Here is a 72,089-nt window from a genome sequence, read left to right on the forward strand (position 1 = left end):
AGTTTACCCAGAAGCCATCCTAAATTGATAACCATTTGCCAATGAAAATTTAGTTTTCTCCAAGAGAGTCTCATTGGGAAAATGAAGTACTCTTAAGAGTAGGCTGGATGCTCAGTGGTAGATGGCCAGCAGAAAGTGAACTCAATGGCATACTTACGGGTTTCTTGTCTCATATTGCCTTGTTGGGGTCTTTTGTTTTGTTTAAATTTTATCTTATTTTATTTTCATTTTCCTTAACTTAATTTTTCTCCCTTCTTTTTGTTTTACATGCCTTTGTCACTGTATTATGACTTCTATTTCAGTGTTTTCTGGGGTTCCTGAGTGTGTAAACAAGTTGAGTCTCTGTGTCTGTCTCAGTTTCTTGTTCCTCATTTTAACCTTTTGTCTTTTATTTATTTTACCCCATGTGGGGTTCTTTGTTTTATTTTATTTAATTATTAAGTCTTAAAAGCCAGTTTTCTAGAGAAAGAAAGAAAGGTGGAGAGGAACTGTAACCAGGGCATATTAGTATGTAAGAAAAATCTCTTTTCAATAAATGGAAAATAAAAGAAAACAAACAAAAAAAAACTTGAGATGATAAAACAAAGAGTGAAGGAGGGTATAAGCCCTGCTGGGTATTAAGTCCCAGCAGGAATTAATACATTGTAAGAGACCTTTGTTTCCTTGAAATAAACATTTCCAAGGGGATCTCACTGGGGGATGGTGTTAAAAAAAAAAAAGACTAAAACTGTGGGAGCACGCTCTAGAGGTAAGACTGGAGCTGAGAATGTTAGATGCTGGTCTGATTGAGTCAGGATATTTAGTTTTGCAAATTGCTGTCTCTGTTCCAGTTTCTGTCTCATCTTTTATTTAAACCTTAGCCTCATGTTAGAACCCTGAAGATGAACTTGGGCAGGGGCAGAGGTCTTTGTACTGCTTCCCAATATGACCACATCAAATAAATCACTCACATTCTGCTTTTTTGCAATTAAAACTATATTATCCTTGCCCACAGTGATTCCCCAGGACTATCTGAGAATATTGGTTGAGAAGTATTAATATTATTTTCATTTTCCAAACCTTTGGGAAATGTCCGCTTTAATTTTGAATATTCAATTAAATTTCTGTAATTTATTTAATTTACTATTTTTTGTATTTCATTTAAAAAACTTTAATAGAGGCAAGATTTGCAAAAGGAGAGATTGATACTTAAACTGGACTTGCACTTATGGCATTTGCTTTTATTTTTAAGCTTTCTATTATGAATTTTTACTCAGTATTATGATCTTATATTTTTACAGTAAACATTTGAAGTGATTCATAAAAGAAAAGATAAAAATAAAACCCAAAATCACCACACTATAATGTTGCTTTGGTTCTCACTTCCCATGTCTACACAGCTCTGCATACTTCAGTGGGAGAGGAACTGAATCACGTGTGCTGTTTCTATGGTGAAGAACATCTTACTGTATTATTCTCTCCAGACCTAGTCTTGTTTTGTCACTTGCATTTCCTTCTCATCTACGAGAATACCACTGGGTATTCTCCCAGAATGCATTCTCCGCTTATAAATCTAAATATACAAAACTGCTATAGATGAATTCTGTTACTTCAGGAAAACAGGGAAATATAGCAGTAGGTCTTGTTGTACATCATCATGGTATCTAGCCAAATTAACTAAATTACACAGTCAATTGAGCAATAAATTTTGTTGACAAGTTGACCTTTATTTAACCATTTCCACATTGTTAGGCTTCTTTCCCAATTATTATTATTTATCCATTAAATTAATGATGAAATGAGTACGGAGGGGATAACTGAGTAAACAAGTAGTTCTATTGATAAGGTAAATGTTATCTTACCGAATAGATACATGAAATGTTGGCATATAAAATCAACATCATCGATAATAGACATGCATGGAGAAAATACAAATTCTGTTTTAGTCCATAAGTGTTGGTGGGCCCATAAAATTATAGTGATGCTGAATATTCCTCTCAACCAGTAAAATTGCTGCTATCAAGATGAGCGGAGAAACACATATCCATGTGCTTATTATAATGGTAACACGAGCACACTACTACACTGTTTTATTTCTATAACAGTACAGCACATATAATTAGGTAAAGTATATGGTACTTGTAATAATAAACAACTACGTTGTAAGTTTATATATTCACTCTGCTATGGTTTCTGGCATTATTTCATAGTATATTCTTCCTCTTACAAACACTGTTTGGAGCTAATATACCAGTAGCTTCTCACTATTCATGTTTGTATAAATATAATGCATGATATCTGCACAAGGATGAAATCACCTAATGGTCCTTTCATCCTCATCATCAAGTGGTTCATAGCTATAATTGGTCCATGGTAAATTGTCAGTAAAATAGATCTCTTAGGAATAATTTTAATTATAAAAACAGTCATCTTAACATGAGAAACCTATTAAATTTTAAAAGGCATAAATAGGAACAAGTATAACATCCTATATTTTAGACTATGACTTGGTAACATAAACCCATAATTTTTCCATAATTTCTGTTTAATACATTAATATACTTAATTCAATTTCAATTAAAAGTCTAACTTAATGTGTTCTTTTCTCTTTCTTTGATGCATGATAAAAATGGTCTTTTAGAAAATATAAATCAATTTGGTAGCACTCCAGAAAGAAAAAGACTAATGAGGGAATCAGATAAGTAGAGGTTCAAATGCATTACAAAGTCACTATGAAGAAATCAAGACGGTATGGTCAACTTTTCCCTAGTCTATCTGTTAAGCACAATGTCTATTTTTAAAGAAAAAAGGCATGAGAAGACTCTGAAAGTTGAAAGCAGAAGGGAGAAAGTTTGGGAACCCCAGAACTGGAAGATTAGCAGAGCGAAGAGTTCCGTGGCTTTTCCACTTCACCTACCTCCACTTGATATTAATAAGGATGAAATCCAGGAACACAGTGTATTAGCTTTTTCTCTGTTGGGATGATAAAATACCGTGATCAACAGCTACTTAGGTAAGAAAATATTTTGACTTATGCTTTTAAAGAAAGGAGGTCCATAATAATGAGGGAGGCGTGGCAGTAGAGAGTGCAGATGAGCTGACATCATGTCTTCAGCTGTGTACAGAGAGCAGAGTACCACCTGGAGGTGGGATGAAGCTGTGAACTCAAAATGTCCTCTCGCTGTGATGTACTGCCTCCTAAGAATTCCATAACATCCTCAGAGAGGTCAGCCAACCAAGTTCAAGAACGTGAACACCTAGAGGGCCTTTCTCATTCAATCTACCATACATAGGCTTTTATATTTATAGTTTTAATTATCCAATAAAATCCTAATTTCCATCAAAGGGATGAGGAAGTGGGAAACTATTAAAGTAGTAAAATCACTCACTGATCTACTCTAACCAAACACTATATAAAGTCCTGTTGCTTCACCACACTTCTTACCAAAGAGTGAAGTACCTAGACATTCACACTGTCAGGCTTAATGGACCAGCTTTCCCACTACCCCTGGTTGTTATCATAATCATTGTTGACACTGTGGTGAGCTTGTAGGAGCCTCAGATTTCTATTCTCATGTGATGGTAGAGAAGCATCCTTACTACTTCCTACAGGCAGCTCAGTGGGTGGGTCAAGACCTTTACCATCTTAAGTGGTGTTGAGGCCACTCTCTGTGGAACGTGTGGCACCATGCAGACAGCACTGCAGAAGTGTTTCTCTATCTTCCAGCCAAGATGGTATATTCCAAGGCCCGAAGAGAGTCCCTAGGCTCAAGAGGCGGCAGCATGGAACACCTCAGTACAGAGACCGAGTACAGAATGTATACTTTTTATCTCAACCTAGCAACAACTACAGTATATGACATCTTATCATGTAGAATAGGGTCAACAAGGGACGACTCAAAAAATGGTTGAAACAGGATACAGAATCATAAAATGATCTATATGTCCAGTTTTCAATATTAAAAAATACCAGTTGTTATACCAAAGGCTGTGTAATGCAGACTTTTATAAAACAAAAGGCAGTACATGGATGACAATACCAAGCTGGATGAAATATTAGAATTACTTGACAGAAACTATAAGGCATCTGAAGTGGCAATGCTTCAGCAAGACATTGTTTACACAATTGTAAAAGGAAGTAGAGGGGATAACTACGCACAGACAGAAGACATAATCATCAAATGGAAATGTTAGGGATGATAAAGATATTAATGCATCTTAGAACTTAAAATTTAAAAATGTCTCCATAAATGGAGTTAGAAGAATGAAAAGACAGATGAAATTATCTGCCAACTGTAGAACAGAAGTTACAGATCTAGGGCTTGCGTGGAAGCTTAATGGTAGAATGTGTACCTGTCGTAAGGCCCTGATTTTAATAACTAGCAATGTGAAAGTTGAAAAATATGTGTTTCTCCATCACCCTAAAAGGAGAAAGAAAAATAGCAGACCTAAAGAATAATTTGAAAATTAATAATCAAGGTCTGAGGACAAAGTTCAGTGGGCTCTGGGATGGAAGGCTACTATGCAGAAGAGAACCTCTGGATGCAGAGAGAAGTTTCTGAGTCAAGAAAGTCAGCCCCAAAGGGTGTGTAATAGTGCTGTTTCACATTTTCCCAATACCCCTTAGCAGAAATGTAGCACAGATTGTTGGGACAGGAATGAGTGGGAGGAAGTCAGGTAAGGACACGAGGCAGGAGGTATCCAGAACTGAAAGAAATTCTGGACCTTGTCTTTACCAATGCTGCCAAACAGAGAAAGATACAGGGTTGCGTTCAACATTACCATCACCTCAAACTTAAGCTTTTAATTAATTTAAACAATGTAGTCCTCTTTTTAAATATCTTTTTTCTATGGTTAATGAGGATCTGTGAAAATATTCTTGTCCTGGGTCTTGATTGAAAAGTAGTTTCTGAAACCTAATAAGGTGCTGAGAAATCAAGTACATTTTTCTTCCTGTTTCTTTTGCCACATTCCTTCATTCACCAGTATAGACAAAATACACTGGTTCTCTTTTTAACTCAGTTTTGTGAGAGGGAACTCATGTTAGCCTCTTGTATGAGCTCAAGTTTTCCTTGTCTTGGCTAAAGTTCCCTTATATTTCTGCAAGTATACACTAGTCACTTATATTTCTTTTCCTTGATTATCTATTGTGTACCATTTACACTTATTTATGTCCTGCTTGGAGCAATTATAAGGATCTATTGAGGACATATTGAGATATTAACACTATGCTTAGTATTTCATTACATTGAAAATGATTGAATATTTGTGCATTTCTTTACAAACATTTAACTATATGTCTAATACTTTGACACTACAGGTGGTTCAAATTATATATTGCAAGGCGGCAGGTGCTTTTCTTTCCTTCTAACTTTTAAGTTTTCTATTTAGAATAAAAATACCTTGCCTGTCACTGGACTGTTAAAGTGTCTCAGTAGCTTTTTATTATTCCTTATAGATTTTCCTTAGCGTTTTTCATTAAATATAATTAAATAATTGGTGAGGTTGAGATCTAACTTTGTTTTGGCTTCCCAACGTTTTCTAAGGTCAATATTTTAGAATAATCAATCATATAACAAATGATTTTTAAATGTTCATATTTCCAAAGCAATATTTCATATATCTCAGTGTCCCTGGACTCTCTTCTATCACATCGATTTTTCTTTCTGCTTCTAGGCCAGAGCAGACTGCCCATTTCCCGCAATTTTAGAATCATTAGGATTTCTAGTGGGTGGTAGCCCCATTGTCAGGATATCTGATTCCTATTTTCCCCATTGTCAGGAAGCTAAACACATATTCTGTAGCATACAGCTTAAATGCAGTCTTGTTGTAGAAACAGCCCAGAGCCCAGTGCTAGGATCAGTTACATGAGGATTTGGACTCTGGCTTGGATATTTCTTTCCTTTTCGTTTTTCGTGTTATCATTCAGTGTTTCATTTACCCTAATGGAATGGGAAACATAAATGCAGTTGAATCATACACAGTTGTTGAAAAGTTAACGAAAGAATGTGTTTACAGTGCTTAGGACTGTGAAATACAAATGGGAACTTCCAAATACTGTCTATGCATGCCATGTCCCCAGATTGTGATTGGATCATGAGTGGGCTATTAGTAGATGGGGCCTCATCTTAGAGAGTAGGCCACAAGAGGTATGTCTTTGAAGGGTGTGTCTTGACTTTCTCCCACCATCCCTTCTTTCTAAACACCATGAATTAAGCATCCTTCCTTCCTTCTTCTAAATAATGTTCTGCTTTGCCTAAACACCATGTAGCCAAGCAACCATGTTCTTAAACTGTGAGCCAAAATCATCCTTTCCTCCCTGAAGCAGTCTTTTGTGGGCATTTTTTCATAGCAATGGAAAGCTGAAAAATGTGCTACTATTATTGTGATTTTTTTCCCTTAATTATGGTCAATCTTTCTCAGTCTCTGTCCCTATCATACTTAATGCTTCTTTTAGTGTACAAAAGTAATAATTTTAAACCTTTCTTCTTCTTCAACTTGACTTTAAGTCTTTTCCTAAATCAAAAACATTATGTATAATATGTTGCCAATCTTAACCAAAACAGTTTAATAAACCATAACTTAAATTAATCAATGATAAAACAAACTAATCAATTTAAACTAATTTTCTTACATGCTCAAGATACATAAAACTCATGGTCCTCAATTCAAAATATTTTACCTGTGGCCACCAGACTGTGTGTGGGTTTTTCCAGATAGCTAAAAACCACTCCAGTTAGACAGCAGATGGGTGTCTTATGGTGTAATTCAAGCTCAACACTGCATGGAAATAAAGTCACTTACCACTTTTCAAGGTCTTAATCCCACAAGACTGGCCCCAATGTAGATGTTAATCACCTCTTTAGGCCCCTAGGGACTCCAATGCGTTGTGACACATACTTGTATACTGGGGATTTCCAGGATCCCTTCCTTAGGTGTGACTGCTCTGGAAGGTCTCCAAACTCTATTCCCTCCAGTTCTGTGGAATTTCCACCATGTAGACCTGTTTGATTAACATTGATAGCTATTGATCATTAACTCTTTTTTTTTTACTCAAGGCCATGGAGCATGGCTTACAGTTTCAATAAGCTAATCATACTGTTGGTTCCCCTGGCAATGATCCTTGCCCTAAAACGTTCCAAAAGTGTGTGGGGATCAGTAACACTAGAAGAGATGATTCTATCATCCAAGAAATTCCAAGGTAGGTAAAGTCCTGTGTCAGAAGATCACATCATTTGTAAAAATCACAGACTTCAGGGCCAGTGAAATGGCCTGGTGAGTGAGGACAGAACTTTCTAGAAAAGCACAACACGAATTCAATCCCTAGATCCCACAGGAGAAGGAGAGAACCAATTCCTGAAAATGGTCCTCTCACTTTTATACCTGTGCATGTGCATACCTCCCACAATGTGCTGATATAGCCTCACATTTATTTTTTTTATTAACTTGAGTATTTCTTATTTACATTTCGAGTGTTATTCCCTTTCCCAGTTTCCGGGCAAACATCGCCCTAATCCCTCCCCCTCCCCTTCTTTATGGGTGTTCCCCTACCCATCCTCCCCCCATTGCCGCCCTCTCCCCAATAATCAGGTTCACTGGGGGTTCAGTCTTCAGAGGACCAAGGGCTTCCCCTTCCACTGGTGCTCTTACTAGGATATTCATTGCTACCTATGAGGTCAGAGTCCAGGGTCAGTCCATGTATAGTCTTTAGTTAGTGGCTTAGTCCCTGGAAGCTCTGGTTGCTTGGCATTGTTGTTCATATGGGGTCTCGAGCCCCTTCAAGCTCTTCCAGTTCTTTCTCTGATTCCTTCAACGGGGGTCTTATTCTCACTTTAGTGGTTTGCTGCTGGCATACGCCTCTGTATTTGCTGTATTCTGGCTGTGTCTCTCAGGAGCGATCTACATCCAGCTCCTGTCGGCCTGCACTCCTTTACTTCATCCATCTTGTCTAATTGGGTGGCTGTATATGTATGAGCCACATGTGGGGCAGGTTCTGAATGGGTGTTCCTTCTGTGTCTGTTTTAATCTTTGCCTCTCTATTCCCTGCCAAGGGTATTCTTGTTGCCCACTTAAAGAAAGAGTGAAGCATTCACATTTTGGTCATCCTTCTTGAGTTTCATGTGTTCTGTGCATCTAGGGTAATTCAAGCATTTGGGCTAATAGCCACTTATCAATGAGTGCATACCATGTGTGTTTTTCTGTGATTGGGTTACCTCACTCAGGATGATATTTTCCAGTTCCAACCATTTGTCTATGAATTTCATAAAGGCATTGTTTTTGATAGCTGAGTAATATTCCATTGTGTAGATGTACCACATTTTCTGTATCCATTCCTCTGTTGAAGGGCATCTGGGTTCTTTCCAGCTTCTGGCTATTATAAATAAGGCTGCGATGAACATAGTGGAGCACGTGTCTGTTTTATATGTTGGGGCATCTTTTGGGTATATGCCCAAGAGAGGTATAGCTGGATCCTCAGGCAGTTCAATGTCCAATTTTCTGAGGAACCTCCAGACTGATTTCCAGAACCGTTGTACCAGTCTGCAATCCCACCAACAATGGAGGAGTGTTCCTCTTTCTCCGCATCCTCGCCAGCATTTGTTGTCACCTAAGTTTTTGATCTTGGCCATTCTCACTGGTGTGAGGTGGAATCTCAGAGTTGTTTTGATTTGCATTTCCCTTATGACTAAAGATGTTGAACATTTCTTTAGGTGTTTCTCAGCCATTTGGCATTCCTCAGCTATGAATTCTTTGTTTAGTTCTGAACCCCATTTTTTAATAGGGTTATTTGTCTCCCTGCGGTCTAACTTCTTGAGTTCTTTGTATATTTTGGATATAAGGCCTCTATCTGTTGTAGGATTGGCAAAGGTCTTTTCCAAATCTGTTGGTTGTCGTTTTGTCCTAACCACAGTGTCCTTTGCCTTACAGAAGCTTTGCAGTTTTATGAGATCCCATTTGTTGATTCTTGATCTTAGAGCATAAGCCATTGGTGTTTTGTTCAGGAAATTTTTTCCAGTGCCCATGTGTTCCAGATGCTTCCCTAGTTTTTCTTCTATTAGTTTGAGTGTATCTGGTTTGATGTGGAGGTCCTTGATCCACTTGGACTTAAGCTTTCTACAGGGTGATAAGCATGGATCGATTTGCATTCTTCTACATGTTGACCTCCAGTTGAACCAGCACCATTTCCTGAAAATGCTATCTGTTTTCCATTTGATGGTTTTGGCTCCTTTGTCAAAAATCAAGTGCCCATAGGTGTGTGGGTTCATTTCTGGGTCTTCAATTCTGTTCCATTGGTCTATCTGTCTGTCTCTGTACCAATACCATGCAGTTTTTATCACTATTTCTCTGTAATATTGCTTGAGTTCAGAGATAGTGATTCCCCCTGAAGTCCTTTTATTGTTGAGGATAGTTTTACCTATCCTGGGATTTTTGTTATTCCAGATGAATTTGCAAATTGTTCTGTCTAACTCTTTGAAGAATTGGATTGGTATTTAGATGGGGATTGCATTGAATCTGTAGATTGCTTTTGGTAGAATGGTATATTAATCTTGCCAATCCATGAGCAGGAGAGATCTTTCCAACTTCTGAGGTCTTCTTCAATTTCTTTCTTCAGAGTCTTGAAGTTCTTATTGTACAGATCTTTTACTTGCTTGGTTAAAGTCACACTGAGGTACTTTATACTGTTTGGTTCTATTATGAAGGGTGTCATTTCCCTAATTTCTTTCTTGGCTTGTTTCTCTTTTGTGTAGAGGAAGGCTACTGATTTATTTGAGTTCATTTTATATCCAGCCACTTTGCTGAAGTTGTCTATCAGCTTTAGTAGTTCTCTGGTGGAACTTTTGGGATCACTTAAATATACTATCATATCATCTGCAAATAGTGATATTTTGACTTCTTTGTTTCCAATCCATATCCCCTTGATTTCCTTTTGTTGTCTGATTGCTCTGGTTAGAACTTCAAGAACTATATTGAATAAGTAGGGAGAGAGAGTGGGCAGCCTTGTCTAGTCCCTGATTTTAGTGGGATTGCTTCAAGTTTCTCTCCATTTAGTTTAATGTTAGCAACTGGTTTGCTGTATATGGCTTTTACCATGTTCAGGTATGGGCCTTGAATTCCTATTCTTTCCAGGACTTTTATCATGAAGGGGTGTTGAATTTTGTCAAATGCTTTCTCAGCATCTAATGAAATGATCATGTGGTTTTGTTCTTTCAGTTTGTTTATATAATGGATCACGTTGATGGTTTTCCGTATATTAAACCATCCCTGCATGCCTGGGATGAAGCCTACTTGATCATGGTGGATGATTGTTTTGATGTGCTCTTGGATTCGGTTTGCCAGAATTTTATTGAGTATTTTTGCGTTGATATTCATAAGGGAAATTGGTCTGTAGTTCTCTTTCTTTGTTGGGTCTTTGTGTGGTTTAGGTATAAGAGTAATTGTGGCTTCATAGAAGGAGTTCGGCAGTGCTCCATCTGTTTCAATTTTGTGGAATAGTTTGGATAGTATTGGTACGAGGTCTTCTATGAAGGTCTGATGGAATTCTGCAGTAAACCCGTCTGGACCTGGGCTCTTTTTGGCTGGGAGACCTTTAATGACTGCTTCTATTTCCTTAGGAGTTATGGGGTTGTTTAACTGGTTTATCTGTTCCTGATTTAACTTCGGTACCTGGTATCTGTCTAGGAAATTGTCCATTTCCTGCAGATTTTCAAGGTTTGTTGAATATAGGCTTTTATACTAAGATCTGATGATTTCTTGAATTTCCTCTGAGTCTGTAGTTATGTCTCCCTTTTCATTTCTGATTTTGTTAATTTGGACACACTCTCTGTGTCCTCTCATTAGTCTGGCTAAGAGTTTATCTATCTTGTTGATTTTCACAAAGAACCAACTTTTGGTTCTGTTGATTCTTTCTATGGTCCTTTTTGTTTCTACTTGGTTGATTTCAGCTCTGAGTTTGATTATTTCCTGTCTTCTACTCCTCCTGGGTGTATTTGCTTCTTTTTGTTCTAGAGCTTTTAGGTGTGCTGTCAAGCTGCTGACATATGCTCTTTCCTGTTTCTTTCTGCAGGCACTCAGTGCTATGAGTTTTCCTCTTAGCACAGCTTTCATTGTGTCCCATAAGTTTGGGTATGTTGTACCTTCATTTTCATTAAATTCTAAAAAGCCTTTAATTTCTTTCGTTATTTCTTCCTTGACCAGGTTATCGTTGAGTAGAGCATTGTTCAACTTCCACGTATATGTGGGCATTCTTCCCTTATTGTTATTGAAGACCAGTTTTAGGCCGTGGTGGTCTGATAGCACGCATGGGATTATTTCTATCTTTCTCTACCTGTTGAGGCCCGTTTTTTGACCAATTATATGGTCAATTTTGGAGAACGTACCATTAGGAGCTGAGAAGAATGTATATCCTTTTGCTTTAGGATAGAATGTTCTATAAATATCTGTTAAGTCCATTTGGTTCATGACTTCTCTTAGTCTGTCTATGTCTATGTTTAATTTCTGTTTCCATGATCTGTCCATTGATGAGAGTGGGGTGTTGAAATCTCCTACTATTATTGTGTGAGGTGTAATGTGTGTTTTGAGCTTTAGTAAGGTTTCTTTTACATATGTAGGTGCCCTTAAATTTGGGGCATAGATATTTAGGATTGAGAGTTCATCTTGGTGGATTTTTCCTTTGATGAATATGAAGTGTCCTTCCTTATCTTTTTTGATGACTTTTAGTTGAAAAATGATTTTATTTGATATTAGAATGGCTATTCCAGCTTGCTTCTTCCGACCATTTGCTTGGAAAGTTGTTTTCCAGCCTTTCACTCTGAGGTAGTGTCTGTCTTTGCCTCTGAGGTATGTTTCATGTAGGCAGCAGAATGCAGGTTCCTCATTGCGTAACCAGTTTGTTAATCTATGTCTTTTTATTGGGGAGTTGAGACCATTGATGTTGAGAGATATTAAGGAATAGTGATTATTGCTTCCTGTTATATTCATATTTGGATGTGAGGTTATGTTTATGTGCTTTTCTTCTCTTTGTTTTGTTGCCAAGACGATTAGTTTCTTGCTTTTTGTAGGGTGTAGCTTGCCTCCTTATGTTGGGCTTTACCATTTATTATCCTTTGCAGTGCTGGATTTGTAGAAAGATATTGTGTAAATTTGGTTTTGTCATGGAATATCTTGGTTTCTCCATCTATGTTAATTGAGAGTTTCGCAGGATACAGTAACCTGGGCTGGCATTTGTGTTCTCTTAGGGTCTGTATGACATCTGTCCAGGATCTTCTGGCTTTCATAGTCTGTGGCGAAAAGTTGGTGTAATTCTGATAGGTCTGCCTTTATATGTTACTTGACCTTTTTCCCATACTGCTTTTAATATTCTTTCTTTATTTTGTGCATTTGGTGTTTTGACTATTATGTGACGGGAGGTGTTTCTTTTCTGGTCCAATCTATTTGGAGTTCTGTAGGCTTCTTGTATGCCTATGGGTATCTCTTTTTTAGGTTAGGCAAGTTTTCTTCCATGATTTTGTTGAAGATATTTACTGGTCCTTTGAGCTGGGAGTCTTCACTCTCTTCTATACCTATTATCCTTAGGTTTGATCTTCTCATTGAGTCCTGGATTTCCTGTATGTTTTGCATCAGTAGCTTTTTCCCCTTTTCATTATCTTTGACAGTTGAGTCGATGATTTCTATGGAATCTTCTGCTCCTGAGTTTCTCTCTTCTATCTCTTGTATTCTGTTGGTGATGCTTGTATCTACGGCTCCTTGTCCCTTCCTTTGGTTTTCTATATCCAGGGTTGTTTCCATGTGTTCTTTCTTGATTGCTTCTATTTCCATTTTTAATTCTTTCAATTGTTTGATTGTGTTTTCCTGGAATTCTTTCAGGGATTTTTGTGATTCCTCTCTATAGGCTTCTACTTGTTTATTTATGTTTTCCTGGAATTCTTTCAGGGATTTTTGTGATTCCTCTCTGTAGGCTTCTACTTGTTTATTTATGTTTTCCTGCGTTTCTCTAAGGGAGTTCTTTATGTCTTTCTTGAAGTCCTCCAGCATCATGATCAAATATGATTTTGAAACTAGATCTTGCTTTTCTTGTGTGTTTGGATATTCTGTGTTTGCTTTGGTGGGAGCATTGGGCTCCGATGATGCCATGTAGTCTTGGTTTCTGTTGCTTGGGTTCCTGTGCTTGCCTCTCGCCATCAGATTATCTCTAGTGTTACTTTGTTCTGCTATTTCTGACAGTGGCTAGACTGTCCTATAAGCCTGTGTGTCAGGAGTGCTGTAGACCTGTTTTCCTGTTTTCTTTCAGCCAGTTATGGGGACAGAGTGTTCTGCTTTTGGGCGTGTAGTTTTTCCTCTCTACAGATCTTCAGCTGTTCCTGTGGGCCTGTGTCTTGAGTTCACCAGGCAGGTCACTTGGAACAGGACAGTTTGTCTTACCTATGGTCCTGAGGCTCAAGTTTGCTGGTGGGGTGTTGCTTATGAGCTCTCCGTGGGGGCAGCAACCAGGAAGATCTGCGCAGCCCTTTCAGGGTGCTTCCGTGCACCAGAGTTCCAGCTGGCATTTGATGTTTTCCTCTGGAGTCAGAGATGTGGGCAGAGTGTAGTGTCTTCTGGTTTCCCAGGCGTGTCTGCCTCTCTGAAGGTTTAGCTCTCCCTCCCACGGGATTTGGGTGCAGAGAACTGTTTATCCGGTCGGTCCCTTCAGGTTCCGGTGGTGTCTCAGATGCAGTGGACTTGCTGCTCCTGTGCCGTTATCCAAGGGAACCCAGAGGCCGCATACAGTTTCCTCTTGGGCCAGGGATGTAGGCGGGGGTGGGCAGTGTTGGTGGTCTCTTCCGCTCTGCAGTCTCAGGAGTGCCCACTTGTCCTGGCGATGAGCTCTCTCTCCCACGGGGTTTGGGAGCAGTGAGCTGGAGGCAGGGAGCGGGAAATTGGGACTCCTGCTAAAAACCGGAAGTGTCTGGTCCTAGAGGAATTTTGCCTCTGTGTGTCCCGAGGCCACCAGTCAGGTCGCTTGCAGCAGAAAAGTTGGTCTTACCTGTGGTCCAGAGGCTCAAATTTGCTCGTGGGGTGTTGCTTGTGAGCTCTCTGCAGGTGCAGCAACCAGGAAGATCTACACTGCCCTTTCAGGGAGCTTCCATGCACCAGGGTTCCAGATGGCGTTTCGTGTTTTCCTCTGGAGTCAGAGATGTGGGCAGAGTGTAGTGTCTTCTGGTTTCCCAGGTGTGTCTGCCTCTCTGAAGGTTTAGCTCTCCCTCCCACGGGATTTGGGTGCAGAGAACTGTTTATCTGGTTGGTCCCTTCAGGTTCAGGCGGTATCTCAGACGCAGCAGACTTGCTGCTCCTGTGCCCTTATCCAAGGGAACTCAGAGGCCGTATACAGTTTCCTCTTGAGCCAGGGATGTGGGCAGGGGTGGGCAGTGTTGGTGGTCTCTTCCGCTCTGCAGTCTCAGGAGTGCCCTCCTGTCCCGGCAGTGAGCTTTCTCTCCCACGGGGTTTGGGAGCCATAGCCTCACATTTATAATAGTAATAATAATTTATCATCATCATTATCATCATCATCATCAATTATGTAAAAAGGAAATTAGAAAAAAAGCTTTAAAGCTTCATGTAAGAAACTGGAATGAAAAACCAAAATATCGTAACAGAAGATTTTCCTACAGTCCCAACTTGTATGGTTTTAGAAACTCTGGGTTAGAAACTAAGGGCAGAGATCAAAGTGTATGTTTCTCAATTATTTCATTCCAGGTAATGACTACCTTTATGTACCTTAGAGAAATGTATTTAATGATTACAATGAAGTACTAATGAATTACATTTCACCTTGAGATCAATGTCCTGTCAATACTGTGCCTTTCAGATGCCTGAGATCATGGTCACCCAATAATTGTATATGTGAATCTATGTTTCCATGGAAGAATTCTTGTAAGAGTATGGAGAGGTAGAATTAGAATTATGTTCTCAGGGAGAAGCTCTGATTCTTCACAAAGGGACAACTACCTTGGAGAAAGGAGACATGGTGGTTGTTTAGCCATTAGTTCTTTGTTTCCAGTCTTTCCAACATAAATGTGCAGTGTTCCCTGAAGAAAGAGCCAGCAACTCCAGAGGACAATACATGTGTTGAGTTCTACACTGGACAGTTCCAAGATAACTCCTAACTCTATTGTACATGAGACCAAAACTCAGGGAAGAACATGGAAAAAAAATGGAGGAGGAGGAAGAGAAGAAGGAGAATAAAAGAAGAGGAAGTAGAGGAAGAGGAAAGTTGGGATGAAGGAGAGGAAGGGGTGAAAGAAGATGAGGAGAAAGACAAAGGAAAAGAAGGAAGGGGAGGAGGGGAGGAGGGAAGGAAGGAAGGAAGGACCAGAGAGAAAGGGAGAAGATTAAAGAATTACATGAAATGAGACAATTTAAGAAGGAAGCAACAACAATAACAACAACAACAACAACAACAACAACAACGTGTAGAAAGTTAAAAGAAAGGGAAAATGAGGAAAGGAATCACAAACCAGGATCTCCTCAGCCAACGTTTTTCTCATTATCCTAAAGCACTTCACCTACTATTTGGTTAGCATAGGCTACAGTAGCAGAATGATACACAATGCTACCTAATATCAATAGTACCCATTCTTTGGAATTCTCCCTTGGATTCCAGCACCATAGCTTAGAGCACTGGTAACCAATGACAGGTTTCCCATCACTGTTTTGATCCTTGAGTGAGTCACACTTCAATCTCTTTCACCATTTTTTTAATATTATCTCTTCTTTGACTTATGGTGAAACTAGACTAATGATTTCAATTTGATTGAAAAAAAGAAAAACCAAAAATCCCTTAGCAGTTTCTAGACTGACCAATGGCAGAGCAAGCAGGAGAAATTAGGGATACCTTTGAAATGTTTGAATTAAAATATATCAGATTAAATTTTCAAATTTTAATGGATTTAATTTTCATATAATTTAAATATAATTAATAAGGTTAATAAAGGACAGAGTTTGGGGAAATATTTATAACAGATATATTGTAAAGGGTTGATGTCTATAATATATTACTATCTTTACAAATTTATAATGGGAAAACTACCACCCAACAGAAAACAAATGATTAAGAAGTTAATAGGAGGGACAATGAGAATAACCAATAACTATGTTAAGATATTTGACCTAACTAGGAAGAAAGGAAATTTCACTTAAAGTAACTTACTTAAAGTAACTGCCTATCCATGTTCAACAGGATTTAGTAATCACAGGCCAGGCATAGACAACTTGAGCTTCTTTGTTAGGGAAGTATTTTCTCTAATGCTCTATGGGATTCTAGTCTGTTTTCTCTCAGCCAGTCTGCAAAGAAACAGCCTCAGCCAGAGCCCCTGATAAGTGCTGTCTATCAGTCCAAAATGGACCAAGAAAATTGGCCTGCCTGAGTTAGGTGTTGCTTGGCAGCTCATCCCTTTCTGCTACAGCACCCAAGTCCTCCTTCACACTCCATCCCAGCAAAATACGAAACACAAATCTGCAAAAGTCAGCGTGTCAGAAAGCTCCAGTTTGCCTTAAAGTGCATCTACAGGACATGTCAGGTTGTAATGCAGAGAATGTAGAATCGGGAACCATTGGGAAACATTCTAGCTGGCCTTATATCTCACCGTGACATGGAAGACGCTATCTGAATTACCTTGGATCCACACCCTAACTTCCCTATCACTCAGAGATTGGTTCTTTCAGGCCTGCAAGGCTCCTAGTTCTTTCAGTACAGTTGATCTGTGTTATGTGCTTCTTGCCCAGTGTCTCTATTACATCTTCCTGCCGGAATCATCTATTTTTTTCTTGAACCATACCCAGAAGGTCTTTTTTTCTTATAGGGCCTTGTTATGCTGTAGTCCAAATGGTTCTCTGGGTAAACCCGACACACCTCGCAGTATTCTGGACAGTGTGTCATGCTTTCCACTAGGCACTAGGCAGTCCATCTGACTCTTAACTTATAGGATGCCTTGAAAGCGGTCTTTTGTGACTTTAGAAGTTGAGTTATAAACAGGTTCTGAGCTGATGTCTGAGCTTCCGAGAATTCAAATCCAGCTGCCATATTTTTGAAACACATATATGAAGCCACCCATATTAACAGCCTATCCCAGCTCTCATAAATCAACCAAAATGAGTACACAAATCAGCAAGAGACCTCTCCCACCCAGCTGAGTGTTCTATAATTCAACCACCCCAGACTACAACACGACAGTTCCTGCTGAAAATCCCCAGTGAAGCCAGGCAAATCCCAGAAAGAGGAAAGGTCGCAATGAATATATGTGTTTGGAGCCTCTGAGTTTTACAGTTACAAGTCATTAGCATTGGCCTTAAAGGGGGTTTCAAGAAATGGGCCGATACACATCATTTTCCATTTCCAAGATTTGTAAAGCTTCAAAGATGAGTGGTCTGAATATTAAAAAAAACCTAAAAAACAAAACAGCATGAAACAGTTCAGCTAGCTGATGTGTCAGAGTATAGCAGTGCTCATCGCTCAGCCTTAAATGTGCTGTCTCATCTCATTACCCTGCCCTGGACATCAGTTCAGGCAATGACCACATCTGTGCCTGATATCCCCAGCCTCTGTTTCCTTATACAAACTGGGCATTTGTTCCAATTGGAGGGGGTAGACATCCAGTCTGAAATGACTCTGGTAATAGAGCGATAGTTGCAGGCATATAGTTCTGACTCCGGAAAGAACTTAATTCTGGATTCAAAGCATAGCACCTCTACTTTCTCTAGATCTGTTTCCTCTTCAGCTCCTCCTGGTGGCCTTCTATACAGCTTTGAATTCCCTCACAGATTCAAACAGTGACAAATTGCACAGAGTATGCTGGTCAGATGTGAATTCTGGCCCCGCTGCTTAACAACAATATTAAGCTCCATGAGTACTCTGTTGCTTTGATTTTAATAGCCTCTTCTGCAAAATGGAAACAATAGCAGCATTGACCCCACATAGTTGATGTATTAATTAGAACATATATATGAAGCAATTCAAGTTGTGCCCATGATATACGACAGGAAAAGTATAGTAGTTGTTTATGGTAATAGTAACAACAAGCACAGGGAAGAGAATCTATACCTATGATTTCTTAAAGGTACTATGCTCCTTAGCAGACTTCCTGAACACATTGTGGGCGTCTCAAAGGAAGACTCCATTATTTGGTGAAAAATGTTGTTCAGAACTTGAATCTAGAGTGAGTGGAGGGAGACAAAGCTGAGAAATGTGCAACTCTGCCAAGAAGGATGGGGAAGGGGGCACTACTCTAGGAAAAACAGTTCAGCTCACCCAGTAAGAGAAACTCAGTGCCAGGTGTTACTACCAGACCTCAAATGCCCAGTTTGAGGGCATTGTCTATCTTCTCCCTAAGATCACTGAAGACAGCTTCTGTTGTAGAACAAAAGATGTCTTCACAGTCTTCTAAGAAACTCGGTGCATTCATGTGCCCTTACAAACTTAGAGCATCCAGAGAGCAGCAGATGATCCCTTTTGGTTGGTCTTTGTCCCCTTGTCTCTTCTTTATACACCAGAGATTTCCCACAACCTTGGCTGGCCAAAGGAGGGCACTAGGTCTGAGGTCCCTGTTACACAATTCAACTGCATAGGACCTCCTGCTACTGGGACTAGGGTGGTTCTATGGTCTTAAATTCTTCAAGTAAATGACCCCAGCCCCCTGACTTCAGACTGTCATTTATAACTGTGGACCCAACTAGATTTGTGTTTTCAGGAACAAAGCTGGTTCATGCAATTTGTAACCCATAAATCCTTTCCCCATCAAGTGAGAGGAAAGCACCACACTACAAATGATACATGTTGTTTCTTAGTCTCCATGAAACATTTCTCTCTCTTGTACATAATTAATTGTTAATTGAAAACATAATGAATTATAGCTGCCTATAATTAATTTAGCAAAACACTTCAGTGAAATATGTCTACAAGTCTTTCTCCAGACTTATCTTGTTTTAGAAAGCAGAAGGAGAGTTGTATGTGCACAAATTCTTTCCCAGCCCAGTGTGTGGTAATCGTCACAGATTGCTAGGGTGTGGTGAAAGCAAGTAAGGCAGCCTAATGAAAGAATGGCTTCTTTGGGGACAGCATTTGTCGTTGGCGCTATCCATCACTCTGGCACAAGTTACAAGTGGCTCAGGTCTGAGGAATGAAGCCATTGTTGCCGTAGTCACTACACATTCCAGAAGGAGTGAATAACCAGCTTCATGATCCAGATAGGTATCCTCAACTGGTTTATTTTCAAGTTAGAAGAAGGAGTGTCTTGCCAGAACAAATAGCTCTCATTTCTCCTGGATGCCAGATTGGGACAGGAAGGGAAATGATCTAAAGCTCATGAAATATAGGAAGGTCTCACCATTGGTCCAGGTGATCTCAGATCCTAGCATAAATTTTCCTAATGACAAACACCACAGAGAATAGAACTGATCCTGAAGGTCCTATGAGTTTACTTATAACATACAGAATGTGTCACAAAGGCCCGAGAGCAATAGTCAATGGTCCTCTTAAGACAGTTGGGACTGACTCTTTTCCACCACAGTCTCTAGTAACCAAGGACCCATCTCTCCTCCAGCAGCTTCATTCAGCCTCAGAATGTCCAAATGGGGAGCACTTATTTTTCACCATATTTTATCAATAGTATGTACTTAAAATGTCTTCGCTATTTTTAAGCTATCATCACTTTTTCTTCCTTTGTTGCTTGGACACTGATTATGTTCTTCACTTATGAAGTTCTTTATGTTCTTCACTTATGAAGTTCTTTGGTGGTCAGTTCCAAGCGCAATCATTTTCCACTTGTTCAATCTTCCTTCTCACATACTCTTCTTGGCCTTTCGCAGGCTCTTCCTGGCCCTCACACCCTTCTTCTTTAAATAGAACCTGTTCTCTTCCATAGGCAGCATTCTCCATCCCTACAACACTTTCTCTCTGACATATACATATATTTTTGTCCTATCTTCACACACTTTTTTAAAAATTAAAAATGGGTTCTTTTCTCATACAATACTCCCTAACCACAGTTTCCCCTCTCTCAACTCCTCCCATCTACTCCCCATTTTTTTCTCCCCCAGATCCACCTCCTCTACATCTCCCCTCAGGAAAGAGCAAGTCTCTAAGAGACAACAACTAAATATAGTGAAACAAGATACAGTAAGACAAGGCAACCCAATGAGCAGCAAAGAATCCTAAGAGCATGCAAGAGTGGGAGTCCTTTAATTGCTCTAGCTAGAATATTGAGTGCCATATTGAATAAGTAGGGAGAAAGTGGGCAGTCTTACCTTGTCTCTGATTTTAGTGGGATTGCTTTAATTTTCTCTCCATTTAATTTGATGTTGACTGTTGTTTTGCCATGTGTTGTTTTCATTATGTTTAGGCATGTGCCTTGAATTCCTGATCTCTCCAAGGCTTTTAACATAAGGGGTACTATATTTTGTCAAAGGCATTTTCATCATCTAGTGAAATAATCATGTGATTTTTTTCCTCTGAGTTTGTTTATATAGTGGATTAGGTTGATGGATTTCTGTATATTGAAACATCCCTGCATCCCTGGAAGAAGTCAGGCTATCACTATTTGTGGATGATATGACAATATCCATAAGCAACCCTAAAAATTCTGCCAGAGAACTCCTACACCTGAGAAACAACTTCAGTGAAGTGACTAGATATAAAATTAACTAAAACAAATCGGTATCCTTCTTTATACAAAGGATAAATGAGCTGAGAAAGAAATGAGAAAACCAACACCCTTTACAGTAGTCACTAATAATATAAAATAATATCTTGCTGTAACTCTAACTGAACAAGTTAAAGATCTCTATGACAAGAGCTTCAAGTCCATGAAGAAAGAAATTGAAGTAGTCCTCAGAATATGGTAAATTCCCCCAATGTCATGGATTGGTAGGATTAGCATAGTAAGAGTGGCCATGTTACCAAAAGCAATATACAGATTTGATGCAATCCCCATAAAAATTCTAACACAATTATTTGCAGACATAGAAATTGCAATTCTCAACTTCATAATGGAAAAACAAAAAACCCAGGACAGCCAAAACAATTCTTAACAATAAAAGAACTTGGGGAACACCATTCCTGATCTCAAGCTATACTACAAAACAACAGTGATAAAAAAAACAAAAACAAACAAACAAACAAACATGGTATTGGTACAGAGACAGACAGGTTGATCAAGGAATAGAATTGAAGAGGAAAATCCCACACATCTATGAAGACAAAACCTTACCATGGAAAAAAAAGAAAGCATCTTCAACAAATGGTGCTTATCTAACTGGTAGTCTACATGGAAAATCATGCAAATTGATCCACATTTTTAACCTTACATAAAGTTTAAGTTCATGTGGACCAAGGATCTCCACACAAGTCCCGATACACTGAAACTAACAGAAGAGAAAATGAGAAATAGCCCTGAATACATTGGCACAGGAGAAAATGTCCTGAACAGATCACCAATGGCTCAGGCTCTAAGATCAAAATATGACTAATGGAACCACATAAAACTGAAAAGCTTCTGCAAGGTAAAGGACATTGTCAATAAGGCAAAACAGCAGCCTACATATTGGGAAAAGATCTTCACTAACCGTATGTCTGATAGATGGCTAATATCCAAAATATACAAAGAACACAAGAAATTAGACTCCAGAAACACAAACAACCCAAGAAATACCCAATTTAATAAAGATGGGGAAAAATGGGTTACAGAGCTAAACAAAAAATTCTCAACTGAGGAATCTCAATTGGCAAAGAAAACTTAAAGAAATGTTGAATATCCTTAGTCATCAGGGAATTGTAAATCAAAATGACCTTGAGATACCACCTTATACAAATCAAAAAGGCTAAAGTCAAAAACTCAGGCAACAGCAGATGCTGGTGAGGATGTGGCGAAAGAGGAACACTCCTCCATTGCTGTTGGGATTGCAAACTGGTATAACCACTTTGGAAATCAATCTGGCAATTCCTCAGAAAACTGGACCAAGTCAAGGGATCCCTATGGAAGAGCTAGGGGAAGGATTGAAGGAGCTGATGGTAACCCCCACAGGAAGAACAACAATATTAACTAACTGGACCCCTCCAAGCTCCCTGGGACTAAGCTGCCAACCAAATAGCATACATAGGGTAGCCCATGGCCACCACATATGTATCACAGGACTGCCTTGTTGGCCTTTGAGGGAAGGAATGCACTTGGTCTTGTGGAGGCTTGATGCCTCAGAGAAGGGAATACTAGAGGGATGAGGTAGAGGTGTGTAGGTGGGTGGGAAAGCACCCTATTAGTGGCAAAGAAGAGTGGGAATGGGGTGGGGGGTGGGGAGCTTCAGGAGTGGGGACTGGGAAAGGATACAACATTTAAAATGTAAATAAGTAAAATAATTTTTTAAATTTTTTTATTAGATATATTTCTTTACTTACATTTCAAACGTTATTCCCCTTCCCGGCTTCCTGTCCATAAGCCCCCATTCCCTCCCCTCTCCTCCCCCATATGGGTATTCCCCCTATACACCCCCCTTATTGCTCCATCCCATATTCCCCTGCACTGGGGTCAGATGCATACTGTTCTCACACAGAGTCCCAGAAAAACACCTAGTTAACAGCCATAACAAATACACAGAGGACCTGAAGCAGACACTGGCAAGCCCCTTATTTGCTGCTTCAGTCTCTTTGAGGTCATATGAGCCCTCCTTAGTTGATTCTGTGGCTTATGTTCTAGTGGCGTTTTCCATTCCTTCTGACTCCTACAACCTTTCCTACCCAAGGTTTCCCAAGCTCTGATGGGAAGGACCCAATAGGAACCTCCAGTTTACTATCTCTCTTTCTCTCTCCATAATGTCTGACTGGGTATTCCCATCTTCTGTCTGATGATGACTGGACAAGGCACCAATTTAAGAGTATGGCAGAGTATCATTAAGAAGTATTTTATTGATTTTACAATTTAGTTTTAGTTTTTTCTATACTCGGTCATGTTTGCTTTTACTCTAGGCAGTCTAGTCTCTGGTTCCTTGCCATCTAGGCATTGTAGGACATTAGCTCGTTCTCAAGGCATGGGCCTCAAGTTAAAGCAGACATTGGTTGGCCACCACTCTCACAAGTTCTGTGCCAGCATTGTCCAAGCACATCTTATAGACAGAACAGATTGTAGGTCAAAGGTTTTATGGCTGAGTTAGTATGGAAGTTTCTCTTTAAGAAGCCTACAGAGTACCTTCCCTTGTCAAAAAATGTAGAATGTGTGTGTAAAGGCACCAGTTTAACCTCTATATGCTAAATGACCTGTGTGAATGTTGTCCTTGGCAATAGGCTTCTACTGCCTGTCAGTTTTCAGAAGGCACCCTCTGTGCTAGCATCAGCCTAGGTCGTATAGGGATCATTGACTCCCTTGGTACTCTTATACTGTTTTGCTAACTCCATCCCACCTTCCAGCCTCAATATCCAAAACCTCTTTGTAACCTCAACGTCTTTCTACTTTCAAGGTGTCCCCGTCCACCCCCATTCTCCTTGCCATCCTATTTCTCCTGAACTCTGATTTCTATAGAAAAAAAAATAACACTGCACTGTCACACTCTGGAAATATTTTGCTTCTTATCGGTCATGTGTATCTCTGTCTCTTTCTCTCTGTGTGTGCTCACATGCATACCCGTGTGTGTGTTTGCATGTCATGGCCAGAGATCAAAATATGGTATATTCTCCAATTGCTCCCCATTTTTTAGACAGGATCTTTCATTAAACTTCCAACTTGACAATTTGCCTAGACTGGGTGGCCTTCAAGTCATACGAATTCCTTTGTCTCTGCTTACCCAGCACTAAAGTTACAGATGCAAGTCTCTATGGCTGACTCTCAGATGAGCGCTGTTGAATCAAAGTTAGGTTTACTTAACTGTATTAGCCATCTCTCCAGGCCCCAGTTCTTCTCATCTTAATACAGACAGAAACTCCTCACTCTTACTAACAGAGTTCCCTCTTCCTATATGTCTAAAGTTTGGACACTGGCTTTCAATCTTTATCCCTGGGAGATTGCACAAGTCAACATCAACATTATCTGCTTTTGTAGGAGTGACCTTTGACACACAAAGTTTGATGGAAAAGACCTGGCCTCTCATATCCTCTCTCTCCAGGGAACACCTGGAATCTAGGGGAGGTAGATAAAGATGAATGGCACCCTTCAGTACCAAGACAGTTCTTAAAATGGCCTTGGTGATGATACTTATTAGTGAAAATGTATGAAAAATGTCCTTATTTTGTATTTTTTAGCGAAGCACATTCTGCCTTTATTATCTCCATAAGCTGAGCAGCATTTCAATCATCAATAATTATATTCAAATTGCCATCAGAATGATTCTGTTTCTACGATGCAAAAGTCAATACAAGAAGAAAAGTGTACTGAAGAGGTAGCTAAGCCTTTGAAGTGAGGAGAGATGGTGAACAGCCTTGAGGAACTCTGGTTTCAATGATGGCTGGCAACAGCTCCCAGATCATCTGCTCTCAACCTTTCACTAAACTACAGATGAGAACCTGGAAAACAGGAAGACACGGCATCATCAATGGAGTCATGCAGACTAGTGCTAAAACCTCAGGATAATAGACACTTGTTTTGATGTAGAGAAAGCTGACCTGAGAAAATTCTACTAAGGCTTCCATCAAAAAGACATTGTCCTTTAATACGAAGAAATAATGACATCTTCTAAAATATGGGGGGAAGGAATGCCTTCTCCACCACTTGGTACTCGACTCAGGGACCTGAATATAATCAGAGGCTGGGAAGCAATCCAACTTTTTTCTAAAGCAAAAGGTCTTCGGTAAAATGTCAGAAACTGATCCAGTGTTCCTTCCTCTACATGGACATTCTTAATATAAAGTTTAAAAATGCAAACTCTAAGAAAATATTGAAGCGAAGCTGTAGGCAATTAAGAATGGAAATGAAGTGTCTGTGAGGCAAGGGATGGAGTCTTCTCCAGTAATGTGTTTTCCTGGTGTGACTGAAATATGGGTAGGATAGTATTAGCAAATACTGATGCCAAAATTAGAAATACAAATTCATTTTTACAACTCCAGAAAAACATGGCATCAGTGGATCATGTCCAGTAACAAAACAAAACAACTGAGTTTCATGATTGAGACCAAAATATCAAATTACACTTTGGTGAATCATGTATGTAATAGCATAGAGTTTCATGTCTTGGAAAAAGTGCTGTTCAAGATGATTTCTACTGTCAGACAAGCTACACAGAACTTCAGAGATGGAAATGGGAACAGCAGTAACTCCTTTTCCTAACATTTAAGGTTATCCTAGCCCATAAAGACTGAACACCAGTGAGAAGCAGAACCTTTCTTCTAGAATTGAAAAGAGGGCTTTCTGTGCCCTCTTTCAGTTTTCTTGATCCTGGACATTTAACAATAGAATTATCCAGACTGCTGAAGGCTTCCACCTAAATGTCACTGCACCTGGGAATGCTAGCCTCAGTCATTCTCTGTCCTTGAAAATCTTCCATGCTGATATCTGGTCACAGAGATGTTCCCAACAGCCACTACATTGCAGAGGTTAACACTGCAGGTACCTGGTGGGTAGAAAAGGACACAACAGCAGCAATGAAAACACAGTAATGGAACTTCATGGCACTACAAGGATGTAGACCTAAATACCAGTGTTCTTAAACCCATTCTTCTCACTACTCCCTTTTATCAGAATATATCAGTGGGCTCTTTTTAAGGGTCTGTGATCGGGCTGGCCATAGGTTCTTGGCCAAATAATGGTACCAAGTGTGGGCTTCATAGTGTAAAACTCGCTTTACATCCAGTCAGAAGCTGCTTGGTTAGTTCTGCTACATGTATTCCACTCTTACACTAGTAAGCATGTCTTGTCAGGTTGGTTGCAATTGTAGCTCAAAGGATTCGCACCTCACTAAGACTGATGGTTGCTTTTCTTTCCTAGCAGCATACATAACACCTTCAGCACTATGGAAACTAGCTAACAGGAACAAAATTATTAGTAAATTTTTAACTTAAAAAAAGTGCTTTTTGGCAGTCTCAGATTTCCAGCATTGAAAACTGTTCTCTAGGTTTACCCCTTTCTCTGGCTGCCTTGCTGAGCTTCTCATAGCCCTTGACACCCCAGCTGTCTCTAGACCAAATTCAAGGGAAAAGAGTACACTGAAGAGAAAAGTTTTAGAGTTTGTGTCCCAGAATTACTTACCTATAATTTTATATGATTTCATTATCTTCTCTGCCTATTATTTTCTATTTCTCATCTACCACTCTATGGTGCTATCCTAAGTGAACACAATCTATTTAATCTCCCTGTGCCTAGATAAATTCAGCTGAAAAGCACAGCCTGCATAGACATGAAAAGAAATAGATTCGAGGTCTTTCTTTAATTGTCTTGGAAGATCAAATAAACAAAGAACCACTAGAAATATGTAAAGTGAAAGAAACCCAAGCAATACACAAGAATTAGAAGTATAACAAAATTTAATTAAAGCTGTGTGGGTTGCAATTTACCAATCTGTCAAAAATTCTCTTGAAGAACAATTTAAACTGTAGTTAGTAGAACCTGTAACTAGGTACTAGAAAGTCTATTTTTACTTTTTGCCTTTTGACTTTTAGATATTTTAATTTGTTACATGCTAGAGTTTATTTGCTCGGTGTTCCTACTCCCAGGACATTTCAGCTACTTGGAATGAAATCAGCAAATCCTAGAAACTTATTTCAGTTTCTACTCCCTGTTTGCTCTGGTCTGTCTATGGGTATGATCAGCAGAATCATGTCCCTACTTCAAAGACACCCACATCTGAATCCTAAAATCAATGAATCTATTAGCCTAGTGACAAAGGGACTGGGAAGATATAATTAAGATAAGGGTCTTGAGATTGAAATATTATCTAAGATTTTCTAATTGGGACAAATCTAATATCAGAAATTCTTAAAAATTGAATACAAGAGAGGAAAGAGTAGAAGTCACGTCAGAAGGTTATAGAGGAGAAGGTAGGCTCTTGTTAAATCAGGAGCCATACAGTCATCAAAAAGGGGAAACCTGAGTCTTAAAACAGCCAAGAACTGGATCTGCCAACAGCAGAATGAAAAAGGAAACACATTCTTCTGTGCAATATTCAGAAATTAGCAGTCTACAAACCCAAAGAGACCTATGTCAGATTCCAACCTACAGAACTGTATACGAAGCTAGCTCTGTGTATGCAGCTAAGTCCCTGGCAATTCATCACAGCAATAGTAGAAAACTAACCCGGGAAGGCAAACTAAGGTGGTTTGCAAATTTATAGAAAGCCTGACTGGAATGCCAACAAATAACTGTCACAGTTAATGTTGAATTTTGTGTTTCTCTTCTCTTTGTCCTATACACTGACCCTGAAGGACATAGAGGCTTTCACGATTAAAAAGTAAAATTAAATAAAACTTCTAAGATCCTTATCAACACTAAGACAATGAAACTAACATCAGCTACTAATGCCAAATGGTTGATAAGACATCCCTGATTTTACCTTGTTTGTATTCCCTTTCCTTCAAACATAAAAAAAGGACAGAGAGCAGATCAGTACCAGGCAGAATCCTGGGTGGGTCTGTAATGCCTCGCCATCTCCCTTGGAATGTGAAGTTAATGTCAGGAAGGGGTCCCTTTGATGCTGACGAAAGAGAACGGAGTCATTAAAAAAAAAACAGTCCTACAGAGACCTAGATACTAAGCTGGGGGCCTCAGCTATATGAGTTTCAGAACAATACTGGCAAACATGAAATCTTAGGTACATTCTATGATCAAGGAATCAAAGCTTTTGAAAATCTAGGACGTTTGCAAGGGCAACCCACATAATAAAATCTGCCTGACTCCAAAGTGATCAAGAGTAAAAGCAATAGAGACAATGTCTTCAACTAACCAAATAAAATGATCCTTAAAGGACATCCAAGAATTTTTTAAATTCTATTTATTTATTTATTTGTGCATATGCATGTGCCAGACCATGCATTTGAAGGTCAGAAAACAACTTGTGGGAACTGATTCTCTCATTCTAACCTATAGGTTCTGGGAACAAAACTCAGGTCATTAGACTTAGCAGCAAATGTTTCTGCCTGCTGAACACCTGCCGCCCTACCCCGAACAAAACATCTTGGGCAACTAGACTTAATGTTCCTTTGGTTTGTCTGTTCTTGCAAGAGTTGTCTCTTACTTTCAATTTTATTTATTTATTTATTTACTTACTTACTTACTTACTTATCTACTTTTTTTCCCCACAAAATGCAAATTGCCCATGGAAACAACATATATTTTCCAGAAGACTTATCTTCTGGATAAGAAACAAACACTTGTCCCTCTTTTTTAAACATAAACAAAAGCTCTTAGTTGGTTGGAATTTCTGAGAACAAACCACCTTTTGGAGCTGGAAATCTACCCATCAAGCAGATTGGTGTCCTACCAGGTTTCCTACTATTGTAAATGAATGACACTACAGTTTCATGCATTATTCTTTATTCTTAGAACCATTATTTTAGGTATATAATCTTTTCATTTTTAAAATGAGGAAAATACATTTCAGAAAGGATGAGGCCTTTACAAAAGTCAATGGACTAACACATGTCAGAGTCGAACTTTAAACCCTGCCTGTCTGATCCAAACACAACGTGTGCTCAGGGACAGATCGTTATGATTCCAGCTGGCATAAATATCTTCCATAGATACCTCAAGTCTATGCACTCTCAGTTTCAACATTCTCACTATCACTTATGATGTCCACACCAAGGCTCAGTCATCACGTGATATCTTACTTGAAAGAATCAGGTGATCAAGGTTCATTTTCAACATAACATCCAGGAGTGGGTGCTTGTGTGTGTGTGTGTGTGTGTGTGTGTGTGTGTGTGTGTGTGTGTGTGTGGTTTGCATGCATGTGCATCTGTATAGTAAGGGGTATGAAGATTTACAACCTTGATATTTCTATGGACATCTGAAGAAAAGAGAAGAAGTATAATAACCTATTTTGGATCTCTTGGACCAACGTCCACAAATAAAAGCACCCAACTACACTAATACAAACTTTACAATGTTATATGCACTTTCCCCATACATACAGCCAGTATTGGGGACCTTTTTTTTTAGTGTAAGAGAAATAATCTGTGAGTGTATAAACCCTGTAGGATTTTTGTTTCCAGAACCAAGAATATTCCCTGTCAACTACTAAAATCTGCTAATTGATACACTGTGGGGTTTTGGCCAACCGGTATCTTATTTCCATAATGTCAGTTGGTGGTTTAGTACATTTTATTTTGATGATTTGCTTGTACCATTCACTCTGGGTATAGAGCCAATTTATAAAGCAAAGTATTCAGCATGCATCAGTGGATACCCAGCAGTGGCTTTTCAGCCTCTGTAGGTTTTAGACAGAGAGGCCAATTACTTCATGTTAATTTTGCTATGTTTGCTTGTTACTATTTTTAAAATAAAAACAAAAGATTTGGGATGTATTCCAATGGTAGAAGATTTGCTTATGGTGTTCATGCCCCGAGTTCTAGCCTCAGGATTTCAAAATAAATAAACAAAAAGCAAAAGTAACTAAGTAACAATCTATAGAGACACAGCTGGATTTGACGTTTGAGTAAACTTCCTAAGCACCAGTCCTTTAACAAAAAAGGGACAGGAAGCTACAACAGAAGCAAATAATAGAGTCCTATAGAAAGTGAAGTAACAGATCCAGAGGATAGCTACCACTAATGATAACACACATTTATTTTAAGACAGACACATGCTGGCAGAAGCTCAGAATGTACTGTATACCCAGATTGTCCACATGGTTTGGAAAGAAGGTCATAGCCGAAGAAATAGACACTATGGTTTGAATCAAGCCCAAGTATCTTCATGGTTTTTTTTTTTTTCTGTATGATACCCTTGGCTTGTCCTAGCCACTTAGAAAATAAATCTTCATTATACCTACTGAAGATCAGACACCCATCTGTCAGTTCATTACAATAATTGTAGCAAAAACATTTGGAAGGGATGGTTTAACAAAAAATAATTCATGGCCAAATATCTGCAGAGACAGACTAGATCACATCTTGGAAACCACAATAGTTGGAAAGAATTCAGAGCCCTGCTAGAGAGGAAACCAACTTCTAAGTCTCCATACAGTCAGATAACATGTTTCAATGTTAACAATGTCTCAATGTTTCCATACATTGAGATAACATTGTTTCAGATACTGGAGAAGACTGCACTGCTGTCATGTACCGAGGAGCAACAGTCAGAGATGCAAATGCACTGCTCAAAGGTATATTGACAATCATTGGTCAGTAAAAGGCAAGCAGTAAATGACAGACCATGTCAAGCATTGGAAACCAGTGACCAGAACTGAAGAGACCATTTTGAAGTCATGCTGTTTCTAAGAATCTAACATGGGGGATAGTTGTCTGAACTTAAAAGTACCTGTTCTCAAGGAAATTACGCTATTTTGCTCCATGAAAGACATCTTTTCTGATAATAATACCCAGTATTTTTTGGTGAAATTATTTTTTTCTCTGTCTTGTCCACAGACAGGCTTATGAAACAAATATACACAATCAGGATATAAAAACCCCTGGACAAAAATTGGTACAGAACTGAAAATATAAAGTCTAAACAGAACCCTGTTCATGAAAGGACTCAAAGCAGATAAAACAAAAATGTCCAGAGTCTATCATCAGTGCAGCAAATAGAAACTTAACTGATGGGGGCTCCTTCTGTGAACTTTTTTTTAGCAGGATAAAATCAGCAGGAATATGGGAATCTCTTGTCACCTACAGAAGTCACTCATGAGTCCTAGACACACATGCAGAAGGCTGCTGATATTATTGAATATTTCAGCCAAGAACATTAATTTGATCCCTTCATGTCCTTCATAATAGACTACAGTCACATGCTGGAGAAGTAAATTTATGCCAAAATTTTATAAACCCCACAAGTTTTAAAAGGGGTGTGTGAGGAATGGTTATAGTGCTAGCTAAGGATGTTGTTTCACAAGGAAAACTGATCAGTATTAATATGTTCTAAAATAAAAGAGTCATGAATCATCATAAAGTGACATCATCCATAGGTAAGAGGATGGAGACTGTTTGAGTGCTGTCCACAGAGGACAGGGTTTGACCAAAGCAGCTTGGAATATCTGCTGACCTCAGGCTTCTTCATATTAACATGAGCTCATATTGTGATTACTGATCCCCTTCCTAATTTAGTGTCCCCTTTGTAAGACCTTCTGGCTTGCAACCTAGAAAATCTGAGTTCATTACCTTTGGATGCAGTCTTTGCCTCTGAGATTCTGGGTTTTTTTTTTCCTTCAGGTCACACTCTTGAACGTTGCCTGGATATTATGATTAAAAAAAAACACAACTTCCTCTTGGTTTTGTAGTATACATACATTATAACTTTGACACCAAACCACTGATTTTATGGATCTCGTATAAGATTCCTATTTATTAATCTCTCGATTTAATACGGCAACTGCTCCCTAATCCATTAAGTTCTTACACATCTCTTTCTCTCTCTTTGAACCCACAGGGATGTACGTGGAAGAGACAACAGCCTGGAATGGGGAACAGCCAAGAGTTCACCCTTACTCAATTGAGACACACAGGAAGTACTTGGAGGTGTACTTATAGGGCCAGGCATGACAGAGAAGGAAAAACAGACAAATAAAACATAACTCTTCTACTCTAACAGAATGCTTTGTTTATCACGCTTTTCCTCCAAGGAGTGCAAATACCTTGCCCAACAAAACATGCTGCTACCTCTGATAAACTGTCAGAAATACCCCCTGCAATTCTCAGAGAGCCAGGTCTCTATTTGTTTCTACAGAAACCACAGCTTTTACACACATCACCTCGTACTATAGCAATCTTCAGACACTAAGGACACCTGACACATGGGCAGGAGTGGGACAGAAAAAAATCATGTTTGAACTAAAAAGAGGAATTAGAAACATAACTTTTGGTTCCTAGACTTTAGACAAATGCCATATTAAAGACAATGAGGAGAGATATTCTGTTAGTGGGATGAATATCCTCTCTTTCCTTCTGCATGTTTACATACATTTCTAAGCTACGGTCTCTGACACTGCAATTCTTCCTTGCACAGGCATCTACATCCAGGCCTTTATCATGTTATTTATGACCTATTAGCATTAACACAAAGCCAGAGACTTTTTGAATGGCATCTGCAGAGCAATTCCAGCCCTACAGACTCATGGATCCCATAGATTGTTCAGCAGATGCTCTTTCTGTCACTCATTTCTACAACTAACTGCCTCCATCTTCCTGGACCAGTAACCATGCCCAACCTCCTTGCTGCTTTGTCTAACATCCTATTGTCAGAAATCATCTTTCATGTGCTGCTCTAAAGAGTCACTCTGCTCCAGGAATCCAGGCCCCTAGGCCAGGAGCATTATTTCTTACTACATGAATAGGTTCAGCTGTTTGGTTCAGTGCTACGCTCACCCTGCTGTTCAAGGAAAGGAAACGAACTCCAACCCATTCTGAGTCATTCCTTTCCTCACCTCCATAAAACAACCTTTACTCCTGATGCCATCTAGACTCACCTGCTGCATCTTGCATAAAAGGCTAGTTCCTTATTGTACGCTCTCTCTTGTAGCTGTCAATATAGTGAAGAGGAATCAAAGTTCACCTCCAACAAGGAACGCCGATTTCCCAGAAAAACAGAAAGCTGACAGAACATCAGAACATCAAGGGCAAAGGTTCACATCGAAAACTCTTGAGAATGAAGGAAAGTTTCAGTGCTGGATATGATTCCTCTGAGTGGTAACAGCTGCTAAGAAGAGAATATGATGCACAAATTAAATTCAGGACTCCATATCTGTTATCAGTTCTCACGACAGCAAACAGAGCTTCTTTTGAACCTTAAGATAGTAGAAATCAAATCTTGCTATGTGGTTAAATTTCCTGAAGGCCTCATATTGGACTCCACCTTCATGGTTTCTAATTCAATGATCTCGGATGGGGGCTGACAAATTGCATTTATGGTAAGTTTCCCTTGAGTTCTTCTGATCCTGTTAGTCGAGGGACTGTGCATGGTGAACAGATCTACCAAGACTTGGCATTTCAACGAAAGTGCTTTGCTCCACTAAGGAAGGAGAGGCTGTCAGTTAGGTGGAAAGGATAGAGAGCCCTCCAGGAAAGAGGCAAAGGTGTCCTCAAACATCCTTGAGTGAGAAAGAAAAGCCCAGAAGAGACACATGAGTGTCTTCTAGGCACCATAGAGATGGTCTTTGATGTTCTGAAGAATAATAGTTATAATAAAAACAAGATTGGCTGCTTTCCAAGAATAGAGACTAAATCCTTATGATTCGTATGACTGATGTTTTGAAATTCATAAAGCATAATATGCAGAATAATAGAAGTCCAACTGAGTCAAACAGATAAAAATGGAGGTACTTTCTTACCCACCTGCCTGCATAGAACCTTGCAATACTGTGAAGGCTAGCCATTACAGAGGATGCTGCCAGCTCAGTTCCAGCATGATTTTCCTGTCCTGTCATCAAAGGATGCAGTATCTTTAGAAATCATGCCTGGATGTGAACCCTGCAAGCTACATTCATGACCTGCAGGACAAGATGTGCCCTCTAGTTCATAACCCCATGACTGTTATTGACATCACCAATGACTTCCTGGTTGGATATGAGGCCTACTCCACAGGCATGTACTCATGCCTAGTACTGTAAATCTGGCTACGAGCCTTAAGATGGGGAAAGCCTCCTATTGTTTTGTCAAATGGCCATGTTATTAAAATGCCTCCTAAATGTTATTTACACACATAGGCTAATGCTGCTGCTGTATGCAACGAGCAGCAGTCAACGCAGATACCCATAACTGCCCTAGGAGCTAGGAGTAAGTGATGGTAGAAAGATAGGCCATAAGTCGATCCACTTTGTCACCCCTTTGAAGGCTCAAAAGACAATGTAGAAGACAGAACAGAAGGAATGTAACAGCTAGAAGGGGCAGCAAGAAGACTACTCTGCACAGGACATGGCATCATGAATGGTGCATTCATGAACTCACTGCAGACATGGTTAACTTCAGGAGACCCGCAATTACTGAGAGAATATCAACATTTCATTATGGACAGGGCAGGGGCCCATAAGACCCTAATCCTTTCCTGAGCGACTACTGTCGATTAATGCTTTTAGAGAAAACGGTGTAATTTCTACAATGGATACCTCTGTTCCAGTAAATAACCTCTCTTGCTCACTTGGACAAGAAACTCTAATTAAACTGTGCAGATTACACACAAAGAGTTTCAGTAGGAGCAGGGTGCTGAGGAATGAAAGAGAACAAGAGCGGAATAACTAAAATCCATTATGTAAATTTATAAATCTGTCAAACAATTTTTAAGAGAAAAAAATGGATGTACTAACTTCCATTGCCATTTTAAGTGATCAGGAGCTCAAATTGCTCTCATACATGTTTGATTATTCGAAAGACGAGATTAGCCCAGTTTAGTGCAATACATTTTTATGGAGCACCTGCAAGGTCTTATGCCAGATGCTGTTGACACAGATGAAAGCAATCCATTCCTACCCTCAAGCTGGGGACTGTCTGGTTACTCAGAAAAGGATGGTTCTCTAGCCCCGGGACTCGAGGTTCAGGGTATAGTGCTATAGTGAACAGCGTGAGCCACGGTGTCAGAATGAACAGGTGTAAACCCTCTCTCTACAGATCGCTGACTGCCTCTCTGATTGATTTAATTGTAATTTTCCCTTTAAAATAGGGATAACAACGCTCCTCCTGAACAAGCTGTTCAAAGATCAAAGAGGAAATGCTTCTGCAGTGCTGAGCGCAGAACTGACACAAAGCAAGCCCAGGAGGGGCAGTTTATTTTGTGAGCTCTGAATTCCAGGCTACCTGCTCAAGATTGACAAGACAGCAGAGAGAGAAGCTGGAAAGTCCCAAGTCTCTACATCGCTGTACTCTGAAATCTTGGCTCAGTGAGACTACTAATGTTTCATATTTTTTTGTTAAGTCTGCAAGGCCATCTACTGACACCATGCTGTCTAGCTGTTGCTTTGAGACATGTGAACGGCTTCTTCCTTGTCCAGCTTGGGTCCCTGTCTTAACTTTCTGTGCTCATTTCCCTCCATGATCATGTCCTGTGCAATTAACTCCTATGGCTTGCTACTTTTATACCTCTTTATCTTTAGACCACCTTCTGTGTCCTCAGAAATGATGATTGATGAATTCCATATGCGACTTTTTAGCTGACACTTTTTTGTTGGTTTTTTTATTGAATATTTTCTTTACTTACATTTCAAATGTTATCCCCTTCCCTGGCTTCCGCTCCGGAAGCCCCCCATTCCATCCCTCAATCCCTGCCTCCATGAAGGTTCTCCCCCACTGACCCACCCACTCCCTCCCACCTCCCTGCCTTGCCATTCCCCTACACTGGGGCATGTAGCCTTCATAAGACCAAGGGCCTTAATCTAAGTGATCATATTTCCAGACATTGGAAGCCAGTTGTTCTAACTAAGCCTCAGAATAAAATATGAATGAAGAATGCTCTTGCCTCTGGGTCAGATAAAGAAGGAAATTCAGAGGAGCTCAAGGAAGACTAGAGACCATTTTGCTAGAATTCTCAGATTTATTCGGTTTCTTTCCTTTAGTCCTCACTTTGGCACAGCTGATGCCTTTAACATAGACCTCCATTACTAGGTCAAACTGGTCTATCTTCCCAAGGGGTCCAAGTTGAAAATGGAATGTATATTTTAAATGTTGATGATGACATTGGTATTACCAGATACTGAGGCAGATGCTACATGTATACCATCCCTAAAATGTGGCCTTATTAAGAAATATTTGGTCTGGTTGAGATAAGCTTCCATGAGAAGTAAGGAAAACCAACCTCTCTGGGTGTGAAGAATTATTATAAACATTTCATACACAGAGCTTGGATATAGAGAGCCCAAAAGAAAGTGGAGGTCTTTAGTGAAAAAGAAGAAACTTTTGCAGAATCACAGATGACTAAAAGTAGTTTCTTTCTTAGGCGATTCTATAGAGAAACTGATCAACTGCATTGAAATTTAAATGTCAAAAAGCAGAAAAATTAATAAATTTAAGTATAATATTTGTTTCTCTTCATGTCTGTAAATATTTACAATATTGTTGTGATTGGTTCATAAATGTTTATAAATGCAGTATTGTATTGACAGCTTAATTATTATATAAGGACTGTCCTGATCTTTGCCAAGGTATTTTTAGTTAAAAAGCATCTGTAAAAATGTATTTACATACATCAAGATAGCTGCTCCCTTCTCCACCCTGCCCCCATATTCACCTCCCTTTATCCTTCCTCCCGTTCTCCTCTGAGTGAATGGAAAACCTCCTGTGTTTCCCCACTGGCAAATCAAGTCTAGGCTAGGTGTGTCCTCTCCTACTGAGGCCAGACAAAGCAGCTCAATTAGGGGAGTGTATCCCACCAGCAGTCAACAGCTTCACACACAGCCCCAACTCCAGTTGTTGGGGGACCCACATGAACAATGAGCTGCACATCTCCAAGAGCAAGGTTTCAAAAGAATAACATACTGGATCACGTCATGGCAAATGATGATTAAAATAAACTCCCAGGTAACGTTAGCATGAGTAAGGACATTGAGAACACATACATTTTTCTGATAATATCACCAAAGAACTGAACATATTCATAAAAAAACCCTAAGAACTTTGCTTATGGGAGTTTAAAAAGTACAACTATTTTTATTGAGGTGAGGAACTTTGATAGAAAAATAGCTAGGGAAACTGTTTTGAGTTTAGTTTTTAAAAGCTTAACTTTCAATAAAATGGTATATAACACTCAGAGGCTAAAAGATTGAGTTGTGGATCTCTAAGTAGTCAGTGCAAAGACATGAGGTGAAAGAACAGAAACAGGGAGTTCAGAAATCATGCTAGAGCTATTCTGACAGAAGTTTGTAGCTAGGCAGCTGGATCGCATGTTCAAATCTGCAGTTCAGAAAAGGCTCAGATTTAGAGATAAAATACCTTTGTTTTCAGCCTGTGCAGAGTGTTTAAAACAATAGGCTGAGATGATTAATACGTGATTTCTGATAATGTCACAGAAGAGTGCAGTGCTGGAATACGGGTGCACTCCACACTCAGAGGCTAAAAGATTGAGTTGTGGATCTCTAAGAAGTCAGTGCAAAGACATGAGGTGAAAGAACAGAAACAGGGAGTTCGGAAATCATGCTGGAGCTGTTCTTTTGGGTCCAGAGGAAGGGCATTGTTAACTGTTGACCCAGAGAACCAGATGACAGCTAACAGTATTCACAGCTGTCCAAGGTAACGACATCATTTCAGATCGTTGAGAGTAATAATGAGGATACAAAGAAATAGAGTCTAAGTGCCAGTTCATTGTGCGAAGTTTCTTGAACAGTCTTAAAGTATATTGAGATTTTAATGAGAAGAATTATATACATAAACATTGACATATTACAAGGTAAAAGAAGAAAAATGGAACACAAGAATAAATATGCCATCCACATCTTAGCTATCAGATAAAATGGTCCATTGCTCCCCATGTAACTTCTGGAAGACTTCAGGATACATGTATAAAAGAATAAAAACAACCAATTAAAAGAACTTCTTAGTTCAGAATGATACCTGTGGTTCTAGCATTTCTAAGGCTGAGACAGAGGAATTTTGAATTTGAAAACAACTAAACAATACTTTGTCTTCAAAGAAGCAGTGAAAAAGGAAAGACAAGAAGATAGCAGCTTTATTGTGCAAAGCATCAATGTCTTAGCCTTGGCAGACTCATAAAATCATCTGAAAGAGAACCAAGGATGTCTAGACTTCATGTTGTTCACCACTCATCAAAAACATGCTGATAGTGCAACCAAGTGAAGATTATTTAAGAAATACACAAGACATGGTATAGCTATTAGTGTGATGTTTGAGAAATCTGTTTATCATAATATATTGTTGTGACATGAACACTGGCTATGGAGTGGAATCTGTTGGTGAGCTCCAGAAGTAATTTTTAAAGAGAAATTTGAAATTTGTTACAATGTGAATAGTGAGATGGCAGGAATTGTTTTATGTATGTTAAATATGTTCATATAGATGCATGCATATCATTAATATATTCATATATATTACAAATAAAGTGAATACTATATCAAGCTTGTGGGGTTGGAGATACTAAAAGGAACCACCTCCTGACTGATGTCCTTGTTTAAGTCCTGTCCTCAATTCCAGAATGGTTTTTCCAAAACGTTAATCTAAGTATGACAATTCTTTATTGAAAATGTTTCAATGCCTTTCTCACCTTGACTATAAGCCAAAAATGTAAACACCTTAACATGCAAGAGAAGACAACAGATGATCTGAACTTTACCTGCTATTTGAGTCTGAACTCTTTATATTCTTCCCTATTTTCATGCCATAGAGAATACATGTGACTCTATAAACATGCTTTGATTCTACTGGACCATGCCATGTTATATCATTGTCTTTGATTAGATTTTTCCATGATTAAACTAACTCAAGTGCCATGAGTGAATGCCCCACAGAATATTCAAGTCTTCCTCTTAAGTATAGGGGCACACATGGCATTACCCTTGAAAATAAATCTTCATTGTCAACTTGATTGGATGGATAGACCCTTAGACTGTTAGTGCAGCTCACCTCTGCAAGTGCTTATATGGACATTTACAGAAATTAGATAATGAGGGCTCTGGTCTTATGAATGATTTAATACCTTGATGGATTGAAATTTTCAATAGCTTCTTAGGAGTGGTTGGACTTTCTTCCTCATTAGAGGAAGTAAGTACCATAGAATAGGTGTTTAGGTGCTGTGTCTTGTCCTGGCCCCTTCTGCTACAACTGTATTCTGATGCCTGTTAGCCTTGGTGTGAGCTGCTCCACTCTGCTTCCTCTATACCATGATATAAGCTGTTCCTCGTGCCATCCTTGTCATAATGACAGAAACTTCAAAAATAGGAGCAAATAAGTTGTTCCTCTTTCAAATTGTTTGTGTTGGATGTTTTTGCTCACAATAAGGCAGTTTTACAAACCTTATTAATTTTTACCTAGGCAAAGCTTAAAATCATGAATTTTGATTGAAGGTGATAGAAGGTCTGTAAGCCAAATTTCTAAAAATTCTGTATCAGTTACTTCCTTCTTTCCTTCCTTCCTTCCTCCCTTCCTTCCTTCTTTCCTTCCTTCCTTCCTCCCTCCCTCCCTTCCTCTTTCTTTCTTTCTTTCCTTACTTTTCCTTTTTTTATTTTCTTTCTTCCCTCCTCCTCCTCATTATTAATCTTATCATCATCATTATTATTATTATTTTATCATATTCACTAAATGGAACTTTCTAGACTCTAGTAAATCTCAGAAGTAGCACAAAAATCATGCCTTTGATACCTGAGCTTGAATGAACCTCAAATAAAGTTGTTATAAATTGCTAAGATTTGAGCTGGGTAGGTTTGAACCCTTCCCATTAGTATTCTTTCATTGTTTTCTAGGAAGACAATTGCAGGATAAGAATGCCTCTCAATTTTAAGTTTGAACTTCAAGTTTCATTATTTATAACAATGTTCAAAGACACTATCAGGTCCAGAGATGACAATGGAAACAACAGTGGCTTCTGTTCCTCTGGATGTAGCGCAAACTTGCTCATTGTTTGGCCAGGAAGAGCTAGCACCCTGGTTACAGACACACAAAAATCAAATACAATGAACTGGCAGCATTTGGTGGTTTCAGTGCTAAATTGTCATTCTGGGCCTCAGAACTTAAAATATATACCTGGATGCCATGTTGGGAATATACTGAGTGAGAGAATGGAGAAGGAAAGGAGGATTTAAGACAATTCTATAGGTACTGGATGAGCCACAACAATCTTTTGATGGACAGTTGGTTTAAGACGATGTGAGTTTGGATAGTTGGAAGTTAGAGTGCACAGGGTGTCCTAGCCACAGTTCACCTGGTATCACTCTTTCAGTTCATCTGGTCCTCTTCCCAAATATCACACCCTTGGAGAATTCTCCATACATCCGCCTAAATCAATTTTCCCACTCCTGCTTACTCATTTTTTTTACATTATTTTGTTGTCCTTCATAGTCTAAAATACCTAAAATCACATTATATGCATCTTGCTAGATCTGTTTGTTACTTATCTCTTTAAGAAGATCTTCCCCCACCATGAAGAAACAGACTGATTTATGTCCTCATTCTGTCACTGGATCCTAGAATAGCGCCTGACCAGCAGATGAAGTCAGGACATTTGTTACATGAGTAAGCGAACAGATCCCATCAATCCTGTTGGAATGACAAATCTTGTTCCTAAAGCATCAAGGTATAAACCTTAATGTTTTCTACTACCTCACATTTGGTTCAATTCAGGTTTCTCTCCATAGTGAAACAAGGAAGAAGCTTTACCTTAAACCTGGCCCCAATTTGACCTGTATGCCTAGGGCCTTAGTCTCACTGGAGATCTCTGTTTTCATGCATTTTTTATGTTTTCTTTCCCATATCCATCTTACATAACAGCAATCAGGACAGCTCCAGTTTCAGTCAGTGAATGAAGACCTAGAGACATCCCAACTGGAAAACACATCATAATCCTTATGTGGTGCTCTTTTTATGACGAGCTAAATATCACCTAAGTGCTTAATACTCTAGCACTGTGGGTTTAGGACTGTCATGAGAGAGGCTTATTGATTATAAAGGACATATTAGTATTGGCTCCAACTTCCTATAGAGTGGAAGATATGGGGAGGTGTCTCTTACAGGCAAGCCAACGGTGGAGTCATCCTCATCTATCAGCCTTGTTCACTCCATTAGCCACCACACCCTTTCTGACTTACTGACATTGAATGGTTGAATGAGCCAAGAGCTATGAATAGACTTAAAATGGAGAAACAATGAAAAAAATAACTGCTATTGTTGGGAGGTTTACCTATAGGTGGCAGGAAAGTAGTTTGATCCATTAAGATCATTGAAATTAACAATATAGGTTATTGTGCCTTAACAGCTCCCCAGTTCTCTGATGACAACTAAAGCATATCTAATCTAATGAAGAATGATTCATCTCAGAAGTAGGAAATGCATTGAAATGCACCATGGTCCAGGTAATGATACTGCTGGTTCCATGCTGGATCTTACTGAGACCACAATGTAAGTCACTAGCTCAGTTCCACAGATAAAGAAAGTAAGTGCCCCAGAAATGGGGCCAAGGAACGTGGTCGAGGAACTCAGTAACACCTGATCACTGCTATCTAACGGAGCCACATGCTGACAACTTTTCCAGATGATTTTTTGGTTTATTTGTTTTATAAACTGGTTTTTTAGGCTTTGTTCACTTGCAGAGTTCTTGACTAGCATGGCCATGAGTCTGAGTTTAATCCTGGCACAAGTAAATATAAAAATCAAGTATAAAATTACTCACAACAACATGAAGTTCATACATTAAAAAGACATGCTCATTGGCTTCATGACTCCACATTTTGATTGGTTGTGGTTTTCTGAAATGGTCTTCATCCGTTGCAGTGGGAAGTTTCCGTGATGATATATGAGGACTATACTTACCTGTGGGCATGAGGACAAATATTTAGAGTATAGTTATGTGCTGTGCTTGTTTAGTAAAGTGGAAGTTATCAGCCCTTCTCCAAGATCTGGGAGTTTACAAGCTCTTGGTAACTGGCTAGGCTTACAGTATTTTGCATGATTTGTTGAGTGACCTTTAGCCTAATTAGAAAGTGGTTGGTTACCATCAAGGTCTAAAGCATTTTTTTTCTCAAGAAAAAAAAATTCTACTCTTATAGGGAATGACATGCCAATTGGTTATCCAATAACAAATGGTTAGCCCTGAAACACATAAACAAATAACATTATTCAAAATGAGCAGGTTGTGTTTAGGAATACAGACATACACACACACACACACACACACACACACAGGATGGGGGAGGGTATGTAACAACAATTAATAAAAGAAAGGCTATGATTTGAATAAAAATATCAAGAGGTTGTGGGAGGGTGTGCAGTGGTTCTTACCCTGTGGGTCACTACCCCTTTGCTATAAAATATGAGACATTCTGCATATCTGATGTTTACATTGAAATTCATAACAATAGCAAAATTATACTATGAAGTAGCAATAAACTAATTTTACAGTTGGGATGACCAAAACATGAGGAACTGCATTAAAGCATTGCAGCATTAGGAAGGTTGTGAACCACTGGTTTAAAGGAAGGAAAAAGAAGGGGAAATGTTGTAACATCAAAAATTAAATCTTTTTTTTAGTCTTTTCTTTAATTGGGTATTTTTTATTTGCATTTTGAATATTATTCCCTTTCCTGGTTTCCTATGCATAAAACATCTAACCTACCCCTTCCCTCCTCCCCCTGCTTCTATGAGTGTGTTCCCCCTCCCAACCACCCACTCCTTCCTGACTCCCTGTCCTGACATCCCCCTACACCCTACACTGAGGGGGTTCAACCTTGGCAGAACCAAGGGCTTCTTCTTCCATGGGTGCCCAACAAGGCCATCCTGTGCTACAAATGCAGCTGGAGCCATGGGTCTGTCCATGTGTACTCTTTTGATGTGGATTATATCCTGGGAACTCCAGTTGGTTGGTATTGTTTTCTTATGGTTTGCAAGCCCCTTCAGCTCTTTCAATCCTTTCTCTAACTCCTCCAATGAGGAACCCATTCTTAGTTCAATGGTTTGCTGCAAGCATTCACCTCTGTCTTTGTCATGCTCTGGATGAGCCTCTCAGAAGACAGCTACATCAGGCTCCTGTCAGCATGCACTTTGGCTTCATCAATACTGTCTAGTTTTGGTGGATGTAGGTATAAGAGCTGGATTCCCATGTGGGGGAGGTTCTGAATGGCCATTCCTTCAATCTCTGCTCCAAACTTCGTCTCCATATCTCCTCCTATGAATAATTTTGTTCCCCCTGTTAAGAAGGACTAAAGCATCCACACTTGGCCATCCTTCTTGAGCTTCATATGGTCTGTGGATTGTATCTGGGGTAATTCAAGCTTTTGGGCTAATATCCACTTATCAGTGAATGCATACTATGCTTTTCTGTTTTTTTTTTGTTTTTGTTTTTGTTTTTTGTGATTGGGTTACCTTACTCAGGATATTTTCTAGTTCAATCCATTTGCCTATGAATTTCATGAACTAGTTGTTTTTGATAGCGGAGTAGTACTCCATTGTGTAAATGTACCACATTTTCTGTACCTATTCCTCTCTTGAAAGGCATTTGGGTTCTTTCCAAGTTCTGGATATTACAAATAAGGCTGCTATGAACATAGTGGAGGATGTGTCCTTGTTCTATGTTGGACGATCATTTGGGTATATGCACAAGAGTAGTATAGCTGGGTCCTCAGGTAGTACAATGTACAGTTACCTGAAGAACCTCCAGATTGATAACCAGAGTGGGTGTCAGCTCGCAATTACACCAAAAATGGAGGAGTGTTCCTCATTCTTCATATCCTTCCCAGCATCTGTTATCACCTGAGTTTTTGATATTAGCCATTCTGACTGGTGTGAGGTGGAATCTCAGGGTTGTTTTGATTTGCATTTCCCTGATGACTAAGGATGTTGAGCATTTCTTTAGGTAGTTCTCAGCCATTTGATATTCCTCAGCTGAGAACTCTTGTTTAGTTCTGTACCACATTTTTTATTGGATTATATGACTCTCTGCCGTCTAACTTCTTGAATTCTTTGTATATATTGGATATTTGCCCTCTATCACATGTGGGATTGGTAAAGATCTTTTCTAATCTGTTGGTTGCCATTTTTTCCTAAAGTAGGTGTCCTTTGCCTTACAGAAGCTTTGCAATTTTATGGGGTCTCATTTGTTGATTCTTGATCTTAGAGCATAAGCCATTGGTTTTCTTATCAGGAAATTTTCTCTCATGCCTATGTGTTCAAGGCTCTTCCCCACTTTTTCTTCTATTAGTTTGAGTATATCTGGTTTTATGTGGAGGTTTGTCATCCACCTGGTCTTGAGCTTTGTACAGGAATATAAGAATGGATCTATTTGCATTCTTCTGCATGCTGACTTTCATTTGAACCAGCACCATTTCTTGAAAATGCTATCTTTTTTCCACTGGATGGTTTTAGCCCCTTTGTTAAAAATCAAGTGACCATAGGTGTGTGGGTTCATTTCTGTGTCTTCATTTCTATTCCATTGTTCTACCTGCCTGTCTCTGTACCAATACCATAGAGTTTTTATCACTACTGCTCAGTAATACTGCTTCAGGTCAGGGATGGTGATTTCCTCAGAAGTTCCTTTATGGTTGAGGATAGATTTTGCAATCCTGGATTATTATTTCATTATTTCAAATGAAATTGCAAATTACTCTTTCAAACTCTAGGTAGAATTGCATTGGAATTTTGATGGGATTGCACTGAATATGTAGATTTCTTTTGGCAAAATGGCCATTTTTACTATATTAATCCTGCCTATTCATGAGCATGGGCGATCTCTCTATCTTCTGAGATCTTCTTCACTTTCTTTCTTCAGAGACTTGAAGTTCTTGTCATACAGATCTTTCACTTGCTATTTTAGAGTCAAACTGAGGTATTTCATGTTATTTGTGACATTGTGAAGGGTGTTGTTTCCCTAAATTCTTTCTCAGCCTGTTTATCCTTTGAGTAGAGGAAGGCTACTGACTTGTTTGAGTTAATTTTATACCCAGCCACCTTGTGGAAGTTGTTTGTCAGCTGCAGGAGTACTCTGGTGGAACTTTTGAGGTCACTTAACTATACTATCTTATCATTTGCAAATAGTGTTATTTTAACGTCTTCCTTTCCAATTTGTATCACTTTGACATCCTTTTGCTGTCATATTGTTCTGGCTAGGATTTTGAGCACTATATTTAATAAGTGGTCAGTCTTTGATTTTAGTGGCAGTGCGTCAAGTTTCTCTCCATTTAGTTGGATGTTGGCTACTGCTTTGTTCTGTATTGCTTTTACTATGTTTAGGTATGGGCCTTGAATTCCTGATCTTTCCAAGACATTTAACATGAAGGGGTGCTGGATCGTGTCAAATGCTTTCTCAATACCTAATGATATGATCATGTGTTCTTTTATTCCTTTGAGTTTGTTTATAGGATTGCATGGATGGATTTCTGTAAAATGAAGCATGCACTTAATCATGATGGATGGTCATTTTGATGTGTTCTTGGATTCGTGTTTCAAGAATTTCATTGAGTATTTTTGTGTCAATATTCATAAGGAAAATCGGTCTGAAGTTCTCTTTGTTGGGTCTTTGTGTGATTTAGGTATAAGCATAATTGTGGCTTCATAGAAGGAATTGGGTAGTGCTCCATCTGTTTGTCTTTTGTGGAATAGTTTGGACAGTATTGGGATTAGGTCCTCTATGATAGTCTGATAGAATTCTCCACTAAAACTGTCTGCCCTGGGCTTTTCATGGGTGGGATACTTTTAATAAGTGCGTCTATTCCTTTAGGGGTTATGGGACAGTTCAGAACTTTTATCTGGCCCTGATTTAACTTTGGTACCTGGCACCTGTCTATTAAATTATCCATTTCATCCAAATTTTCCAGTTTTGTTGAATATTAGCTTTTGTAGTAGGATCTGATGATTTTTTTGAATTTCCTCAGATTCTGTTGTTATGTCTCCCTTTTCCTTTATGATTTTGTTAATTTGGATACTCTCTCAGTGCCTGGTGGTTAGTCTGGCTAAGGGTTTATGTATCTTGTTTATTTTCTCCAAGAACCAGTTCTTGGTTTTGTTGATTCTTTGTATAGTTCCTGTTGTTCCTGCTTGGTTGATTTAAGCCCTGAGTTTGGGTATTTCCTGCCATATACTCCTCTTGTGTGTATTTGCTTCATTTTGATCTAGACCTTTTAGGTGTGTTATCAAGCTGCTGATGTATACTCTCTTGGATTCTTTTTGGAGGCACTCAGAGCTATGAGTTTTTCTCTTAGCACTGCTTTCATTGTATCCTATAAGTTTGGGTATGTTGTGCCTTCATTTTCATTAAATTATAAAATGTCTTTAATTTCTTCATTTTTCCTTGACCAAGTTATCATTGAGTAGAGCATTGTTCAACTTCCATGTATATGTGGGCTTTCTGTCATTTTTTGTTGTTATTGAAGACCAGACTTAGTCTATGATGATCTGACAGGACTTATGGGATTATTTCACTCTTCTTGTATCTGTTGAGGCCTGTTTTGTGACCGATTATTTGATCAATTTTGGAGAAGGTACCACAAGGTGCTGAGAAGAAGATATATTCTTTTGTTTTAGGATGAAATGTTCTATCAATATCTGTTAAATCCATTTGGTTCATAACTTCTGTTTGTTTCTCTATGTCTGTTTAGTTTCTGTTTCCATGATCTGTCCATTGATAAGAGTGGGGTGTTAAAATTTCCTACTAGGATTATATGAGGGACAATGTATGCTTTGAGCTCTATTAAGGTTTCTTTTATGAATGAAGGTGCCCTTTCATTTGGAGCACAGATATTCAGGACTGAGAGTTCATCTTGATGGATTTTTTCCTTTGATGTATATGAACTGTCCTTCCTTATATTTTTTGATAATTTTGGTTGAATGTCTATTTTATTTGATATTAGAATGGCTACTCCAGCTTATTTCTTGGGACCATTTGCTTGGAAAATTGTTTTCTAGCCTTTTACTCTGAGGAAGTGTCTATCTTTGTCACTGAGGTATATTTCCTGTGTGCAGCAAAATGCTGGGTCCTCTTTATGTATCCAATCTGTTAGTCTGTGTCTTCTTATTGGGGAATTGAGTCCATTGGTGTTAAGCGATATTAAGGAATAGTGATTGTGGTTGCCCATTATTTTGTTGTTAAAAGTGGAATTACGTTTGTGTGGCTATCTTATTTTGAGTTTGTGGCAAAAAGATTATTTTCTTGCTTTTTCTAGGGTGTAGTTTCCCTCCTTGTGTTAGAGTTTTCCATCTATTATCCTTTGTAGGACTGGACTTGTGGAGAGATATTGTGTAAATTTAATTTTTCATGGAATATCTTGGTTTCTCCATCTATGTTAATTAAGAGTTTTGCTGTATATAGTAGACTGGGCTGGCATTTATGTTCTCTTCGTGTCTGTATGACATCTGCCCAGTAGCTTCTGGCTTTCATAGTCTCTGGTGAGAAGTAACTTTGATATTTCTGCCTTTATATGTTACTTGATCATTTCCCCATACGGATTTTAATATTCTTTGTTTTGTGTATTTGGTGTTTTGTCTATTATGTGTATTAAATTGCTTTTCTGGTCCAATCTATTTGGAGTTCTTGTACGTTGATGGGATCTCTTTCTTTAGGTTAGGGAAGTTTTCTTCTATAATTTTGTTGAAGGTATTTACTGGCCTTTAAGTTGGGAGTCTTCCTTCTCTTCTACACCTATTATCCTTAGGTTTGACCTTATCACTGTGTCCTGGATTTTATCGATATTTTGGGTTAAAAGCTTTTTGTGTTTTACATTTTTTGACAGGTGTCTCAATGTTTTCTATGGTATCTTCTGCCCCTGAGATTCTCTCTTCTATCGGTTCTATTCTCTTGACGATGTTTGCATCTATAACTCCTGATCTCTTCCCTAGGTTTTCTATCTCCAGGGTGTCTCCCTTTGTGATTTCTTTAGTGTTTCTATTTCCATGTTTAAATCCCGGATGGCTTTGTTCAATTCCTTCACCCTTTGTGTTTTCCTATAATATTTTAAGGGATTTTTGTCTTTACTATTCTTGTTTACCTGTGTTATCCTGTATTTTTTTAAGGGATTTATTTATGTCCTTTTTAAAGTCCTCTATTATCATCATGAAATGTGATTTTAAATCCAAATCTTGCTTTTCTGGTGTGTTTGGATACCCAGTATTTGCTGTGGTGGGAGAACTGGGCTCTGATGATGCCAAGTAGTCTTGGTTTCTGTTGCTTATGTTCCTGTGCTTGCCTCTCACAGTCAGGTTGTTTCTGGTGTTAGTTGCTCTTGCTGTCTCTGACATTGGCTTGACCTTCCTGTCAGCCAGTGTATCAGCGTTCCTGGAGACTTGTTTTCTCCCAGCATAATTTGGGTACAGAGACCTGTGGGACAGGATCAGATCAGGGCTCAGGCAGAAACTGGAAGGGTTCTGTCCCAGAAAGCTCCAGGATTGTGTATCCTGAGGGCTCCACGCAGAGCAGAGCAGAAGAGTTGGTCTTATTTCTGCTCTCAGGTGTGTCAGCACTCCTGGAAACTAGCTTTCAGCTCTGGGAGCAGAGAGAAACCTGAAGATCCTCTCCCTGACTGCTTCTAGGTTCCTGTGTCCAGAGGGTTCTAGGTAGATTCCTCTTGGGCCAGGAATGTGTATAGAAGTGGTGGTCTCCCCTGAGCTCTCAGGATTGTCTGCACTTCTGAGAGTCCAGCTTCCTCTGCCAAGGGTATTTTGGTACAGAGACATGTGTTGCTGGGTCACCTCAGAAACTGGAAGGGTTCTGCCCATGACTGCTTTTAGGTTCCTGTGTCCTGAGGGCACTAGGGGGGTTCGTCTTGGGCCAGGAATGTGAGCAGAAGTGGCCATATCTCCTAAAGCTCTCAGGATTTTCTGCACTTCCAAGAATCCAGGTCTCTCCCCCACAGGATTTGGGTACAGAAAGCTGTGGGACTGGGTCAGCTCCAGTTGCAGGCAGAAACAGGAAGGGTCCTTTTTCCAAGACTGCTCCTGGGTTTGTGTGTCCTGAGGCCTCCAGGCTGGTCATTAGGAGCAGAAGAGTTCGTATTACCTCTGCTCTCGGGTGTGTCAACGCTTCTGGCAACTGGCTTTCATCTCTGGTTGCAGTCAGAAACTAGATGGGTCCTTTCCATGGCTGTTTCTAGGTTCCTGTGTCTAGAGGGCACTAGATGAGTTCTTCTTGGGCCAGGAATATGAGCATAAGTGGTCAAAAAAATCTTTTTAAATCTCACTTTCTGAAGAAGTATTTAAAGATGTGATGTGATGTTGTTAACTAAAGACCCCATACTCTATCAGATCTCTTGAGTTTATGCATCCTGAGAAATGGAAAGTGTGCATGTGACAAGCAACAGCCCCTTATTCCCCAATTCTTTCCAAAATAAGGAAAATATACAAACAAGAACAAAACAAAGGAGCATGATGACACTTTTAGAAGTGATAAATATGTTTATTAACATCGTTGTTATACTGATTCATGGTTTTATGCCTACATATAAACTCTTCATATTCTCCGCATTAAATATGGGCAGTGTGCATATTCAACTGTATGGCAATGAACATACGTTTAGAGAGAAAGGGGGCATCGCAACTATTAGTAAAAATAAAAAATAAAGGAAAAAGTAAAAAAGAAAAAGAAAAAAAGAACTTTGGGGGAGGCAATTTGTTCAGAAGTGAAGCATACCTCCCTTCTATCCAGGTATAGGACTAGGGCAGGATGGCCTGAGTCCTTAATGCAGCCCAACTTTTGAAGCAGGTGAGCATGCAGCATACAGCACCCCTTGTTTCTAGGCCTCACAGTCTCCAGCTTATCACCTGCACCTGCATTCCATTTTGACTGATTTTTGCACAGCGCAGCAACTCAACATGAAAGGAAGTGTTTTAAAGAGAATTAATTTTGTTATGGTTTACATTACTTTTTAGTTAAAAAGGTAACAGATGAAAGACTTGCTTTGCAAGACACCTCCAAGCAGCCTCTGTGCCAGACAGTTCAGCAAATATCTGTCTTGCTTGATTTGCTCGGCTGTGAGTATAATGACCTCAGATTTAGTCCTTTGTCTTCACTGAATACTCTGCTATAAACTTGGTTTCATCTCAGAATCCTCAAAGTATTATCCTCATTTATTCAAAGGGGACATCACATATATAGCCTTATAACATTTATGCTCCCAGTGAGAAGTGGGAAGTTTGTCTTCCTTTTAAAAGTATTGACTATAGTCTTACCTTCTATAATACCGTATTTATGATACACCTTTCAGGTGCCCTACATTTATTTACTTATCTGACCCACACTGTGGATTCCATCATTAAAACTCACGTGGAAAACCTGCGACCTGGAGAAGCTGAGTCACTTGCCAAGGCCAGCAGGTAAATGAAAGACAAACTTGTCCCAGAGTTTAATAGCAATGACCCACCACTCCATTCTCTCTTTCAAAGCAGACCTTCCTGACAGTCATAGCTTTTTTTTTTATTGTTTTGTTTTATTTTCATGGAAAATAGAGAAAAGTCATAGGGTCTGGAATAATTATGTCAAAAATATGATTTTTCCTCATGTCTCATGTTTGATGCCCCCACAATGTCATCCAAAAATCTTCTACTTCTGACTTGACCAGTAATGAATAATCATGGTGATAGGACCTTGAACTGGCCAATCTCTAGCTCTATTATTGTAAGTTTTCATTTTCCTTCTTTAATGGCGACAAGATGATGTCTGTGAGTGTTTTTCATAAGCCTATTTACATACTGAAAAAAGATCAGCACTTTCCAATCGATTCTGTATTAACTGAATAATGTGCATTCATTTGTTAGTATTCCTTTTAAAAGGTTTACTTATTTATTTTATGTATGTGTGCATGATCCTGTGCAAATATATGAGATATGAGCCATCAGAGGTCACAAAAGGGCATCACATATCCTAGAACTAAAGTGCTAGTCAGTTGTGAGCTACCATATGAGCACTGGGAACTGAACCTGGATTCTCTGTAAGGGCAGCAAGTGTTCATTTTTTTAAATTATTTTATTTATTTACATCCCAGATGTCCTCTGTTTCCACTTCCACATTTCCTCATCCTATTACTCCTCCCCTTTGCCTTTGAAAGGGTGCTACCCTTCATGATTCCCCACTGCCCCTTACCACCACCACCACCACCCCCATCACCCCCACCACCACTCCCAACCCCCAGCCTCCCACCCCAGTTCCCTGGGACCTTGAGTCTCTGAAGGATTAAGCATATTTTCTCCCACGGATGCCAGACCAGGCAGCCCTCTGCTACATATGTGCCAGGAGCTTCTGACCAACCTGTATATGCTCCTGGGTGGTGGCTCAGTCTCTGGGAGCTCCCAAGGGTCTGGGTTAGTTGAGACTGCAGGTTTTCCTATGGGGTAGCTCTCCCTTTGAGTTTCTTCAATTGTTCTGCTAATTCCACCATTGGGGTTGACCTTAGTCCAAAGGTTGGGTGTTAAGTATCTGTGTCTGTTTCAGTTAGCTGCTGGTAGGGCCACTAAGAGAATAGCCATGCCAAATTCTTGTCTGTAAGGAGATCATAGCATAGTAGTGTCAGGCCTTGGTGTCCACCTATGAGATGGGTCCCAAGTTGGACTGGTCATTCCTTCAGTCTCTTCTCCATTTTTGTCTCTGCAGTTTTTTAGAAATTAACAATTTTGGGTCAGGAATTTTGACTGCGGGTTAGTAACCTTGCCCCTCTACTTGAGGCCCTTTTTAACTGCTGGATAGAGGTGGACTCTTCCAGTTACCTTTCCCCAATGTTGGGAATTTTGGCTAAGGTCACCCTCAATGAGTACTGAGAGTGTCTCTGGCACTTTCTAGAGGATACCCACACCTCCCACTCTACAAGGCAGCATATTTTCATTCATTCTCTTGGCCCTCTGGCTTCTGTCCTGTCCCATCCCCCCATATCTGATCCTGTTCTTTCCCTCCCCTTTCCTCTCCCACCCAGGTCCCTCCCTCCCTTTGCCTCCTGTGATTATTTCCTTCCCCCTTCTAAGTGGAACTGAAGCCTCCTCACTTGGGCATTTCTTCATTTCTTCATTTGTGGAACATCTGGGTTGTTTCCAGTTTGTGACTATTACAAGTAAGGCTACTATAAACATGATGCAGGACATGTCTATATGGTATGGTGGCATATATTTTGGGTACATGCCCAAGAATGGTCTTCAGGTAGAACTATTTCCAATTTTCTGAGGAACTGCCAGATTGTTTTCCAGAGTGGTTGTATCAGCTTGCAAACCTACCAGCAATGGAGGAGTGTTCCTCTTTCTCCACATCCTCACCAGTATCTGCTGTAACCTGAGTTTTCTGATCTTAGCCATTCTGATTGGTTTGAGCTGGAATCTCAAGTTTGTTTTGATTTCAATTCTCTGATCACTAAGAACTTTGAACATTTCTTTAAGTGCTTCTTGGACATTGGAGATTCTTCTGTTGTGAATTCTCTATTTATCCATGTGCCCCATTTTTAAAATTAGGTTGTTTGGGTTTCTCAGAGGTTAACTTCTTGGGTTCCTTATGTATTTTGGATATTAGCCCTCTGTTGGATGTAGTATTAGTGAAGACATTTACCCAGTCTGTAGGTTGCAGATGTGTCCTATTGATGGTGTCTTTTGCCTTAAAAAAGCTTTTCAGTTTCATGAGGTCTCATTTATGAATTATTGATCTTAGAGCCTGAGCCATTGGTGTTTTGTTCAGGAAATTTCCCTCTGTGCCAATGAGTTCGAGGCTCTTTCCTACTTTCTCTTCTATTAGATTCAGTGTATCTGGTTTTATGTTGAAGTTCTTGATCCACTTGGACTTGAGACTTGTGGAAGGTGATAAATATGGATCTATTTTCATTTTCCTACACATGGATAGCCAGTTAGATCAGTGCCATTTTTCCCACTGTATGTTTTTGACTTCTTTGTTAATGGTCAAGTGTCCATAGGTGTATGGACTGACTTATGGCACTTCGATTGTAATCCGTTGATGGACCTGTCTGTCTTTGTACTAGTATGATGTGGTTTTTATCACTATTACTTTGTAATACTGCTTGAGGTTAGGGATGGTGATTCCCCTGGAAGTTCTTTTATTGTTGAGAATTGTTTTCACTATCCTGGGTTTTACTTTTTTTTTTCATATGATGTTGAGAATTACTCTTTTCCATGTCTGAGAAGAATTCTGTTGGAATTTTGGTGAGGATTGCACTGAATCTGTACATATTTTTCTGTAAGATGGCCATTTTTATTACTTTAACCATGCCAATCCATGAGCATGGGAGATCTTTCCATATTCTGATAGCTTTTGCAATTTCTTTTTTCAGGGACTTGAAGTTCTTGTTATATAGATCTTTCACTTGCTTGGTAAGGGTTATACCAAGGTATTTTCTATTATTTGTGACTACTGTGAAGAATGTTGTTTCCCTAATTTCTTCCGCAGCCTGTTTATCATTTATACAAAGGAAGCTGCTTATTTGTTTGAGTTGTTTTTACAACCTGCCACTTTGCTGAAGGTGTTTATCAGATGATGTTTTCTGGTGAGTTTTTGAGGGTTACTTAATGTATACTATCATATCATCTGCAAATAGTGATACTTTGACTTCTTCCTTTCCAATTTTTATCCCCTTGATCTTTCTAATTGTTCTAGGTAGAACTTCAAGTACTGTATTGAATAGATAGGGAGAGAGTCACAACCTTGTCTTTTCCCTGATTTTAGTGGGATTGCTTCTAGTTTCTCTCCATTTAATTTCATGTTGGCTGTTGGTTTGCTATATATCGCTTTTATTATATTTAGGTATGTGACCTGAATTCCTCATTTCTCCAGGACTTTTAACATGGGGGAGTATTGTATTCTGTTGAAGGCCTTTTTGGCACCTAATGAGATGATCATGTATTTTTTTCTTTGAGTTTGTTTATATAGTGAATAACATTGATGATTTCCATATATTGAGCCATCCCCGAATCCCTGGGATGAAGCCCACTTGATCATGGTGAATGATCGTTTTGATGTTTTCTTGGATTCAGTTTGCAAAAAAATTTACAGAGTAGTTTTGCATCGATATCCATAAACAAGATTGTTCTGAAGTTCTCTTTCTTTGTTGGATCTTTGAGTGGTTTAGTATAAGAGTAACTGTGGATTCATAGAGTAAATTAGGTAGTGTTCCTTTTATTTCTATTTTGTGAAACATATTGAGAAGTGTTAGTATTAAAGTCTGGTTGAATTCTGCACTGAAACCATCTGGCCTTTTTTCCCCCTTTCTTTTTTTGGTTGAAAGGATTTTGATGACCATTTCTATTTTCTTAGGGGTTATGGTACTGTTTAGATGTTGTCAAAGAACCAGCTCTTTATTTTATTGATTCTTAGCATCATTCTCATTGTTTCTAACTGGTTGATTTCAGCCCTGAGTTTGACAATTTCCTGCCATCTATTGCCTTTGGGTGTGTTTGCTTCCTTCTATTCTAAAGGTTTCGAGTGTGCTGTTAAGTTGTTTGAATGAGATCTCTCCACTTTCTTTATGAACACACTAAGTGCTATGAATTTTCCTCTTAATGCTGCTTTCACTGTGTCCCATAAGTTTGAGTATAATATGTCTTCATTTCCACTGAAGTCTATAAAGTCTTTGATTTCTTTTTTTATTTCTTCCCTAACCAATTTATTGAGCAGAGGGCTGATCAGTTTCCATGAATATGTGGGCTAGCTTTTTATCGTTATTGAAGTCTCCCTTTGTCCACTGTTATCTGATAGAATGCATGGGATTATTCCAATCTTCTTATATGTTGAGCCTTTTTTAATGTCCAATTACATGGCCAATTTTGGAGAAGGTTCCATGAGGTGCTGAGAAGACAGTATATTCTCTTGTTTGGGGATGAAATATTCTGTTAAATGCATTTGGTTTATAACTTCTGTTAGTTTCACTATGTCTTCGTTTAGATTCTGTTTCAATGACTTGTCCATTGGTGAGAGTAGGGTGTTGAAGTCTCCTACTGTTAGTTTGTGAGGTTCACAGTGGGTTTTGAGTTTTAGTAATGTTTCTTTTATAAATGTGGGTGCCCTTGCATTTGAGGCATCATTGTCCAGATTAAGACAACCTCTTGATGGATTATTTCTTGTGATGAATATGAAGCATTCTTTGACATGTCATTTGATAGCTTTTGGTTGGCAAAGTTATTGATTATTGGAATAGCAACTTCAGCTTGTTTCTTGTGATCATTTTGTTGGAAAACTTTTTCAGCCTTTTATTCGTAGATAGTTTCTATCTTTGTCACTAAAGTATGTTTCATGTATGCAGAATTATGCTGGTTTGTTTTTTGTATCCAGTCAGCTAGCTTGTGTGTTTTAATTATGCAATTGAGTCCACTGATATTGATAGTTATTAAAGAAAAATGATTGTTAGTTCCTATTGTTTTTGATACTGCAGGTGATAGTTTAGTTTCTTGTGTTTAATTGGGTGTAATTACCCTCCTTGTGTTGGAGAATTTCTTTCAGTATCCTCTGCATGGCTGGGTTAGTAGAAAGATATTGTTTAAATTTGGTTTTATTATAGAATATCTTGGTTTCTCCATCTATGTTGACTGAGAGTTTTGCAGGGTATAGTAGCCTGGGCTGCCATTTGTGTTCTTTTATGGTCTGTATGACATCTGGTGTTAACTGGCCTGGGTTTCTCTGACAGGAACCAGCCTTCTTGAAGGCAAGTAGAGTTCTGTGTCCTAAGTTAGAGCTGGTCTCCTTGGAGGCAGGCAGTGTTGTCTCTGGTTAGTGTGGAACTCTTGTATCTTTGATTAGAGCAAGCTTCCTGTGTTTCTGTTACTGAGGACCTCCTGTGTCCCTTGGTTTACTGGGGACCTCCTGGAAGGCTTGCAAGCTGTAGCATTTGGGTCACTGGTATGGCCCAGTAGGACTGAAGGGAGGTAGGGTCCAGGGGAGGACAGATAGGTCCTGCGTCTGCTATACTATGTGGTTGTCCTAGGTGTCATGGGTATTTGGGAGAAATTTTCACCTGTGTCCTTGGTCACTGAGGACCTCCTGGAAATCATGAAGGCTTAGTATTTGGGCTGGTCTCTTCTGGGCCACTGACACAATAAGTGTTCTTATCTGCTGAATCATCCCCCCAGCCCTGCTCTTTCAAGACAGTGAATTATTGTGTTCTTGTGAGCATTTATACATTTCAATAAGCTTTTTGCATCTTTTATCTTTTTCTTTATCATGTAAAATTTTTTGATATAATCATTTTCTAAACAGGTATTTCCTCTTTGTCTGGGTGTTATTATGTTCCACTATATAAAGGTTTTAGAATGTACATACCTATTCTATATCATTACCCTATTGATTTCAATGTGACGTGATTTTGCATGGCAACTTTTTAAAACAGATTTATTTATTTTATTTATATGAGAACACTGTAGCTGTCAGACACACCAGAAGAGTACATCGGGTCCCAGATAGTTGTGAGCCACCATGTGGATTTTAGGAATTGAACTCAGGAGCTCTGGAAGAGTAGTCAGTGCTCTTAACAGCTGAACCATCTCTCCAGCATGGCAATTTTAAAAAGTGGTATATGTTTTCTTTTTTATATATATACCAAGAGCCCTTTAAAGCAAGAAATGTTATAAACTAAAATCAAAGCACTCAGGAAAGCTAGGGTAGAAAGATCAAGAGGTTAAGGCCACCCTGGGCTACTTAATGAGATCTTGGCTCAACATTTAAAACAAAAGTTTACTTTAGAAAATGAGGGATAATGTTATTTGCATGATTTGCTAGATGACAAGGTGAAATAAAGTAATTAAAACCACCAGAATGGACTATCTGTGACTCTAAGGAAAGTCAGCGGTGCTTATGAAAGGCTTGGTTGTGCTTGCTTTGTGTGTGTGTTTCCTTGTATTTGTTGGTTTTATATTTTACATTCATTGTTAAAGATTGGAGGCTGTGAAGTCCATTGAGATTGAAAAGAAAACTTACAACTATCAATATGGTATTTTGAGGATTTTTTGCAGATAAAATAAATTTTGATACATAACAAAATAAAGGGTTAAAATTTCTTAAGCCACTATGACCATAACCACGTAAATTATCTTTTATAAACACATGTAGCTCTCTTTTATTATTTTCTTTCTTTTTTTTATTAACTTCAGTATTTCTTATTTACATTTCGAATGTTATTCCCTTTCCCGGTTTCCAGGCCAACATCCCCCTAACCCCTCCCCCTCCCCTTCTTTATGGGTGTTCCTCTCCCCATCCTCCCCCCATTGCCGCCCTCCCCCCAACAATCACGTTCACTGGGGTTTCAGTCTTAGCAGGACCCAGGGCTTCCCCTTCCACTGGTGCTCTTACTAGGATATTCATTGCTACCTATGAGGTCAGAGCCCAGGGTCAGTCCATGTATAGTCTTTGGGTAATGGCTTAGTCCCTGGAAGCTCTGGTTGCTTGGCATTGTTGTACATATGGGGTCTCCCCCCTTCAAACTCTTTCAGTTCTTTCTCTGATCCCTTCAACGGGGGTTCTGTTCTCAGTACAGTGGTTTGCTGCTGGCATTCGCCTCTGTATTTGCTGTATTCTGGCTGTGTCTCTCAGGAGAGATCTACATCCGGCTCCTGTCGGCCTGCACTTCTTTGCTTCATCCATCTTGTCTAATTGGGTGGCTATATATGTATGGGCCACATGTGGGGCAGGCTCTGAATGGGTGTTCCTTCTGTGTCTGTTTTAATCTTTGCCTCTCTATTCCCTGCCAAGGGTATTCTTGTTCCCGTTTTAAAGGAGTGAAGCATTCACATTTTGATCATCCTTCTTGAGTTTCATGTGTTCTGAGCATCTAGGGTAATTCAAGCATTTGGACTAATAGCCACTTATCAGTGAGTGCATACCATGTGTGTTTTTCTGTGATTGGGTTACCTCACTCAGGATGATATTTTCCAGTTCCCTCCATTTGCCTATGAATTTCATAAAGGCATTGTTTTTGATAGCTGAGTAATATTCCATTGTGTAGATGTACCACATTTTCTGTATCCATTCCTCTATTGAAGGGCATCTGGGTTCTTTCAGCTTCTGGCTATTATAAATAAGGCTGCTATGAACATAGTGGAGCACGTGTCTTTTTTATATGTTGGGGCATCTTTTGGATATATGCCCAAGAGAGGTATAGCTGGGTCCTCAGGCAGTTCAATGTCCAATTTTCTGAGGAACCTCCAGACTGATTTCCAAAATGGTTGTACCAGTCTGCAATCCCACCAACAATGGAGGAGTGTTCCTCTTTCTCCACATCCTCGCCAGCATCTGCTGTCACCTGAGTTTTTGATCTTAGCCATTCTCACTGGTGTGCGGTGAAATCTCAGGGTTGTTTTGATTTGCATTTCCCTTATGACTAAAGATGTTGAACATTTCTTTAGGTGTTTCTCAGCCATTCAGCATTCCTCAGCTGTGAATTCTTTGTTTCGCTCTGAACCCCATTTTTTAATAGGGTTATTTGTCTCCCTGTGGTCTAACTTCTTGAGTTCTTTGTATATTTTAGATATAAGCCCTCTATCTGTTGTAGGATTGGTAAAGATCTTTTCCCAATCTGTTGGTTGCCATTTTGTCCTAACCACAGTGTCTTTTGCCTTACAGAAGCTTTGCGGTTTTATGAGATCCCATTTGTCGATTCTTGATCTTAGGTAGCTCTCTTTTATTAACCTGAGTTTTGTCAACCTGAATTATCTTGTCTGAGTTTTGAAGGTGACTCTGATGCTCCTGGGTCCACTTTGGTAGGAATTTGTATCATCAACAAACAGTGACCTCAGGTTATTTTATTTCAATATTCATTTTTCACTTTTTTTATTCTGATTATTAAAATTTTCAAAACAATATTAATAACTATCAGATATTGTTGACTTCTAAGCAACTAGAAGTTCTGTGACCAGTAACTACTATGGGATGAATTTTAAGACTGCACCCCTTATCCTTTATCATTATACTTCCTGTGCCCTTGGTCAGCAGAAACACAGCTTCAGTGAGGAAGAAGGTCCGTCATACATGCACTCAAGAGGATGCTGCATGATGAAAGTGTGAGTTATAAAGGTTCCAGACTAACAGGTATAGCAACAGAACAAGCAATCTCATACTGCCTCCTACCTCTCTACTGGTGGTGCCTGAGCACCACTGGCAAGCAGCTCAGGTGAGACAGAAGAAAGCTGAAAAGGCAGTACACAGCCCTTGCCCTTTGTCAGACCAGAGCGGAAAGAGGAGTCAGGGAGAAAAGCTCTAGTTTCCAGTCTCCTCTCTGGCTGCTCAGGTGCCACCAGTGTACTGCTGTGAGTCAGGAATGGGGGTGGGGGCTAGGGGTGGGGAAGGGTAGAGCCCAGGCTCATTGGAACTCAGTCTGATCAGGATTGAGTACTGAGAGTATTAGAGGGGCTTGAGGAGAGAAAGTCTTTCTCTGAAGGAGTCTTAGGCATGGTTCTTTAAGACAAAAGCTTTCCTCAAGGAAGTCCTTAATAATATAGCTCTCTGAGAAGTCCCTTGCTTCTTCCTACTGGTTTAATTGATGGTGGGTGTGAATGCATGAACTTTTTTTCTGGGAGAATCATGTATTAAATACCTTTTTCAGGGATCAATACCCAGAAAAGCAAATTCATTGGCTTAATGCTCGGGACTATCTAGACAGCTCATTAGCATGGAGAAGAACTGTGTTACCTAGTTCCCATAATTCCCAGTGATGTGACAGGCTTACATGTTCCAGAGCAGGTAGAGGCTGGTAGGGAATGAAAGACTCTACTCCTGCCATTTTCAATTCTGAGATTTCCAGATTTTGAGCTCATTCAACCTTACCATTTCTTAGACCTGTCTGTTCACAAGGTCCCAAATGTCCTACACCGAAAACGAACCAGTAAAACAAAACAATGATAAAAATGACCTTCTTCTTGAGCCAGAAAAACAGTCACAGTCTGCAGCCTTGAGGAGCAAAAGGAAACAGCGTACAAAAAGGAGTTAACTCTTAGAGGAATGACAGAGGTAGTGGTGATAGCCAAAGATGAATTGACAAAAGTTACTAGAGATTCGATATCCAGTGAAGTTGTACCATTCCTCCTTCTGGACTCTGTCCAGCCAGGATCCTCTGTGAGTTGATGAAGATACAGACTGGATACTTCTTCTGGATACTGGGAACTTGGTGAGGCCAAATTTCTGGGAAAGAACATAATTAGCACCGGTGTTATGACCTTCAATTATTTGAGTTTAAAGAGTACGGAACCAAATTCTGGTGACAGAGGATAGATGACAGTTGTTGGTCCATTTTCTGGGAAAATTTGAATCCCCTCTTTTGTATTCTTGGTCATTGACAAATTCACAAACAGACTTGGAATTTAATTAAATGACAGTTGTTTTTGTTTATTTGGTTGGTTGGTTGGTTTTGGGTTTGGGTTTTGGGTGGTGTGTGTGTGTGTGTGTGTGTGTGTGTGTGTGTGTGTGTGTGCTTGTGTGTGTGTTTTAGAGAATAAACAGGGAAGGCAAGCTGAGAAGTCTCAACAGTTGCCAGGAGAAGGAAGACAGAGAAAAGAAAAAGTTAAAGCCATGCCTTTTGAGTTGAAGCATGAAAGGTAGCTTCAGCAAGCTGATAACTTCAAGGAAGATAAACAACTACATAGTAGAAAGGGGAGGGGGAATGCCAGAAAAAGAGTGAGAAAACTCAGAATGTCAAAGAAACCATACTTAGGCTTTGGCCAATATCCAAGAGGAAAAGACAGGAAAGTAAAAGTTATGTTTCTCTGAGTTACTCAGAAAAGTGTGTAGTCTCTGCAGGGCTACATAATATGATGGGAGGTCTATAGGTGACTGAAGGGAGAAGGGGTTTCTTAAGTCAGTGAGTACATTATAGCATTGGGACGATAATTACTCCTCACAGGTCTTTAGTCTGCCCTCTAGTGAATCAGCTTTCCTGGGGTTAGACTCTCGGGCAAGTGATTGACAAATCCAAATAGACTCTGAAAGGGGAAAAGAATAGTATGTAATGTTTTAATCTGTTGAACAAATAAAAATATTGTATCTCTCTTATCCATTTTTATCCATTCTTACAACCAGCAGCTAATGTGGGATATTCCAGATGCTTTCCTTCACAATGTTATCAGGGAATTTTCAACAGCCTTAAGGGTGTTAATTCCTTAATCTCTATAAAATTATAACCTTCAAGAGTTAATACACTAAAAATACTTAGAAAGGAAACCAGTGACCATTACAACCAAGTACCTGCATTTTTAGCCTCCATCCACATAACAAATGAGATTTCTAGCTTATGATCAGCGACAGGAGTGGAGGGACCTATTCTAAATTAGCTGCCCCATTTTCTATCTCCTATCCTCATCAATGAGTGAGAAAAGTAGGTCAGCTTCAGCTGTGTGTTTCTTCCTCAGGATTCTTGATTTTTGCCACTAGTATCTGAAATAACTTACAGTCCTCAAGAACATCTGCAAAGAGAAGGTGTTGAGTATTTTTGGTCCAAGTTCTTCTACAGTGATTTTATAAAAAATACTGCTCCCTGGAACCAGGAAGTCCTTGGTAAGCGCTGTAGCCTCTGTGGAGATAAAAAGGTATCCTTTATCACCTGATTAGGTAGGATTGAGCCCTGAGATAGAATAAAAAAAAAAATAGATTCTCTTATTGGCTGTCATACTCAGGTAGCACCTGGCTGTGACCTGCTCTACCAACAGCCAACCCAGTAAGTCCACACATGCTACCCTCATGTATACAGGGCGACCAGGACAGTGTGGGGGCAGGGAGGCCTCACTATAAAAATCTAGGCACACTGCTTCATCAGGATTTTTCCCACACCAGCCCCAAACAAGCTGTCCTTTATTTCCTGAGACTTTCAAAGGGTGCAGGTGGTGATGGATTAATGGTGAATAACTTTATTATTCTTAGCCAGTAGCCCTCTTGCAAAGCTGGAGTAACTCCCTGGCTGCCCAGGCCTGAGAGATGACTATGGGTCTAGACTGTGGTTTGGGGTTTGTTCTACTTTTATTGTGAGCTAAACCTCCAACGATTCCTCCATCCCAGGAGGTTACTATTGATTTACCCTGCCTGTGAAACAACAGATCAAGGCAGCAGAGAGAATGCAAAGGCAATGGCATACTAATGTCAGACCTGGGAAATTTCTGTCATAGGGAACACAGCGCAGAATGCCGACTTGGCCGTCTTCCAATTAAGTATTTGAAGATGATTAGCTGACTCACTCGTAAGAGTTTGGAGGTGTGTGGGCTCTCTGCCTCACTGGGATTGCTTTGTTCTGGGGAGTACTGATTATGGAGTTCCTTAAGATGCCTCAAAGGGCAGCTCCTCCCCTGGCCCACCCTCTCTTCTGATTACCAGGGTCCTTCTTACATTTGCCAGTGACAGAATTATACATTTCCTTTCAGCCTGCCTCCCCAACAAATGAACCAAAATTAGAGGGAGCGAGAGAGGGAGAGGGGAAGAAAAAAATGAGAGAGCTCATTTGATTTTCTTAAGAATTTTACTTCAACACACACACACACACACACACACACACACATGCACATTTGCACATACTCTGGTGACCTTCAACAGGATCCAGCACATAAGTCACTTACCTGCTTTGTTATTATAATAGTCATTTTGTCAGAGTCAATCTCTGCCCCCCCCAAAAAAATGTAAAGGAATTATTTATTTATTTTCTCTTTTTAAAATAAAATACCTTTTTTTAACCTAGTCTTTGAGAATTCCATACATCCATACAATGTATTCCAATCATTCTCACCCCTACTCTTCCCCACTAGAAATTATTTTAGTTTACAGTTTTAGAGTATCATCCATGGTTATGTGGCCTCATGTATCTAGGAAGAGCATCGCAGCAGTAGAAATGTGTGACTGAGGCTCTTTTCCACTTCTCAAAAGGCCATGATATATATAATTCTTACAAGCAAGCTATTCTTGCAGTGAACATTCCACAGAGGCTCATAAAAGAACTTGAAAGATTCTGGAGAGACTACAATGTCACAGTCCCATAGCCAAATTATCTTGGTCTATCCTTAGCTTCCTAAACAATCACTTGTTATCCACCTCCTCTGGACATGACAAGACACTGTGAGACTAGCAGGTAAATTTTTAGAAATGCATGGATAGACCCAGAATTCAAATAAATACAAAGCTAAAGGATTTCATTAAATAGCATCTGAAGCCTGTAGCAGAACTTTCTCTAGTGTTCTATAAGCTGCATAACTGCTCTACCACTGATAAGATTCTAAAAGCAGGTTGGCTCATGACTTTCTTTGTTCCGTTAGCGTAAACTGTTACACATTGGAACATGACTTTGAGGTCACCGAAACCTGTGGTCCTTGGCCATGCCCACTAATATTTAACACCAGAATACACTATCATTTATTGGCTTTGATCAAAAGCTGTCTTTTACATCATCTATAGTTCGAGACTGGAACAATGTATCTCCAAGAGCCTTTCTAGGGTCTTCATTTCCCTAGCTAAACGCCAACTGCAAAAGTTTTCACAATCTGTCAAATCAGTGGCACTAGCCGAGACCAAGCGCAAGATGGATACTCAGACCAAACTAATAGCCATTCAGTGTTCTTTCCAGATTCCTTGCATTGTGCTTAGCCTATGGACAGCAGCAATACTTCATTTATAACCAGTATATCAATCGTGTAGCATGATTACAGAATTAAACACACTTTCACCACTGAGAGCCACCAGTAAAAATGAAGCAGTCTTCACACATATTGTAAACAGAAGTATTTGTCATATCAAAATATTGTTAAAAACCAAAATGTCAGTTTCAGAATTATAATTCTGTTAGTACGTGAATCAACTGAAATATCAAGATTACCTCATGACAAGAGCTGGAAGCTCTTCCTAACCTAGGATGCATGTAATGAAAAAAGCACGTACAGACAGTGTGTTGGGAGGAATGCCTCATGAATGGGAGAGGCAGAGATAAAAGGGGATCACATCTGGGGTTCCCTACCTCCCAGTGCCTTAGCACATCCTCCTTCTGGGAATACTTCTCTTCCCTTAATAAGGTGTTTTCATTTTTATTTCAAACCATATGTCTGATCCATCATGGAAGAACACAGCAGTCTAGATTTAAATGTCCACTGAACTCACATCTGTACCTCAGCCTTCCTAAGTGTCGATTCCCTGGCACTCTGAACTTCTTCCCTGTTTTTCTGATCTCCATGGATAAATAAAATACATGGCTTCCCCCCCCCCCCCCCCCCAGCGATCTCCGTACTCTTGGTAGCTGACAGTATGGTCAGTTTGCATGCACTCTTTCTTGTTCTTTCAGCCCCTAATAAAGTTGTTTTTTGACTTCCTTCTGAGTCTCTTTCTCAGTTACTTCATTTATCAGCCTGATAATCCCCAGTGGAATCGATTTCCCCAGTAATACAAAGATATGCCTGAACTCAGCCAGTTAAGTAACTTGTCCTAAGACTTTCAATTCTCAAATGACTGTGTTTTGACATGCTTATCCTAATTGCACTCTGTGTAAACTATTTGGCGCTTAAAATATTGTCAAGTATTAAAAATGGAGAGTTATATATCTTGGTGGAATACATGAGGACAAGACATGTGGCAAGGGTGTCACTGACTGCTTTCCAAGGGGAGTGACACGGTAAACAACAAAAATGACTGTTTGAATCTTTTCAAAACAGCAAAAACACAAGTACCCTCACTCTAAGTTTACTCAGATAGTATAAAAATGGCAGCAATTAAAAAAAAACACTCTTGCATAATTTCTCAAAGTGTTAGGTAGTTAGATGGTTAGATATGGTCAGGCTTAAAGGTCTTTGAGGGTCAGCTGAGCCCCCTGTTGTAATCAGCTTTGACCATACTTCTTGTGGTTTGAGTATTACACTCTTTTTAAAATAATTAAATGTTAATTATTATTCTGTGTATGCATCAAGTGGATGCGGATTTGCATGCCACAGTTTGCATATGGGGTTCATAGGTGAGCTCTGTAGAGTCTTTTCTCTGTTTCTGCCTGTACTTGAGTTCTGCAGATCCAGCTCAGGTACTCAGGCTTGCACAACAGCTGCCTTTGTCTGCTGAGCCACCTCCCTGCTAAGTCAAACCCAGACCTACACTTAATTTAGGAAAGGAAAAAGTTGGCAAAATTCCCATCTGCAGAGTTTGAAATAACATCGGAAAGGAGTGTTGTTGTAAAAATATAAAAGTATAGTTTGTCTTTTACATAGCTGGGTCCACACTGCAGTGTCCCAAGATATCTGCTAGATATCTTGGCGGAAAACACATCCCAATTCCACAGCGGCCCAGACCCATCGCCCCACACTCCGTTACACTTAAATCTACACATTAAAGAACACACAATGCAATAATCTTAGATCCAATTGATAAGATATAATTGCCCACTTAAACATAAAAAGCCTGGTACCATCCATCCCTTAGGAACATTAATAACAACCTGTAAATACACAGAGCAGAATCTTAACATCACCTGCCATGGCTTCTCACCCTCTCCTCCATCACCTGCCATGGCTTCTCACCCTCTCCTCTATCCCGTCTCTCCTTTCTTCTCTAGTCTCCTCCTCTTCCTTCAAACTTCTCTCCTGCCCCTGCCCCTCACCTGTACTTTACTAATTCAGTGGGGAAGTTCTAGTGAAGTCACCTGATTCCTATGTAAAAGACTAGGCAGGTGTCCTTGGGGCAGTGGAATTAGCATCAAAATACAGATAACTTCAGGGCAAATCACAACAAAGGAGGGTAGAAGGTTGCCCTTCCTTAAGATTAAACAATAATAATAAACACAAGGAAGGGAAGAAGATGAGGATGGCACAGCTTTTTTGAGGCCCACTAAAGAAGGCTATTTTTCCCTTGATAAAGCATGTCTATTTTACAGATTTACATCTTTTTTCCATTTTTCTTTCTTCAACACCTTTAAATCTACTAAGTTGCACAATGCTTTTGTTAAAGAATGGAATCTGATTTGTAACTCTCTAGCCTTGAAAAGAAATGGCATTGTAAATTGATCAAATTGTTATGATAATATGGAAAATACTGCTGTCTCCTTCCATAGCAGTCTAAATGAGCCTGTCATTCTTCTGTACAGGACAGTATCCTCTCTGGAAGCCAGCTCAGAAACTTCAAGAAACATGATATGCCTGCAGATGTCAGAAGATAGAGGAATACCTATTCCTTAATGAGATGTGTACTTACACACCCCAGATGTCCTCCCTCAATACAATTTCTCACAGATCTTCTCTGCAAACCTGGTGGGTTTTGAGTACTGCGTCAGAAAACATGGCTCTTCCTTGTCTATTTTGTATTCTCCTTTTCAGACATTGGCCAAATCCCTCAGTCTCCTTGCCCTAACAGACTGTGCATGTGTTCAGACTCTCTCTGAACCCATTCTTCTAGAACTTTTCACAAGCTCATTGATGAACTGTCTGCTTTCTGGTCATTTCGTTGGTTGTTTGGGTGGTTTGTTTGTTGGTTTGGTTGGTTAGTTGGTTGGTTGGTTGGTTGGTTGGTTTTTTGTTTGTTTGGTAGATTGGTTGGTTGGTTGGTTAGTTAGTTTTTTGTTTGGTAGGTAGGTTGGTTGGTTGGTTGGTTGGTATGGTTAATAGGTTAGGAGGCCAGCTGGCTGGCTGGTTGCTTTGTTTATTTGTTGGGTTATCTTTATCTAATTCAGATGACATTCTCTCTTGTTTTCCACACCCTACTCCAGATAGCTGCCTAATTCTTTGCCTTGCTTGTATATTGTTTTGTCTCTCAAACTCCAATAAACTTGTCCTTGAGTTTCCAAATGTGTTTTATAATTCTTTTATCCATGAGACTATGAGCCTACAAAAGAGACCTGGTATTCCTTGATAACAAAACATTTTGATCACACCCATGAAATTTTATACCTCAACTCATAAAAGTGAAACAAAACTTTTATAAAGCATAATTTACCATGTTTTCTGGAATTGTCTTTGGAGCTCATTCTATTCCCTTCTATTTCATTTTTCATTCTATTTTTTCAAAGGAATGCCAACTGTAAGTTTTATAATGGTTTATTACTTGTATTCTTTGGGATTGGGTTCACCATAATTATTCATATCAGCAGTGTGTCTAGTTGTGGTTTTCTTTGGTGATCTCAATCTGCTGAAAAGAAAAGTTTCCTTGCTGAGGCACTGTAGTAAGAAATTAGGATGGTTTAGCAAAGAGGTGGCAGAGTCTTTCCTAATGCCATGATCTCACTAGCATCAGAAAGCAGAGTAGGATTCCAGCACATGTATGATTCCTCTGCTGTTGCATGTGCCTTAAATGCAGTTAGTTAGTTGTTGGTTATCACTGACATTTGAGTGCTACCTATTACACCTTTGTGTATATCTTGTCACTACCATAGTTCAAAGGGACTGCACCTGAGAAGGATTATGTAATTACTTCCCTCCCTTGACAATTTGTGCAATATGTTCTGGTACTATGGGAGTTAGACCACAGGAAGCAAGCTTTCAGATCAAATTCAGTTCAAGCTTTGTTAGTCACTGATACAACCCAAGCAGATCAATGTGTGTGTGTGTGTGTGTGTGTGTGTGTGTGTGTGTGTGTGTGTGTGTGTTTTCAAAGGGAAAGGATTATAAATTTGAAAGGGATATGAGAAGGGTTGGAGAGTACCTGGGAAAGGCTAAATGAAGTAGAGACATTGGAAAGTGATGTGTTTCTCTTTCCAGTTAAAATGATGTTATATACTTGTTTTAAACAAGTATCAGTTACCAGTTCTTATCCATGTACTAGGACTTGGTAGGATTTTGTTCTTTCTTATTAAAATAGGTTCTTTTATCATAAAATATAATCTTAATACAGCTTTCCCTCACTCAATTCCCCTGCACCGCCCCTCTTATCCTGTTTCACTTCCTTTCTGTCTCTCATTTGAACAAAACAGGCTTGTAAGGGATAACAACAAAACATAACAAAATAAAATAAAAACCATCACGCCAATGTTGGAGAAGACAAGACAACATAAAAATAAAAGAGGCCCAGAAGAAGGCAGAGAAATCAGAGATCCACTCGCACACACATTCAGGGGTGCCATAAAGGTACTTAAAATAAAGATATAGTATATATACAGAATTTCCAGTCTAAAGGCATGTTGGCCCTGCTTACTGCTTTGCTCTCTGTGAGCTCACATGAACTTTGTTCAGTTGCCCTAGAAGACCTTATTCTCCTTATAGCCTCCACACCCTCTGTCTCCCCTACTGCATCTCGTTCCTCTTCTGCTATTGCAGGGTTCCCTGAGATCTGAGGGGAGAGATTTGATGAAATCCATTTAGAGTTATGTTTTCCAAGGTCTCTATCTTCCCCTTTCCCTCCCTCCTGCTTCCCTTCTCCTTCCCTCCATCGCTCCTTACCTCTCTGTCTCTCCCTCTCTGTCTCTGTGTGTGTGTCTCTCTCTCTTTCTCTCTCTCTCCCCTTCTCTCTCCCTCTCCCTTTTTCTACTTAAAGTCTTCCTATGAGTTTCTGTATTTGTTCTCATCTGATGCAAAGCTTCTCTGATTTTGGCTAAATAAGGCAAAAAAAAGTCCATGAATATAAGAATATCACTAGGAGTTATTTAATTATTAATTTAAAAACTATGATGCTCTGTATCCAAATCCCATGTGGGAGACAGCCGGAATCTTAGAAGTTCAAACAATCCTAAGAGATCACATTCCTGGCCCAAGAAAAACCACCTAGAGCCTTCTGGACACAGGAACCTAGGAACAGTCGAGAGAGGATCCTTCTGGTATCTGATTATTCCCACAGCTAAAGCCAGTCTCCAGGAGCTATGACACACCTGAGAGCAGAGGTAAGACTTTAAAAAGGACATAAATAATTCCCTTAAAGGAATACAGGACAACACAGGTTAACGAGTAGAAGCCCTCAAAGAGGAAGCAAAAACCCATTAAAGTTAGAGGAAAACTCAATAAACAAGTGAAGGAATTGAACAAAACCATACAGGATCTAAAACTAGAAATAGAAACACTAAAGAAATCATAAAAGGAGACAACCCTGGAGATAGAAAACCTAGGAAAGATATCAGAAGTCATAGAGGAAAGCATCACCAACAGAATACAAGAGATAGAAGACAGAATCTCAGGGCAGAAGATACCATACAAAACATTGATATAACCATCAAAGAAAATGTAAAAGGCAAAATGCTCCTAACCCAAAACAAAATTCAGGACACAATGAGAAGATCAAACCTAAGGATAATAGGTATAAAAGAGATGGAAGACTCCCAACTTAAAGGGACAGTAAATATCTTCAACAAAATTAGGGAAGAAAACTTCCCTAACCTAAAGAAGGAGATGTCCACAAACATACAAGAAACTTACAGAACTCCAAATAGATTGGGCCAGAAAAGAAATTCCTCCTGTCACATAATAGTCAAAATACCAAATGCATGAAACAAAGAAAACTAGTAAGGGAAAAAGATCAAGTAACATATAAATGCAAATCTATTGGAATTACATCAGATTTCTGTCCATAGACTATGAAAGTCAAAAGATCCCAGGCAGATGTCATACAGACCCTAAGAGAAGAGAAGCAGTATTAAAAGTGTCCCAACCATAAAAAGCCCAGGACAGATGGTTTAATGCAGAATTCTATCAGACCATCATGGGAGACCTAATCCCAATACTATTCAAACAATTCTACAAAATACAAACAGACTGAATACTACACATTTCCTTCCATGAAGCCACAATTATGCTTATACATAATCAAAGAAAGACCCAACAAATAAAGAAAATGTCAGACCAATTTCCCTTATGAATATCAATGCAAAAATACTCAATGAAATTTTTGAAAACTGAATCTGTGAATACATCAAAATGTCCATCTATCATGATTAAGTATATGGTTGAAAAAACAGAAATCCATCAACAAAATCCACTATATGAACAAGCTCAAAGGAAAAAAAAAACATGTTCATCTCATTGGATAGTAAGAAATCATTTAACAAAATTTAACACCTCTTCATGTTAAAAGTCTTGGAAGCATCAGGAATTCAAGATCCATACCTGAATATAGTAAAAGCGATATACAGCAGACAACTAGCCAACATCAAACTTAATGGAGAGAAACTTGATGAAATGCCACTAAAATCAGGGACTAGACAAGGCTGCCCACTTTTTCCCTACTTATTAAATATAGTGCTCAAAGTCCTAGGCAGAGCAATCAGACAACAAAAGGTCAAAGGGATACAAATTGGAAAGTAAGAAGTCAAAGTATCACTATTTGCAGATGATAAGATAGTATATTCAAGTGGCCTCCAAACTTCCACCAGAGTACTCATATACCTGACAAACAACTTCAGCAAAGTGGTGGATATAAAATTAACTCAAACAAATCAGTAGCCTTACTCTACTCAAAGGATGAGTAAAAAGTTAGGGAAATGAAACCCTTCACAATATTTACAAATAACATAAAATACCATTGTGTGGCTCTAAGCAAGCAAGTGAAAGATCTGTATGACAAGAACTTCAAGTCTCTAAAGAAAGAAATTGAAGAAGATCTCAGAAGATGGAAAGATGCTCATGGACTGGCAGGATTAATAGTGTAAAAGTGATCATCTTGCCCAAAGCAATCTACAGATTCAATGCAATTCCCACAACTCAATTCTTCATAGACTTGAAAGGGCAATTTGCAAATTCACTTGCAATAACAAAAAAAAAAAAAAAAAAAAAAAAAAAACAGGATAGCAAAAACTATCCTCAACAATAAAAGAACTGGGGGAATCGGAATCGGCATCCCTGACCTCAAGCTGCATTACAGTGCAATAGTGATTTAAAAAAAAAACAAAACTGTATGGCATTGGTACAGAGACAGGCAGGTAGATCAATGGAATAGAATTAAAGACCCAGAAATGAACCGACAAACCTCCGGTAACTTGATCTTTCCAAAGGAGCTAAAATCATACAGTGGAATAGAAGATATCATTTTCAACAAATGGGGCTAGTTCAACATGAGGTCAGCGTGTAGAAGAATGCAAATAGATCCATTCTTATTGCCATGACAAAGCTCAAGTCCAAGTGGATCAAGGACCTACACATAAAACCAGATATACTCAAACTAATAGAAGAAAATGTGGGGAAGATTCTCGAACACATCGGCACTGGGGAAATTTTCCTGAACAGAACAACAATGGCGTATGCTCTAAGATCAAGAATGGACAAATGGGACAAATTGCAAAGCTTCTGTAAGGCAAAGGATACTGTCATTAGGACAAACTAGCAACCAACAGATTGGGAAAAGATGTTTATTAATCCTACATCTGATAAAGAGCTAATATCCAATATATACAAAGAACTCAAGAAGTTCTAATAACCCTACTTCTTAAAAAAATGGGCTAAGGAGCTAAACAAAGAATTCTCAGATGAAGAATATGGAATGTCTGAGAAGTACCTAAAGAAATGTTCAACATCCTTAGTCTTCAGGAAAATGCAAATCAAAACAACCCTGAGATTCCCCCTCATACCAGTCAGAATGGCTAAGATCAAAATATCAGGTGACAACAGATGCTGACGAGGATGTGAAGAAAAAGGAACACTCCTCCATTGTTGGTGGGAGTGCAAGCTGGTATAACCACTCTGGAAATCAGTCTGGAGGTTTCGCAGAGCTGTACCACTCCTGGGCATATACCCCAAAGGTGCTCCTACATAGAAGGAGGACACATGCTTCACTATGTTTATAGCAGCCTTATTTATAATAACCATTTCTGCTATGTTAATCCTATGGATTCATGAGTATGGAAGATCTTTCCATCATCTTATATTTTTTTCAATTTCTTTCTTCAAAGACTTGAAGTTTTATCATACAGATCTTGCACTTGCTCTGTAGGAGTTACCTCTAGAGATTTTACATTATTTGAGATTATTGTAAAAGGTGTTGTTTCTGAGATTTCTTTCTCAGAAAGTTTGTCATTTATATATAAGAAGGATATTGATTTTTGAGTTACTCCTGCCTCTAACCATCTTGTAGGAGTTCCCCAGTAAAAATTTTAGGGTTACTTATGCATACTATGATATCATCTACAAACAATAATACTTTGACTTCTTCTTTTCCAATTTTCATACTATTAATCTACTTCAGTTTTCTCATTGCTCTAGCTAACACTTCAAGTTCTATATTGAAAAGATATATATATATATATAAAGTGAATAACTGTCTTAAGAGACAACTTCAACAAGTCTTATTAAGGAAAACATTTTCTTATTAAGGAAAACATTTAATTGGAACTAACTTACAATTTCAGAAGTTTTGTCCAGTTTCATCATGGCAGGAAGCATACCAGTGTGAAATCAGAAATGATCCTGGAGAAGGAGCTGAGAGATCTACATTTGGAACAGCAGATAGTAGTAAAAGACTGAGTCATACTTCCTTTTGCCCACACCTACTCCAACAAGGACACACCCCCTCAGGCTGCCACTCCCTATGGTCTTTGGGGGCCATTTTTATTCAAACTACTACAGCATCTTAGATTCTGATTTTGCTAAT

The sequence above is a fragment of the Rattus norvegicus genome, chromosome 16 (genome assembly GCF_021556685.1).
Source record: "Rattus norvegicus strain SHRSP/BbbUtx chromosome 16, alternate assembly SHRSP_T2T, whole genome shotgun sequence".
Lineage (NCBI taxonomy): Eukaryota > Metazoa > Chordata > Mammalia > Rodentia > Muridae > Rattus > Rattus norvegicus.